Raw genomic sequence first — 71,235 nt, 5'->3', positions numbered from 1 at the left:
AATGTCCTTGTTTTTGAAAGAAAAGCAAATTTTTTGTCCATTCAAATAACATCAAATTGATCAGAAATACAGTGTAGAGATTGTGATTCCTAAATTACAAGCAAAAATGAAAGCAGGAAGAACCAGTGACTCAGTCAATAAAAAAGTGGTCAGATGAAGCAGATGCTAAACTACAGGACTGTTTTACTATCACAGACTGGAACATGTTCCGGGATTCTTCCGATGACATTGAGGAGTACACCACATCAGTCACTGGCTTTATCAATAAGTGCATCGATGATGTCGTCTCCAGTGACTGTACATACATACCCCAACCAGAAGCCATGGGTCACAGGCAACATCCGCACTGAGCTAAATGCTAGAGCTGCCGCTTTCAAGGAGTGGGACTCTAACCCAGAAGCTTATAAGAAATCCTGCTATGCCCTCCAACAAACCATAATACAGGCAAAGCATCAATACAGGACTAAGATCGAATTGTACTACACTGGCTCTGACGCTCGTTGGATGTGGCAGGGCTTGCAAACTATGACAGACTACTAAGGGAAGCACAGCCGAGAGCTGCCCAGGGACACAAGCCTACCAGACAAGCTAAATTATTTCTTGGCTCGCTTCGAGGCAAGGAACACTGAAACAAGCAAGAGAGCATCAGCTGTTCCAGACGACTGAGTGATTGCGCTCACCGTAGCCGATGTGAGTAAGACCTTTAAACAAGTCAAGTGGAATGTCTCTTCACTGACATTTTCAACGTCTCCATATCTGAGTATGTAATACCAACATGTTTCAAGCAGACCACCAAAGCCCATGTGCCCAAGAACACTAAGGTAACCTGCCTAAATGACTACCGACCCGTAGCATTCATGTCTGTAGCCATGAAGTGCTTTGAAAGGTTGGTCATGGCTCACATCAACACCATTATCCCATAAACCCTAGACCCACCCCAATTTGCATACCGTCCCAACAGATCCACAGATGATGCAATCGCTATTGCACTCACACTGCCCTTTCACACCTGGACAAAAGGAACACCTATGTGAGAATGCTATTCATTGACTGCAGCTCAGTGTTCAACACCATAGTGCACTCAAAGCTCATCACTAAGCTAAGGACCCTGGGACTAAACACCTCCCTCTGCAACTGAATCGTGGACTTCTGACGGGCCGCCCCAGGCGGTAAGGGTAGGTAACAACACATCCACCACGCTGATCCTCAACACGGAGGCCCCTCAGGGGTGCGTGCTCAGTCCCCCCTTACTCCCTGTTCACGCATGACTGTACGGCCAGGCACGACTCCAACACCATCATTAAGTTTGCCGATGACACAACAGTGGTAGGCAGCAACGACGAGAAAGCATATAGGGAGGAGGACAGAGACACCTCTTCCTTCTCTGGAAGCTGAAAAGATGTGGCATGGGTCCTTAGATCCTCAAAAGATTGACTAGCTGCATTACCTCTTGGTATGGCAACTGCCTGGCATGCAACCGCAAGGCACTACAGAGGGTAGTGCGAACGGCCCAGTATATCACTGGGGCCAAGCTTCCTGCCATCCAGGATCTCTATACCAGGCGGTGTCAGAGGAAGGCCCTAAAAATTGTCAAAGACTCCAGCCACCCTAGTCATAGACTGTTCTTTCTGCTACCGCACGGCAAGCGGTACCCAGAGTACCAAGTCTAGGTCCAAGAGGCTTCTAAACAGCTTCTACTCCCAAGCCAAAAGACTACTGAACATCTAATCAAATGGCTACCCAGACTATTTGAATTGCCCCCCCCCCCCTTTTACACTGCTACTACTCTCTGTTATCTATGCATAGTCACTTTAATAACTCTACCTACATGTACAGTATAAATTACCTCAATTACCTCGACTAACTGCTGCCCCCACACATTGACTCTGTACCCACCTGTATATAGCCTCGCTATTGTTATTTTAATGCTGCTCTCGAAGTAGTTGTTACTTTATTTATTTTTTTGGGGGGAGGGGGTATTTTTATTAACTGTATTGTTGGTTAAGGACTTGTAAGTAGCATTTCACTGTTGTAGTCGGCCAATGCAACAAATGATATTTGATTTAGATATTTGGGGGGTGGTCTTTTTTAGGGGAAGTGCTTGGGCTCTCATCTAAGAGAGAAGTTCAGTAATGCCTCAAACACAATTCAACAGTGAAATGGGCTACTTCTTTGTGAATTAATGAGGTGGAACACACCTAAATTCAAACTGTTAGAAAATAAAACTTGTTCCAAAATAATTAGAAATTGACAAGTTGAAACAGCCTATACTGTAGATAATTAGCAGTCAGCATGCCTTGGTTTAAGGGCAGCGTGGGTTAACTGTCCTGTTGAGCAACAATCACATTTTGGAACAGTGAGTGCATTGTGACATCACGCACTGTGGCGACCATTAGAGATATTTTGAACTCCCAAGTGAAAAGGTTAATAATACCTCAGCATGTAAATTGTGTTGGTCATGGTATCACTCCCTGACAAAGGCTAGACAAGACACGCCAAAACATTTTGGAGTTTTAAAGATTTTGTTCAATTGAACATTCCACTGCAATGAAGGCATTTTAATTGCATGAAGAGTGCCTTGGTCCTCCACATTTTTGATGTGTTTGGTCATGTGTTGTTCCATGATTGCAAACAAATGTGGAACATAGAGGGGCAAGTGTTCAACAGATCCAACTGGTCTAACCATATTCACACTGAGAGTATTGTTCAACAGATGACTTGTTGGAGGTCTGATGAACTGTGTTATAACACTGTAACACCGTCATGTTCCGATGGATAGCGTGATAAATTGACATTGAGTCAATGTCTCTTACAGTGTTGTTGATTAAGAGTGATTGCCATTGGCAACACGACCCTTCGTTCCCCCCTGATTTTTCGTGCCTTTTTTAAGTAGACCCATACTACAAACTAGTGATTCATCAGATCAAAAGCACAGCTCTCATAACACAACAAGCAATTAGGGTTTAGGACTAGCCACTTTACTAGTCACAAGGCCCAGCAGAGGGTACATATTAGAAGATTACAATTTGAAAGAAAAGAGCAGCTGCTTCTCCCTTTTGACCAATTGAACAATAGATTAATATCTCAATTGGGACTGAACTGGTCAAAATAAAACTTAAAACAAAATAAAAAGATGAGCGAGCGACATGGCTAACCCCTTTTCATATGCATAATATTTTGTGCTGCCTATTTCTACCTGACCTGACACACACACACACACGCGTGTCTGTACATAGACCGTGCAGCCAGTACAACTCAGCACAGCACCAGATTAATGGCTAACGTCTCCATGCCAACCATTGTCAGCTTTATCAGGCCAGCAGACATAGAGCGCAGATGCCAAGAGTCTTAAAGAGCAGACAGTTATAGCTCCATTTGATGTCCTGCAATCAAGGGTGAGAGGAAGGGGAGTGGAAGTGTGGGGGTTGGAAGAGGTAGGAGGGCCAAGAATTTAAGCCCAAGCAGAAGCCTGTGAATTTTCTCTGCAACAAATAGGTCCTTTTTGGAACACCATAAAAGCCTTTAGAAAATACAAACAAACACTCTGCCAAATGGAACTACTTTACCAACATGGTAACATTAATTCATCATGAAATACATATTAAATTCATGGCACAAATTGCAAGATGCAACATACAGTATGTTTCTTAGAGCAGTTAATGAATTCTAATCTTCTAAGACATCTGTATTATATAACATCACCATTGTGGAACAGCAGTGTGCTAGCTAGGAAACACAGTCAGCCAGGAATGCAAAGACTTTTGGATAGACAGTGTGTGAAAACACAGTCCTACCATTTGTCAATATTTATGTGTGAGCAAATAGACAAGAGAAAACATTCACATGGAGACCAGACAAAGCAAGGGGAGTCCTGTTGAACAAAATCACTTTTCCAGGTTAACAGAAGGCACCATTACTGGACAACTTAAAATGTGTTGTAGTCTTTATCTTCCTGTTGATCACACTTGGTCTGAATTGATGTGTACAGTTTGTGCTCATGCTATTGTGTAGTGTGACACATTTTTGCCTAACCAATGTGCTATTTAGGATAGGATGGACACATTGTGCTCTAGGGCATAATCAATGGGGGCCTGTCTGACTTAGATAGGGTCATACTGTAGTATGCTGTAATATCAATTATTCATCTCTGGATCAGACCACACACATGCACTCTCTCTCACACACACAACCAGACAGCATTTACATCTTCACTCACACCTTGCATTCCTGGTAATGTATCTGGGGCCATGTGCCTCTCCAGGTCCTGCTCTCTGGTCCCCATAGGTACAGGAACAGATGGAGAGGTCATTTGGCCCACATTTCCACGAAATTGGGCACACACATCTTTGTTTTTCTTTACTTTATAAGAGAAACCCTGATAGATGGATGTGATGTGTTCTGCCACATATACTGGAGGACAAAGTGGGCCTCGTATTCACGTCAAAGCCTCAATGGCCGTCCAATGGTAAGCATACTGGGGAAGCGATCCCTAATTCTCAGAGTAGACTATGTCTGAGAGGGCTGATTGGCGGCCTGAGGTGAGAGGGCTGACTGTCATGGTGTGACGCCATCTTGCACTAGGAACCGAACTAAACAAATGTGAATGAAAATAATTAGTAGTACATATTTCCAATGTGTATTCAAACCATTTTAGAGCTGTTTGTCTGCCCATAATCTCCACCCCCCATTCCTCCATTTTGATGTATTCTCTTTGGGCAGGTGTTACCAGATCTAGGCTACCATGCATGGGAAACTCACATTTCATATTATGCAACGTGTGGACAGCAGCTCTGTTCGATACCGACACCACTGGGGCCAGTCAGTTTCACTCCATTGTGTTCCCTAGCCTCTTTGTTCAAGATTTCAGCAGGTGGTTTTCTCCTTGGAAGTGTCAGCTAATCCAGCTACACTGCAGTGCTCATTGAAAAACACGAAAGATAATGATGCTCCGCCCACTAAACTGCACACTTGCTCATTGGTAAGCTATAATGTCATGTGAGTGGGACATGTACTGTGTCATATCCATCAGTCTTCCATTGCAGTGCGCTAACTGATAATGAAAATGTAGTGCTCCTTCAGACAGTGAGTCCCATGGCCGTGGCAGGCAGACGGACATCAAGACATTCGATTGAATGTTGAAATGGGCAAAACTAGTGACTTAAGCAACTTTGAGCGTGGTATGATCGTCAGTGCCAGGCGTGCCGGATTCCATATGTCAGAAACGGCCACCCTCCTGGGCTTTTCGCGCTTGACAGTGTCTAGGGTATACCGAGCGACAAACAAAGAAAAATCCAGTCAGGGGCAGTCCTGTGATTGAAAACAGCTCGTTGATTAGAGGTCGAAGGAGAATGGCAAGAATTGTGTAAGCTAACAAACAGGCCACAAACAGACAAATAACGGCACAGTACAACAGTGGTGTGCAGAACAGCCTCTCGGAACGCACAACTCGTTGATCCTTGTCACGGATGGGCTATTGCAGCAGACGACCACACCGGGAGACACTCCTATCAGCTAAAAACTAGACGAAGCGGCATCAGTAGGCACGCATGCGATCACCAACACTGGACAATTGAGGAGTGGAAAAACATTACCTGTCAGACGAATCCCAGTTCCTGTTGCATCATTCTGATGGCAGTCAGGATTTGGCATAAGCAGCATGAGTCCATAAACCCATCTCTCTGGTGTCAATGGTACAGGCTGCTGGTGATGGCATATCACCGTTCAATCTGCAGCAACTGGGCCAACATCCCGGTGGAACCTTTCTGACTTCTAGAATCCATTCTCCAAACTATTCAGGCTGTTCTGGAGGCAAAAGGGGGTCCGACCCGGTACTAGATGGATGTACTTAAATAAACTAGCCGGTGAGTGTATAATCATATTCAAGTCTTTCAATACAGGTCTACCTATTGGATGAGTATTGGATTAATGTTGGCAAATGCTCAAAGCACCTCTGTGGGACCACACTGGATTAACTCCTGTGTAATTGAAACCATCCAGACCGACTGTCTAGAAAGACCTAGATATCTGAGTGAGCTGGTTGGTATTCATCAAAGAGAAAGGGAAAGAGAGAGACAGAGAGAAAGAGATAGAAATGAAGAGAGAGAGAGAGAAGGGGAGGGGAGAGAAGGGGGAGAGAAAGAAAGAGGAGAGAAAGGTAGGTAGATAGAAAGACAGACTGAGAGGTCAAAGGAATTGTCTGTAGAGAGAGACAGGATTGTGTTGAGGCACAGATCTGGGGTAGGGTACCAAAAAATGTCGGCAGCATTGAAGGTCCCCAAGAACACAGTGACCTCCATCATTCTTAAATGGAAGAAGTTTGGAACCACCAAGACTCTTCCTAGAGCTGGCCGCCCGGCCAAACTGAGCAATCAGGGGGAGAAGGGCCTTGGTCAGGGAGGTGACCAAGAACCTGATGGTGACTTTGACAGAGCTCAAGATTTCCTCTGTGGAGATAGGAGAACCTTCCAGAAGGACAACTATCTCTGCAGCACTCCACCAATCAGGCGTTTGTAGTAGAGTGGCCAGACAGAAGCCACTTATCAGTAAAAGGCACATGACAGCCCACTTGGAGTTTGCCAAAGGGCACCTAAACCCGATCAAACATCTCTGGTGAGACCTAAAAATAGCTGTGCAGCGAAACTCCCCATCCAACCTGACAGAGTTTGAAAGGATCTGCAGAGAAGAATGGGAGAAACTCCCCAAATACAGGTGTGCCAAGCATACCCAAGAAGACTTGAGGCTGTAATCGCTGCCTAAGGTTCTTCAACAAAGTACTGAGTAAAGGGTCTGAATACTTATATAAATGTGATGTTTAATATACATACATTTCTAAAAACCAGTTTTTGCTTTGTCATTATGGGGTATTGTGTGTAGATTGACGAGCGAGAAAAAACTATTTAATACATTTTAGAATAAGGTTGTAAAGTAACAAAATGTGGAAAAAGAGAAAGGGTCTGAATACTTTCTGAATGCACTGTAGAGAAACAAAGATAAATCTGGCAAACACCTTGAAAAACAGCTAGCTGTTTGATTTATACCTAGACCCTCTCTAGCCTTTCCTACCCAGCCATGCGTTATCAATGCCATATGTAGCTCACACCACACCCGACCGAGTATGCAGTGATATTTCATGAGTTCACACATCTAGTCATCCACCAATATCACAGTTCTAACAGTGTTCATTACTCTATGTTAGGGAGTGGGCAGGAGAGAGCTGTGATGAGAGGATAGGATGTGAACTTTGTAGGAAGCGTTGAACCCAGGTTTTGTGTGTGTTTGGTATGTTGTCACAGCTGGATCCAGTTCAGAGGAACACAAGTGACTTCGAGGAAAGCTCTCGAGCTCGCTGGGATGCTTCAACTGACCGTCAAGTCTGCAACAATAAACTCAACACTCCATGTTGGTAAAGAAAATACGGCTATAGTTATTGATTAAAAATGTGACGTAACCCTCAAATATATTTTGGGAATATATATTCTTAGATATCTAATAAAATAAAATGTTATTGGTCACATATGCCGAATACAACAGATGTAGTAGACCTTACAGTGAAATGCTTACTTACAAGCCCCTAACCAACAGTGCAGTTTAAAGAAAAAAATGGTGAAAAAATACAAATAACAATAAGAAATAAAAGTAACAAGTAATTAAAGAGCAGCAGTAAAATAACATTACATTTTCAATGGCTTTCAATTTGCTGAATCCTATTATTAGGCTACGATTTACCTCTTTGCACTTGTTTGCTTGATATTGCAACGCCCTTATTTACCTTGCACAACTAAGAGAAACGTGGCTTCCTGTGCTGGAGGTCCCTCCCCCTTCCATCACCTGACGTGGGTTGTTTGAGAACTGAAGTATGGCCTTGGTATGCTGGTCGTTTGACTGTCTTGCTCAAATACTGCACCACCCTTATGACAGATACAGACACGTCGAAGTTGTAGGCCATAGCAAATGCATCAGCGGTGCCTAAGCATGTTCGAGGCGTATCAACCCTTTCAGTGTATCCAAAGAAGATGAATGATCCTTCACATTGTATGGGGCATATTGAATATCACCTTTAGCATTAACACTAAAAGCTGTATTTCTTACAACTCACTGTACCATTAAGGGACACACCATAGCAGGGCTGGCTCTAGCCTTTTGGGGGCCCTAAGCAAGATTTGGTTGGGAGCCCTAAGCGAGAAGACCTTCTGTATTCTGCTATTCTAAATCTCAACAGTAAATTGAGACCCTGACTGAGTTACTAAAAATAATATTATAATATTTGGGGGGGGTTGAGGGTCCCTTAGCGGCCTTGGGCCCCAAGCGACCGCGGGCCCAAGTGACCGCTTTTGTCACTTATGCCTGGAGTCATTTCATAGATAATATATATTACTCCTTTACTTACTTTTGTCTTTGAAATGTAGTCTAAAGCTAGTAGCATCCCTTTAACTGCTATGAGACCAGGCAGAGACTCTAGCAGCCAGGAGCTGTGATGACTAAGCAGATTCACAGTCATCACAGCTCATGACTGCTAGACACTCTGCCTGGACTATTACATTCCTTTGCCTTGACTTACAGAGCTAGGCTGCTAGCAATGTCTATTAAATCCATGCAATACAGCTAGCTAGCTGGAGCTTGAACTATATAAGCAACCAGATTTCAACCCAATTGGACACTAACACCAAGCCCAAACCAATTTTATTAATTTGAGGACAGGTCAAAAAGCATTAAACCTTTATGGTAATTTAGCTAGCTAGCTTGCAGTTGCTAGCTAATTTGTCCTATTTTGCTAGCTTGCTGTTGCTAGCTAATTTGTCGTGGGATATAAACGTTGAATTGTTATTTTACCTGAAATGCACAAAGTCCTCTACTCTGACAATTAATCCACTCATAAAATGGTCAACCAAATCGTTTCTAGTCATCTCTCCTTCTTCCAGGGTTTTTCTTCTTTGGACTTTATATGGCGATTGGCATATGGCGATTGGCATGTGACGCGAGCAGTATGGTCAGCATGATATGGGAGATTCTGGAGCGGCACCCAGGACTGCGTTTTTCACGACCATCAACAAAACACCAAATTGTGGAATAATGGTGTCGCATCCCTCTTGATTTTCAGACACTTGTACTATGCCAAGGCACATTGAAGATGTCCTCGTGTCTTGTGGTGTCCCAACGCCCTATTAAGACACTTTATGTTGGTGTTTCCTTAATTTTGGCAGTTAGGGGGTAGAGGCACGTACAGTTAGCCTAAGTTCTACATAACCAATGATACTGCAGAAAAAAACACTGCGGAAAAGTAGTACTTGAAAGTAAATAAAATAAACAAATTAAGACAAAACATAGTTTATACAAATAAACATTAAATCCAATTACTATTGTAAAATGTCAGTCTAAAACATTTAGTTAGGCTTTTAGACATGCAAAGCCGCTCAAACATTGGCAAACTCCTGACAAAACATATATATAGGGCTTGTATATAGGGCTTTATACATATATAGGGCTTGGCAGTATACCTGAGCAATAAGGCCCAAGGGGGCAGCAGGTAGCCTAGTGGTTAGAGCGTTGAAAGTTGATAAACTTGTAAACTCACTTTTGAGAAAATGGCCTTTGAATTTTTGGGTACTACTACTGGAGAGCCCTTCTTGTCTACACCCATTCAGCATCGTTCACACCCTCTTAAGCTTTAGCCCCACCCATCTCTATAAGGCTTGATCCAAGCGTTCTGTACCAACAACAGCAGTCAACCACCCAAGCTAACTTGCTAGCTACTTCAAGACACAAATGAGACAACAACTCACTGAACATAACTCACCCTAGCAGAGCTGGTTAGGCTGTTATGTTATTCAGAGTGTTGGTGACTGCAAATGTGCTGTCAGATTGTCCGTTCGTAAATTCAGAGCGTTTCACTCTCGGAGCATTAGAGCTCACACTGGACGCTCTGGCTGATGAGTAGGGTTGATCCGAACTTTCTGACCTCACAACGGCAGTCAAGCACCCAAGCTAACTGACTAACATTGGCTAGCTTGCTTTCTACTTCCAGACACAAAATACAGAACACCCCATTCTAACCATTTTACTTGCCCTAGCAGAGCTGGTTAGGCTGTTTTCATGTTATCCAGAGCGTTGGTGACTGTAACTGTGCTGCAGGCAACATTTTAATTACGCTTTTTTGCCAACGTTTCCTGACACCGGCCATATTCTACGGGTGTTGAGCGTTCGTAAAATCAGGTATTCTGCGCTCTGGTACGCTCAGAAGAGAGTGCCCTGATGGCCAGACTGATGCACCCGAAATGGTTACTTGCAAACGCACCCGAAATAGTTACTTGCATAGTGGAGTCTTTTGTTAAGACATGTAGTTAGCTAGCTAGTTGAACAATTAACCATTAACCCAACTCATGACATTACTACTTGGCATGAATCTGCAGGTAGCTAGCCAACCAAGTTCAATGTTAGCTAGCTAACATCAGGCTATAGCTAACCAAGGTGTTTTCTAGATCTCCTTAGCAATCACACTAAAATTTCACTGATTTCAAAACTTGGTCCTCCAGAAAGTAGAGTTTACGCAGTTTCATTACACAATACATTTTTTTTAAAGCTGCGTTAGACAGGATTACCTAGACATACAATGGGTTGCGAAAGTATTCACCCCCATGGCATTTTTCCTGGATGCAGTCTATCACAGTGCCATCTGTTTTGTTACCAAATCACCTTATACCACCCACCACTGCGACCTGTATGCTCTAGTCAGCTGGCCCTCGCTACATATTAGTCACCAGACCCACTGGCTTCAGGTCATCTATAAGTCTATGCTAGGTAAAGCTCCGCCTTATCTCAGTTCACTGGTCACGATAACAACACCCACCCGTAGCACACGTTCCAGCAGGTGTATCTCACTGATCATCCCCAAAGCCAACACCTCATTTGGCCGCCTTTCCTTCCAGTTCTCTGCTGCCAGTCACTGGAACGAATTGCAAAAATCGCTGAAGTTGGAGACTTTTATTTGCCTCACCAGCTTTAAACATCAACTATCTGAGCAGCTAACCGATCGCTGCAACTGTACATAGTCCATCTGTAAATAGCCCACCCAATCTATCTACCTCATCCCCATACTTTAAAAAAAAAATATTTACTTTTCTGCTCTTTTGCACACCAGTATCTCTACTTGCACATCATCATCTGCTCATTTATCACTGCAGTGTTAATCTGCTAAATTGTAACTATTCGCTCCTATAGCGTATTTATTGCCTACCTCCTCATGCCTTTTGCACACACTGTATATAGACTTTCTTTTTTCTACTGTGTCATTGATTTGTTTATTGTGTTATTGGCTTGTTTATAGTTTACTCCATGTGTAACTCTGTGTTGTTGTCTGTCACACTGCTTTGCTTTATCTTGGCCAGGTCACAGTTGCAAATGAGAACTTGCTCTCAACTAGCCTACCTGGTTAAATAAAGGTGAAATAAAATAAAAAATAAACTGTGTTTGTGCAAAATGTCTGCCCCCCTGTAAATAACCTTTTTTCATATCTGGCCCCCATAGGAATATAGTTGAATATCCCTGATTTACAGAGAGAAAACATAGCTAGCTAATATAGCCTGATGGAGGCCTAAATCAGCATGTTGTCTGTGCAACAGTATCTTCTAAATCAGAGATTAATGTTATCTACATGAAGTAAGAGAAAAAAAACATTTAATGTAGCCAAAGAATATAAGGTCCCACTTCCCTGGGTAACACTGACCAACACTTCGCTGTCACAATAAAGTATGCATAGAGATCCTATTAGTACTGCAATTCCTAATGCTTTGAATGCTTTTTCATTTGTCAAACAACACCGTATTTAAGTGACACTTTTACATTGTAACTATAGAATTGAAATAATCATTATATTTCCATGATTCCAACAAATGTCACCCAAGTGTTTTGATCTAAATCGCAAGTCAAATTGAAATTGCAATATTTGGTTAAAAATAAGGCCTCGATTTTTGCCCATATTGTGCAGCCCTACGTGGCAGTGTGGAAATTATCTAATGACATAAGTTTGATTGAACAGTATAAAACAATCCGAATGGAGAACTACCCATTGAAATCACTTAGAATGTATGGGTTGCAACCCTACGGTCACGCACAACTCATAAAGCAAATTTAGAACTTTTATTATTCAAAAACATAAAATACCCTCAAATATCATCGTACCGACAAACATTTGAAAATATTGCCCAGCCCTGCATTGCAAGGAACTTCAAAGCAGTTTTATCTTTAAAAAAATTGTGTATCTGGTGGTAGTGGATGTGTACTATCAAAGATGGAATGTTTACAAGATAGCTGTTCCTCTGTTGATGCGATGGAACTTTATCCCATCCTTCCCCGCACTGGTATTTTTAATGAGAGGAAGTAGCGGATGTCACACAATTATTTGAAAACGCAGTGGACTTTAAAATGTACAGTGTGATTGAGTACTTTAGTACCACTGTACACAGTGTTGACAGTTCCTCTACATGCAGCTAAGGAATGGCTTGGGGGTACTTCAATTATCTTTCCATTTACCATAGTGAGAGAGTAGTAGAACTGGTCGGAATTTAAGAGAGACCGTTTGAGTAGAGCTCAAAGACATGTTTGATAGAACTGTCAGTGTCCATTAATCAAGGAACCCTTGATTTATGAGTAAGAAGATGGCTGAATGTCATCCAGTAATGAACCACTGTATGTTTGGAATCAAATCTTAACGATGAACGTTGACTGATTCTAACAGCGGTGTCAAATTTTTTCCACTTTTCCATTTTTCCTCCTGTCAATGTGATTAACAACAGATGTGGTGTATGGCCACAGGAAATAATTAGTTTATAGGATTCTGGACCGCTATCCGTCAGTGCTTTGTAAGAGTTGCCCTATTGATTTGCCAGCTGTTGTGGTAATGCATTATCACTTATAACATATAAATATGGGCCAAACTTAGTTATAACAGTTATCACAAGAGTGATACTGAGGCTTTGTTTCCATGTGACGCAATGCAATGAGTTGAAGATTAATCTCTAGGACAAGCTATTAAGACTCTAGGTCTAACACTAATGAGCACATGATAAGGAGAGTACATTACCTTTCTGTAGATGAATAATGTCCGGGAAGTTGGCGAGTAGGCCCTGGTAGAGTGACAGTTTGTCCAGCATGTGGAAGAGGTCATACTTAGGTTGCTCCGCAAACATTTCCCCAATGTTTTCGTAAGTACGTCCCGTGTGGGAGATGGCGGTGTTGAGGCCGTCCGAGCAGTGGGGGGGGTCCAGCATGAAAGCCTGACTGACGTTCTGGAAGGCATTCCCCAGCCGCTGAAATTCCTTCCGGAAACCTCCGAGGTGCTTCCGCACCAGTTCTGAGGCCACATGTGTAAGCTGCATGACGCTGTCATCCATTTTCTTGGCGAAGGACTTGAAGGAGTCCACACGTTCCTCCACGTCCTGCAGGTCCTGGTGCTCATTTGGGATCTGGAAGGTGAGCATGAAGTTGGCGCCCATCATCTCGTCCTTCTCTGCCCGCCTTTTGCCCAGCTTCCACTGCTTGTCGTCGGCGCACATGAGGAAGTGCTCGAAGCCCTCGTACTGTGACAGGACCGGGTGGCTAGTCATGTGGTCCATCCAGAGGATCAGCCGCCTCTTGCGCTTCTCGATGAAGTCCTCTTCGAAGCGCCCTGTTGCCTGTTTCTCGGGCAGGTGGGGCACGGAGATGACGGTGAACTTGTGCAGTAGACGGTTGTACAACCAGTCGAAGTGCTTGTAACGCCGGTACACAGGCCTCGCATTGTGGCTTGGGGTCACTCGGTACGATATGTAGGTCTTGATGCCTTTGAACTTGGTCTGCTTGGTAGGGTCCTCGATGGAGCAAGAGAAAGGTGTGGGGCTTTCTTTCCATTGAGGCCCTTTGGGGCCCATCTCAATGGTGTACGACTCCGCTATCTTAGCGTTCATGGGCACATCGCCCAACACAAAAGCTTCCACCCCTGAGCGGACAAAGCTGGAGAATCGGTTCAAGTTCCTGCCCACCATACTGCCCTTCCGCGAGCTGGAGATGCTGTCCTGCCTCTCCATGTAAGGTTTGGCTCGATAGTGGACATTGGGGTTGTTGGAGTGGGGGCTCTGATGGGAATGTCCATTTGCGCCACTGCGGCCATCATCGTCCACCACTGTGGAACTGTCATCCCAATCATCCCAGTCATCATCATCGTCGTCATAGTAACCTTGTTGCATGTGAAAGGGCGTGTTTGGGGCAGAGGGGAAATATGAGGAGTCATTGCCTGGAGAACCCACCGGGCTTATGGAGCAGTCTGTCAAGTTTGAGTTGGAACGAGGGCGGATTACTTCCACATAAGAGGCTGGGAAGAGACCTCTCTGTCCTTTACTGTTCTCCCCTTGTAACCAGCCATCTACAGAGTTATCGTCAAAGATAACCAGTTCCTCATTCTCCTGTATGCTGATCTCCTCTTTGTTTTCACTTTGGAAAGTGTAGAGTGCCTTGCCTTTCATCGACATTTTGACTCTCTGATGAAAATCATATGCACACGCTGCCTAAAATCATTGTGATGCTGCTACCCTTGAGCACAACATTTTAACACACAAATAGGTGATGTCTAAATTGTTGAACTATAGCCCTACTATTTCAGCTCATTTCAACTGTAGTCACCCAACACTTGTTTGAATCAATAAGGGATGGTGTGAAAGAGTTATTTAAATCTAATGGTATTGTGCTGGAACGCCACAACTGTCAAATAGCATAAACACTGATCTGTGCTCATGCACTATAACACGATAATAACCTTAGTGCTATAACTGGTTTAACTCCCCAAAAAAACAGCTAGTGCAGTATCAAGCTGGGTATATCTACGACTCGATTACACAAATGCTGGGGTTGTTTTCTATACTGTGCCAAGAATCTTGTCAATCTTTTTAGTAGGCCTGTGGACTGCATACAAAAGCAGTAACATCGAATTGCAAATGGTTTTCAGTGGTTGTGAGAATCCATTCCTGTACACATACAATTATTAACAAGGAATATGGGCTATTTACTTTGGTATTCTTACTGCAAATATCAATTGCAAACTGGATAAATTGCTTAATGCCATGCACCAACTGCCTACTACATCAATACCATATTCCTATCGATAGCCTTATGTGCCATTAGCCTAAACGTTTTCTTTGTTTCTATTGAGGATATCCAAGCTTTACCTTCGATACTTGAAACTGCAATTAAACTTGTGGGCTATCGCAACTTGTAACTCCTCAGTCCATGCATCACCCCAGCAATGACATACCGGTTCACCCGAAAACTCGTTTTCACCAAGAAGCAATTGCAAACATTCGTCTATTCGTTGTAATCCTGAAGAATAGTTTGATTGTTATCCTTGCGTGTGATAAGGTCCTCGAACACAGACTTGCTGTACATCCCACCGACCTGGTCAAACATTGTCAAAATATTTTGTTTCCAGCACAAAGACAAAGTGCCCCGGGTGGAAGAAACCATTCAGCGCCGAGTGAGATGAGTAATGATATCTCAGACTAGTGCATTCTGGTCTTGATCGACATTCCTTGGACTTGCTCCACTTCCCCCGCTAAACAGGTTCTTGTGTATCTTGATCTGTTTCCTTTAATACAAAAAAGATTAACCATTATTAGCAAATTATTGGGGTCTGCGATTAAAGCAAAGCATAGACTACTTCTTGGAGGTTATTCCTACACGTTCTGTAACAAAGTAACTATTTCCATGACGCTGGACATGGACAATAAAACGTATGTGACGCTAACCACAATAACGATTAGCCACAAGTGGAATTTACGGTTTGCCTGCAAAAAAATAAAAGTCCGAAATTGAAAGTGAAGCAAACAGTTACAAATAGTGGAATCATGCAATATTTGGACTGGATAATGCCAGTAACAATGTTATTATATAAATTCGACAAAAGACAATAATTAGTTCATTTGACATTCAAACATCTGTTGAAATCTCACTGATGTATTAAACTTCAATTGCATTGGGGGCATACTTAACACAGTGAGCTACAAAAGTATTGGGACAGTGACACATGTTTTGTTGTTTCGGCACTCTACTCCGGCACTTTGGATTTTAAATGATACAATCACGCAGAGGTTAAAGTGTAGACTGTCAGCTTTAATTTGAGGGTATCTTCATCCATATCGGGTGAACCATTTAACAATTATAGCACTTTTTGTACAGAGTCTCTCTATTTTATGGGTCCCAAAGTATTGGGACAAAATTCACTTATATGTGTGTATTCAAGTATTAAAAAGTTAAGAATTTGGTTCCAAAATGGATAAAAAATATCCTCAAATTTATGCTGACAGTCTGCGCTTTAACCTCATAGTAATTGTATCATTTCAAATCCAAAGTGCTGGAGTGCAAAGCCAAAACAGAGAAAAATGTGTCACCGTCCCAACACTTTTGGAACTCAATGTATTTGACACCTGTGGATTGGGGATCCGTGAAATGGGGTATTAGTCGACACAGCGACACCCACAGAACAAAATTGTGATGAGTTTACACAAATAGTAGCGTCGTAGCTCTTATTGTGGGACTTTGACTGTGGGGAATCACCTCCCTATCCAGCCTATTGTGTGTATTAACCTTCATATTGCACTATACAGCCTTATCTATGGATTGTGGAATAAATGGGATATGAGTCAACTCAGTGTTACCCACAGAACACAATTATTCACATTCCAAGCCTGTTTCGGGTAATCTAGTCCAAATATGGCATGGTTTCACAATTTGTATCCGTTTGCATGACTTTCATTGAGGGACCTTTATTGTGAAGGAGAAGCGCTAACGCAACTATTGTGGATAATCGCTATTGTGGCTAGCTTCACACAGGTGACAAAAGACGACGTTTTTTTTTCTTCATTGAGGTCTTTTATCCATTCTCTGAAATGCAAGAAATCAGCTCTATACTGCCCCCAGCATGAGAAACATAACAACATGAAGAAATGAATATGCTTTTCTCATAAATAAATTATTTTCATTTACATATAGGCTATTTTTTACATTTTGTATTTATTTAACATTTATTTAACAAGGCAAGTCAGTTAAGAACAAATTGTTATTAACAATGATGGCCTACCAAAAGGCAAAAGGCCTCCTGTGGGGATGGGGGCTGAGATTAAAAATTGTAAATGTAATATTGATATAGAAATATAAGACAAAACATACATTACAACAAGAGAGACAACACAACACTACATAAGAGAGACTTAAAACAACAACATAGCAAGGCAGCAACACATGACAACACAGCATGGTAGCAACACAACATTACAACAACATGGTAGCAGCACAAAACATGGTACAAACATTATTGAGCACAGACAACAGCACAAAGGGCAAGAAGGTAGAGACAACAATACATCACACAAAGCAGCCACAACTGTCAGTAAGAGTGCCCATGATTGAGTCTTTGAATGACGAGATTGAGATAAAACTGTCAGAGTTTGAGTATTTGTTGCAGCTCGTGACTACCTCAAGCTCTTAACCCTCAGAGGTAGTAATCACACCTGTGGGCAGAAGGGCATTCATCTTACCAAACCACATGACCTTTGTTTTGGAGGTGTTCAGAACTAGGTTAAGGGTAGAGAAAGCTTGTTGGACACTAAGAAAGCTTTGTAGTAGAGCATTTAACACAAAATCCAGGGAGGGGCCAACTGAGTATAAGACTGTATCATCTGTATATAAATGGATGAGAGAACTTCCTACTGCCTGAGCTATGTTGTTGATGTAAATTGAGAAGAGATTTGGGCCTAGGATTGAGCCTTGGGATACTCCGTTGGTGACAGGCAGTGGCTGAGACAGCAGATTTTCTGCACTCTTTGAGAGAGGTAGTTAGCAAACCAGCCCAAAAACCCCTCAGAGACACCAATACTCCTTGGCCGACCCACAAGAATGGAATGGTCTACCGTATCAAAACCTTTGGCCAAGCCAATAAAAATGGCAGTGATATTGATGATTGATGATGATGATGATGTTGATGTGATTGTGGAGTAGCCTATAGGCTATGAAGATTATGAGAAAGATACTGCCATTTGCAATATTTGAGATTGAAACACTAAAATGTCAATCAATATTCGTTTCCTACTCCTCTACATGACCTTTGCTTGTGTAAGTTGTTGACAGAAATGTCAGCATTTAATGTGAGGATGGATGAAAATCCTAATGAATTTGTTTTGCACCGTACTGTGGAGCTATTGACCTTTAATGCCCGTGTACACTATACACGGATCCTGTACATGAGCACGCGTGCGTCTTAGGCCACCCAGAGTGGCTCACTTGTGGGCATGTTGGCAGCATATGGTATCATTTGTGCATCAAGAATTCAGCATAGCAAGTTGTATGAAGGTCTGGTTATTAAATGAGTAAATAGTTGAATCCATTCTCCATTTCATGAATTTGTTCTCAGGTAAATAGTAATATGCTCTAAAATTCTCTGGTGACTAACAAACTTTGCTCCCCTGTTTCCAATCATCGAAAAGGCTAGAACCTATTCAAGTAAGTAAATACATTTAGAAAATGTTTTAAAAACCGATGTATTATTAGCTAACTAGCTACAGTGCAGGCTAATTCAAATGAGCTGCTAACGTAGCTGGCTAGCCATCTAGTCAACTTCACATACTGTATAGGTAGCTTAAGTTAATTAAATATCACCAGCTACCTAACTCCTTATTACCTAGCTATATTGATGTATTATTCACTGTAAAAAAATACTCCAAATGCATTTATAGGTAGCTAGCTAACAGCCATGGAGGAGGGTGAAAGGATAGCAGCCCCAACTGTCAAAGTGAGAGAGAAGGCTATTCTGGATAGGGCTGGTACTTTTGTGCAGTTCCAGTCCCTAGAAGTGAAGACGGAGATAATAGTAACATAATATTCAGTGCAGTCTAATTTGAGTTTAATGAAGTCTGTTTCTTGTGAGATTTTCAGTCCTCAGAGACAGAGAGCTGTGAAAGCCTGTCTGCAGATGAAGAGATCCCATTTAAGAGGAGTGGTTCTCAGTCCTGGTCCTGGAGAATCAAAGGGGTGCACATTTTTGTTTTTGCCTTAGCACCACACAGCTGATTCAAATGATCAACTCATCATCAAGCTTTAAGTTGTATTTATGTATTCATTTGTGATGCTATCCTTGACATGATCCTGCTATTGTCACACGCACATGCATTTATCTATCCAACGTTATCATGATTTGTTATCAGGGATATTATACTTTAGTAATCCACAATAACCTGGTGATGTAAAAGTCTAATAATTACATTATTCCTACATATACCTTGTAACTGTAGATTCCTTCAAAATGATTGCCTACAGTTACCATGTAGGACACTGCAAGGTTGAATGACCAGGGCCATCTGGGACTGCCTCCTGGAGGAATTCAGGCATGTGAAGGCTACCTGTGTCCTGCATAACTTCAGGAGGGGACCTGCAGCTTGCCGCCATGTACTAGGGGAGATGTCTGCTGCTCGGCAGGATGTTTCAAGGATGGGGACCAACAACGCAGCAAGAAAGGCAATCTGTGTAAGGGAGATCTTCACCTCCTACTTCTTCAAAGAGGGTGCTGTTCGCTGGCAACACCATAGACTACACTATGCACAACCAAAGGCTCTTTTAAGAGCCATCCACATTGCACTAAGAGTATTCTACCATTTACTTAGAAATATCAACTGCAGTTATTCAATTCCCAGTTTATCTCCATTTGATTTCTACTTCTCAGGTGAGGGTGCTGTGAGGGTACTAATGGACAACCTGACAAAGATCTGACAACGCTCTCTGGCACTCCAGAGTGAATTTACGAACGTACCCTTAGTATACTGTAAACGAGTTGAGAGTACTAGCCTTTCGCCTGCCGACTGGAAATGGATCCTGTTGCAACCTCTTGCAAGCTTGTTAGCATAACAAATTACTAGCTAAACGTTTTACGATTTAGGATGTGTTCGTAAAATCAATCTGGAGTGCCAGAGGGCGCTCTGGGCGTTAGTAAATCCAGAGCATTGTCAGATTGTCCTTTCATAAATTCAGAGCGTTTTGCTCTCGGAGCATTTAGAGCGCACACTGGGCGCTCTGGCCTAGGAGTAGGGCTCACATTTTCAACTTGAGTCTCTTTACCAATTCCATAACCAGCATTTGGAAATCAGCGTATGTCCTCCCACTGCTAAAGGGTGGAGATCCCTCAGATGCTAATAACTATTGTCCTATCTCTAAACTCCCTATCCCGGCCAAAGTCTATGAATCCCTAGTGAACTCACGGTTAAAAAACTTCTTAATTGAAAAGAGCATACTGAGCGAGGTTCAGCCTGGCTTTAGATCAGGGCACATCACTACAACTGCAGCTATGACAGTGGCAAATGACATCGTTAATGCACTTGATAAAAAGCAACGTTGTGCTGCTCTGTTTGTGAATTTATCAAAGCCTTTGATTCAGTTGAACCTTGAATTGTTGATTGGTAGACTCAGAAACATTGGTCTCAGTGAAGGGGTATAAATTGGTTTAGGAACTATCTTTCTGACAGAACACAATGTGTATATACTGACAATCACAAGTCTAGCTTTCTTGAGATTAATAGAGGTGTGCCCCAGGCTTCCATTTTAGCTCCTGTGTTGTTCTCAATTTGTGTTAATGATTTGGGAAATGGGATGCAACCAGCAAAGTTATTTTTATATGCAGGTGATACAGTTATATATTAATGTGCTCCTTCTCTGGTTCAGGCTGTTGACGAGCTCCAGACGGCTTTTCAGTCACTGCAGGCCTCCCTTCATAGTCTCAAACTGGTCTTCAAGAAACAAAAAACGAAATGCATGACCTTTTCCAGAGCTAGAACTCTGCCAGAGAACGTTAGCATTGTCACATCGGGTGGCTTATCCATTGAAAAAGTGTCATCTTACAAATACCTAGGTATTTGGTTGGATGACAAGTTGCCCTTTAAACTTCATATGGATAATCTTGTGACAAAGCTTAAATTGAAATTGGATTTTTATTTTCGTAATTAGGCTTGCTTCCCGCTTATGGCTAGAAAGAAGCTTGTTCAGGCCACTTTTCTCTCTGTAATTGATTATGGTGACTTGTTGTATATGCATGCAACCTCCTCTGTCTTACAGATTCTGGACTCTGTTTATCATGGATCCTTGTGCTTTATTACAAATGCCAAGTCAATCACCCACTATTGCACATTGTACTCTTAGCCAGATCTCCCTTGAAAAAGAGACTCTGGGTCGCAATGGGATTTTCCTGGTTAAATAAAGCTTAAACAAATAAAAGATCCGAGTGCTCAATGGCAGTCAAGCATGCAAGCTAACTGGCTAACATTGGCTAGCTACTTCCAGACACAAATGAGTGAACTCCTCACTCTGACCATTTTACTTGACTTAACAGAGCTGGTTGGGCTGTTTTCATGTTATCCAGAGCATTGCTGACTAACTGTGTTGCTGGCAACAATTTAATTACACTTTTTTTTGTAGACGTTTACTGACATCGGAGATATTCAACAGGTGTTGAGCATTCATAAATTCATCAGTTATTCTGCGCTCTGGCACACACAGACGAGAGTGCTCTGAAATCAGGAGTAGATAGCCAGAATTAACTATGTCCATCAAAACGCACAATGACTACACCACTTAGCTAAGAATCATGTGAATAATCAAGTCAATAAATGTTGGGTAGTTAGTTTGATAGCAGATAGTTAATATACTACCTGACAAGTTCGATGTATTAGTAGCCAACTAACGTTAGGTAACTAGTTAGCATACCGGTAAAGTACATACTGCTGTAATGCTATATGCACATTGCTCAACATTTTCTGAACAATTTTCATAATTAGTGAAAGCAATGAATTTGTATCCGCCCTCGTCAGACTTCGGCTGTATATTTTCAGCCATTTTCTTCAAATCTGAAAGATTATGAAGCCATGCCCATTTTCTGAAGTATTGCATTACGGGGCCTTAAAAGCACGGAAATAGTGTCCACTGCATGTATACTTCGTATTTTGGCAAATTTAGTACGTCATCCGGGAACTTTTGGCATACTAACTATATCCATACTATGGCCAATAAGCATTATACATACTAAAGTCACTTCAACAAATAATAAAGTTAGTGCGGTAGTATGAGTATTCGAAGACAGCTAGTGACAGTAGCAAGAGAGTTAACTCCATTCAGTGTCCTGACAACACAACATGGCAGTTGGAATGGTACAGCATTGCTTTGGGTATATCTGGTGTACGTGCGTGTGACTTCCTTTTTAGTTAAATTGTTGTTGTTTTTGGTATTAATATTATTTTTTTTATTGCAGAAAAAACAGCATACAAACAAGAAGTATACAAACAGACAATAATAACATATGCTAGGGGTACAACAAATGACAGATTATACAAAGACCTTAAAAGATGCACACATATTGATTGTTTTAACAGCTTTCTTATTAGAAGAATGTAGTATAGTCTTAATGTACTGTATGAATTCCTTATAGAAAACACGAAAGAGTGTTTTTTTATTACTGAATTTACATTTACGAATATGACATTTTCCATTAGCACAATTAGATTTATGAGGTAAAATAGTTTTTCTTTATCCTTTTTATAGTTAAGTCATAAAGAATATTAACAATGACAAACTATCAATATCTTTCCATAATTCTTTACATGTAGAAAATGATAAAATAAATGCAAAAAACAGTTTCTGGATGCTCAACACAAAAAGTACAGCGAATGTTAAAGTATTTTTTGAGTTTCTTCAGGTAATGATTCGCAGGGTAATACTTATGGATCATTCTGAAAGAGACTTCTTTGACCTGGTTAACAAGCAGGTATTTGTGTGGTAATAACCAAATTTTTCCCAACAGATATTATTGACAAATGTATTAGAGTAAATTGTGACATAAGGAATGGATAGAATATCCCTTTGAAATAAAGCACGTATAGATCTGTTGTTCTGAGGGAGCAAGGAGAAACACATTTTTCCTATTGGAGAGTCAACTGGATTAAGCAAGGGTCGGTCAAGAAATTGAGGTCTGTTTATAATGTGTGACTTCCATGTCCACTCCTGCTCTGGCGCTTGACGTCACCGGTCTACTAACTTCCGGTCCTGGCAACACATCTTTACGCACACCTGCGTCTCATCATCAGTCACAAACTGGACTTCATTACTCACGCTTTATATAGCACTCTTTTGTTATCAGTCATCAGGTAGTATGGTTTATGTTTCTATGTCAGACCCTTCGCTTGTTTTGTATCGCGCCATGGTCGTTATTATTAAACTCACTAATTAGGACCACATTAATTTACCACTTCATTGTACAGTGTAGGCAAGGCTAATCTCCCCCCGAATTTAATTGATAGCATCCACATGATCCACATACTTGAACCCCGTTTCCCCAGCCACAAAATATAAAAAATAATTATTTTTCAAACGAATAAAGATAAATTGGAAAAAACAATTTTACATTGTAGAATATTTATTAATATAAAACAGTTTTCTATTATTCAATTTAAAGGAGTGGATCAGAAAATTGAGTACTTGAGAGACTGAAATGAATAAAATATTATTCAAATTAAATACGTTTATTAGATCATTAGACTGATAAGTGTTGCACGGACCAAAAACACTCGAAGATCTCGCTAAACATACTATCAACTCAGATAACTTGGGAACGAAGTTGCCTGCAAATACAAAGTTGCCAATGTCTTTGCAAATTATTATTCGTTTACTTTAACTAGGCAAATCAGTTAACCTCTCTGCACACCGAACCCGTTAGCGGGATTAAATTCAACAACATACGGTGATCTCTACATAAATAGTCATATTAAACATTCATGAAAATACAAGTGTAACACATGGGTCAAAAGCCTAGAATCTTGCTAATCCAACTGCGTTGTCAGATTTAAAAAAGGATTTACTGCGAAAGGATACGATGCGATTATCTGAGAACAAACCCCCATTAAAAAAAAAACTATTTCAACCAGCACATGCGTAACAACACAAATTCACAAATTGCAATAAAATAAATTGTTTACTTTTGACGATCTTCCTCTGTTTACAATCCCAATGCTCATTGTTACACAATGAATGGTCTTTTGTTTGATAAAATCCATTTTTATAGCCAAACACAAAACATTTTGTGAACCGCTTGTGTTGTGAATTCCGTCTCATTCCATTTTCGACACACATTCGATGTAAATACACACACTAAACGTGACATTTCCAGTCATGTTTGGTTTCATTGCAATCAACTGGTTTGTTTGTAACACAACCAAACGTGATGGGTCATTTCGCGGGACATATTGACTGAAAGAAACCGATTTGAAGACAACAAGTAATGACATCATTGTGCACCAATGATATGACTGCTGTTTCGTTGATTGAATTTATTTTAACCCAATGACCACTGATCGTCTTGAAATCTAGCTGGGTAGATAGCCAATGAGCTGAGGTAAACGGCAATACAGTGGGGCAAAAAAGTATTTAGTATTTAGCGGAAAATAAGTATTTGGTCAATAACAAAAGTTTATCTCAATACTTTGTGATATACCCTTTGTTGGCAATGACAGAGGTCAAAGGTCTTCACAAGGTTTTTACACACTACTGCTGGAATTTTGGCCCATTCCTCCATGCAGATCTCCTCTAGAGCAGTGATGTTTTGGGGCTGTTGCTGGGCAAAACAGATTTCAACTTCCTCCAAAGATTTTCTATGGGGTTGAGATCTGGAGACTGGCTAGGCCTCTCGAGGACCTTGAAATGCTTCTTACGAAGCCACTCCTTCGTTGCCCGGGCGGTGTGTTTGGGATTATTGTCATGCTGAAAGACCCAGCCACATTTCATCTTCAATGCCCTTGCTGATGGTAGGCTTTGTTACTTTGGACCCAGCTCTCTGCAGGTCATTCACTAGGCCCCCCCATGTGGTTCTGAAATTTTTGCTCACCGTTCTTGTGATCATTTTGACCCCACGGGGTGAGATCTTGCGTGGAGCCCCAGATCGAGGGAGATTATCAGTGGTCTTGTATGTCCTCCATTTCCTAATAATTGCTCCCACAGTTGATTTCTTCAAACCAAGCTGCTTACCTATTGCAGATTCAGTCTTCCCAGCCTGGTGCAGGTCTACAACTTTGTTTCTGGTGTCCCTTGACAGCTCTTTGGTCTTGGCCATAGTGAAGTTTGGTGTGTGACTGTTTGAGGTTGTGGACAGGTGTATTTTATACTGATAACAAGTTCAAACAGGTGCCATTAATACAGGTAACGAGTGGAGGACAGAGAAGCCTCTTAAAGAAGTTACAGGTCTGGGAGAGCCAGAAATCTCTCTGCCATCTTGACTCTCTTATTGAGGTAAAGTGCCTCCAGATGACACGAGATTGGAAGAAGGTGGATAGTTTGTCAGTGCTACTACACTTTGAATATCCGGTACTGCCAGAAAATTGTAGGATTGGTTTTATAAGTTACTATGTGCAAGCATATATTCCGAAACCATTGTGTTGCTATACATGTCAAAGGTTTGGGCATGTGGTGACGGTGTGTAAAGGCAAAAGGAGATGTGCGAAGTGTGGGGGAAAACATGCATATGGGGAATGTGGAGATGGGATCCAGTTTAAAGTGCTGTAACTGTGGGGGCGCCCATAGTGTCGTGTAAGGGGGCTGTTTAGTGATGAAAAGATAGATGGAAGTGCAGCAGGTGAGGAGTGAGCGTAGCATCTCGTATGCAGAAGCAGTGAAGGTAGTTCACGCAGAAACAAGCGGGGCACCTGGAGGAGCTGGTATGCCAGGGCAGATTGAGATGCAAGCTAGGCATGATGGAGGGAACAGAATGGGGGAGAACACAAGAATGCTCGGAGACATGAGGAAGGTTGTTACATTTGTGACAGCAGCAATCAATTGCACAGAAAAATTACAATTGAGAACTTAGAAGCTGAAGATCATAGTGGAGCAGGCAGTAAAGTATCTTGGGATCACAGGACTGACATAGGAAAATGTCTGACTTCGGGCAACACTCGAAGTCTCCACCCCACCCACGGAGCAAGACACGGTAATCATTTGTCCCAACATCATAGGTTGCTCCCAATGCACCTGCCAATGTTAACCTCTTGAACGAATTTAGTAACCAGACCGGAAACAGTGCTAATGTTTTTCCCATTGATAACCTGAATGACAATTAACCTGATTCTCACCCTGAGGACATGACAAGGGAAAGTACATATTTTAAGAGGAAAAGCACATTTTTACCACCCCAAAAAAATCACTCTCTTGAAACATATTGCCGCCTAGTTGAGAAAGATGTACATAATCTCCTGGCTAAGAAAAAATAATACAAGGTATTCCACAATATGTCCAAAGCAGAGAAAGAATCTCTTATGGAACTGAAAAATGATCATTATAAAACCTGCCGACAAAGGAGGTGCAATAGTGATACTGAATGCAGCAGACTATGAAAAAATAAATTCTGAGACAACTTTGTGATGAGGAATTTTACAAAAGACTCCCAAATCACCCTACTGATCAATTCAAGTCTCTGATCCATGATGAATTGTAAAATTGTTTTACAAAGACAGAATATGAGTTTATGAAAGTTGATTGCCCAACCACATCTGTCATATACGCTCTACCCAAAATTCACAAGAGCATGACACCGCCTTTACCAGGCTGGCCCATTGTTAGTAGTAATGGATCTCTGACAGAGAATATCTCTACCTTTGTTCATCATTTTGTGAGGCCCTGTGCGATCTCCCTCCCCACGTATACTAGAGACTCTATTGATTTTGAAATCTGTGGACCTGATCGGGGATGGTAGTATATAGACTGGTAACATCAAAAGTACACAGAATATAATTTTGATGTTACCAGTCTATATACTAACATCCCCCATCTAGGTGGCCTAGAGGCCCTCAAGTTCTACCTCAATGAATATCCCCCTAATGCTCTACCCAGCACCAATTGTATTGTGGACTTGGCTAAACTGGTACTAACCTCCAACTATTTTCTCTTCAGAGGAGACTTTTTCCTCCAGACCACAGGGACAGCGAAGGGGAGCACTATGGGTCCTAATTATGCTAACCTATATCTAGGAATGTTTCAAAATCAAGTGGTGCTGAATCCATTACATTTTCTTGATCTATAAAGGCATCCAGGAAGAACTTTTGGAATTCCATGCTTACCACTAGGCTACCTGGGGCGGCAGGTAGCCTAGTGGTTAGAGCATTGGGCCTGTAACTGAAAGGTTGCTGGATTGAATCCTTGAGCTGACAAGGTCAAAATCTGTTGTTCTGCCCCTGAACAAGGCAGTTAACTGATTGTTCCCCGGTAGGCTGTTATTGTAAATAAGAATTTGTTCTTAACTGACTTGTTAAATATAGGTTAAAAATCTAAACTCTATGAACACCTTCACTATGACAAATCAGTTTTCTTGATGTGATGGTTATTAAGGACAAATCTCCCTCTCTACAGATCTCTATAGGAAACCTAGGGACAGGAAAACCCTCCTTAGAAGTGACAGCTTTCATCCACGTCCACTTATTAAAAGTCTCCCTATAAGTCAATACAGTCTCATCAGAAGAATATGCAGATCTGGTGCTGCTTATCAGAAACAGACCACGGGCCTCAACACAAAGGTTTAAGGAAAGGGGGTACAAAGACAATTGGGTAAAACATGCCAATGATCGTTTTGAAGGATTAACACAGTTGGAAAGCCTTCAACCAAAACTCCAAGAAAAAGCTGAACATCCCATTATGCTTTACCCATTACTCACCATTGGGGAAGGCATTTAAGGACATTATCAGGTTAGCACTGGTACATTATTAATACTGACCCACAAATGAAACCCATTTTTAAATATCCCCCGCATATGATTTTTAAAAGACCCCCAAACGTGTGTGATATTGTGGTTAAATCTGATTACCCACCAGAGAAAAGGGAACTTTTTGGGACAAGGTTCCGGAGGGTAATTACAAATGTGGCCAATGTGCTCAATGCAGCTTTACGTACAAATGCAACTCATTTACCCAACCCCGTACTTGACAAAGATTTAAGATCACGGGCCTGATTGCCTGCATGTCCACCAATGTTATTTACATGTTAAAATGTCATTGTGGTCTGTCTTACATAGGGAAAACGCGCGGAAGCCTTATGACATGGATCAGTGAGCACCGCAGCAATATACGGACAGGCGAGGCAAAACATCTAGCTAGTTGCTGCTCATTTTGTACAAGCTGGACATCCTATTAGTTCTCAGAGATACATTGGAATAGAAATGGTCAAGAGGTCATGCAGGGGAGGGGACATTGAGATAAAACTTCTTCAAAGGGAATCTTTCTAGATCCACAGTGTAACGTCTGCTTCCAGCTCACACTCTCAAACACGTAGATCCCCTGAACGCAGCTCACTTTCCAGCCCACACTCTCAAACACATAGATCCCCTGAATGCAGCTCACTCTCCAGATCCCAATCACTTGAATTCTGTTCACCTGTTCACACACCTGTATGACATTATCACACATTATTTAGTTCAGTTCTTTGCACCATCATTATGAGGTATTTGTTGTGTGTGACATACTTCTATTCAGCGCGCTGGGTTTCCCTGCAATTTACACCTCCTGTGTATGAAAGTTTTTTTCTGCCTCACTAATGGCGCATTTTGCCTATTCCTTGACTGTACTTTAGCCTATCGGATTTCCTGTTGTCAACCTATTGCCTGATCTCCCGGATGACGTTACTAGCCTTTTCCCTGCCTGTATTGTTTCCTTTTTGGACCCCCTGTGTATGACCTTCTGCCTGGACCCAGCTACCTGCCTCCTCCTGTTGTCCTTTACAATAAACACCTGCCGCTCCCTGCGCTTGAAACCAGCTCTCTGTTTCCCATTGTGTTCATTACACACAGGCTCAACACACTTTCTTCTCTTGGCCTTAAATGAGGAGTTTGGCTTGAAACTGTTTTTATAGTCTAAATGTCTAAGTGGTGTTTTTTTCATCCTAATTGAATATTGTATGTGTATGTATATTACTGTAAATATTGATCACATTCCCTGTGTATAATCATGTATTTTGATACAATGAATGTTAATATTGGGAAACAATGTTATACATTTTTTACCTCCTGTTTCAGGAAGTGATGTCACTGAGTACTGCCCCTATATATAGGACCTTCCACCCCCACCTTGGATATGGATGGCTGATGAAGACCTAAGGGTTGAAACGTTGTTGTAAATAAATATCGCCTGGGAGCATGAGCAGCTGTGTGCAGCGGTTTCCTTTCTGTTTTCCTTGAGTTTGCCTACAACTCTAGCACCTGTGGAAAGTACCTGGATGTGCGTATGTTCTTCAGCTTTTGAAAATGTACAGGATGATAATCATTCCAGCCAGGAATCATGTATTGGTTCATTTTGATTATGGTGTTAATCCTACACTGGAATGCCAGAAGTTTGATGGCTAATGGGCAAGAGCTCAAACAGTTTATTAAGGAGGTACCTCAATAAACCTGATGTTTTATGTATCCAGGAGACATGGCTATAACCTAATCTAGATTTTGTATTACAAGGTTATGTTGCAGTCCGTTTGAGATAGGGTGGCAGGGGGAGGAGGATAGCGTGCTACCTTTATAAAGTGGGGGATCCCATATAGGTGTGGGAGAGGGAGTGGAACAGGAGTATGTAGTGGTAGAGGTGTGGTTGGGAGGGAGGGGGGAATATGGTTTTAGTGAACTTTTACAACCTGTGTAAAAGACTGGAGTAGCTGACCCTTGATAATGTAGAAGATCACGATAGGAGACGGGTAATGTGGTGTGGGGATTTTAATGCTCATAGTGCACTCAGGGGAGGGTTACGGACTGACGTAAACGGACAAGTGTTGGAGAAACTCCTGGATGAGAAAGGATTTGCTCTGGATCTTACTTTGATTTCAAATTCAATGGCAGGCAGATGTAGTTGGGATGTTTTGGAAGAATCTACAGTGGGTAGTGATAACTATCATGTCCTGTGTACTATAGGATTGAGGGAGGAAGAAGAATCAGTAGGAAATGGATTGAGCAGATGGATATTTGGGAAAGCGGAGTGGGGTCAGTTTCAGGAGTTGAGTGAACAGGAGCTGTCTCAGGTAGATCTTAATTCAGATATAGAAGCAGTGAAGAGTAGGAAAAGCGCTTTCAGAAAGTTGAAAAAGTCCCATAATTATCAGCACCTGATTCAGTATAAACAAGCACAAGCAGTAGTAAGGAGGATCATTAGGATAGCTAAGAGGGAGTATTGGCGCCGGTTTTGTGAAAACATCGGCAGGACCACTCCTGTGGGAGAGGTATGGGGGATGATTAAGAGGATGAGTGGGGTCAGAAGAGATTGGGATCTCCCTGTGCTGATAAGTGGGGAGATTGCTGCGGTGAGAGATATGGAGAAGGCAGAGATGTTAGCACAGGCATTTGTGAAGGTGCACAGCTCCAATAATCTGACAGAAGAGGGGCAGCGTGGGAGAGTGAGGGTCAGAGGAGAACATCCGGGGGTTCTGGATCAGAGAGAGATGGTGGGGGATACAATGAATGGCCCTTTTCCTTTGGCTGAGATGAAGAGAGCATTAGCTAAAGCTGGGGTAACATCTCCTGGGAAGGTATTTTGCTAATACACAGATCTCAGTGACACTGCAATGGGGAAAGTATTGGGCTTTTACAATAAGGTGTGGTAGGAAGGGAAACTGCTTGGAACCTGGAAGCAGGCGGTGGTGTGGCCAATAAGGACACCTGGGAAAGACCAAACAAGTCCTTCAAGCTATAGGCAGTTAGCGTTGGCATCTCATGTACCTAAACTTATGGAAAGGATGATAACGGAAAGGCTGACTTACTTTCTGGAGATTAAGGACTAATGTAACCAGATCATAGTGGGTTCAGGAAAGGCAGGGGAACGATGGATCCTGTACTGTGCCTTGAGTCATTCATACGGAAGGGACAGGCAAATAAGGAGGTGATGGTAGCCGTTTTCTTTGATGTAGAGAAGGCTTACGATATGATGTGGAAGGAAGGAAGGCCTACTTATCAAGCTGGATAACATGGGGGTTGGATGAAGGGTTTTTAACTGGATAAATTATTTTCTTTTTGGGCAATCAATACAAGTGAGGGTGGGGAGCTCTATGTCAGAAAGCTATGAGGTGGATAATGGTACCCCCCAGGAAAGTGTAATTAGTTCTTTGTCGTTCTCCATTATGATTTGATGATGTATTCTCTAAGGTAAGACCTGATATTGGGAGGTTACTGTTTTCGGATGATGGAGCGCTATGGAAGAGAGGGAGAAATACTACCCATACAACCAGAAGAGCTCAAGAAGAGATTAGTGAAGTAGAGCAGTGGTCCCTGAGGTGGGGCTTCAAGTTTTCAGTTGAGAAAACACAGACTGTGTTTTTATGTAGAAGGAAGAATAGGGAGGAAATATACTTGAAGTTGGATGAAAGGAATCTGGAGAGGGTGGGAAGGTTTATGTTCCTGGGGGTCTAGTTTGACACTCAAATGACATGGGTAGAGCATATTAACAGAGTAGTTGTCAAAGGAAAGAAAATATTGAATGTGATGCGTTGCTTTTCAGGCATGGAGTGGGGGGCAGGTAGAATGATGTTGAAAATTATATAGATAAAATTGAAGACAGAAGTTTACATACACTTAGGTTGGAGTCATTAAAACTAGTTTTTCAACAACTCCACAAATTTATTATTAAGAAACTATAGTTTTGGCAAGTTGGATAAGACATCAACTTTGTGCATGACACAACAAGTCATTTTTCAAACAATTGTTTACAGATACATTATTTCACTGATCACAATTCCAGTGGGTCAGAAATGTACATACGTTATGTTGACTGTGCCTTTAAAACAGCTTGGAAAATTCCATAAAATGATGTCATGGCTTTAGAAGCTTCTGATAGGCTAATTGACATAATTTGAGACAAATGGAGGTGTACCTGTGAATGTATTTCAAGGTCTACCTTCAAACTCAGTGCCTCTTTGCTTGACACCACGGGAAAATAAATAGAAATCAGCCAATACCTCAGAAAAAATATGTAGACCACAACAAGTCTAGTTCATCCTTGGGAGCAATTGCCAAACACCTGAAGGTACCATGTTCATCTGTACAAACAATAGTATGCAAGTTAAAACACCACGGGACCACGCAGCCGTCATACCGCTCAGGAAGGAGACGCGTTCTGTCTCCTACAGATCAAATCAAATCAAATGTATTTATATAGCCCTTCGTACATCAGCTAATATCTCAAAGTGCTGTACAGAAACCCAGCCTAAAACAAGCAATGCAGGTGTAGGATCACGGTGGCTAGGAAAAACTCCCTAGAAAGGCCAAAACCTAGGAAGAAACCTAGAGAGGAACCAGGCTATATGGGATGGCCAGTCCTCTTCTGGCTGTGCCGGGTGGAGATTATAACAGAACATGGCCAAAATGTTCAAATGTTCATAAATGAGCAGCATGGTCAAATAATAATAATCACAGGCAGAACAGTTGAAACTGGAGCAGCAGCACGGCCAGGTGGACTGGGGACAGCAAGGAGTCATCATGTCAGGTAGTCATGAGGCATGGTCCTAGGGCTCAGGTCCTCCGAGAGAGAGAAAGAAAGAAAGAGAGAATTAGAGAAAGCATACTTAAATTCACACAGGACACCGGATAGGACAGGAGAAGTAGTCCAGATATAACAAACTGACCCTAGCCCCCCGACACATAAACTACTGCAGCATAAATACTGGAGGCTGAGACAGGAGGGGTCAGGAGACACTGTGGCCCCATCCAATGACACCCCCGGACAGGGCCAAACAGGAAGTATATAACCCCACCCACTTTGCCAAAGCACAGCCCCCACACCACTAGAGGGATATCTTCAACACCAACTTACCATCCTGAGACAACGCCGAGTATATCCCACAAAGATCTCCGCCACGGCACAACCCAAGGGGGTGCGCCAACCCAGATGAACGTACTTTGGTGCGAAAAGGGAAAATCAATCCCAGAACAACAGCAAATTACCTTGTGAAGATGCTGGAGGAAACAGGTACAAAAGTATCTATATCCACAGTAAAACGAGTCCTATATCGACATAACCTGAAAGGCCACTCAACAAGGAAGATGCCACTGCTCCAAAACCGCCATAAGTCAGTTACGGTTTGCAACTGCACGTGGGGACAAAGATCGTACTTTTTGGAGAAATGTCCTCTGGTCTGATGAAACATAAATAGAACTATTTGGCCATAATGATCATCGTTATGTTTGGAGGAAAAAGGGGGAGGTTTGCAAGCCAAAGAACACCATCCCAACCGTGAAGCACGGGGGTGGCAGCATCATGTTGTGGGGGTGCTTTGTGGGGGTCGGTTGTGGGGGTCGGAACTAGAAGCACAAGCATTTCGCTACACTCGCATTAACATCTGCTAACCATGTGTATGTGATAAATGAAATTTGATTTGATTTTTACCGCTGGAGGGACTGTCGCACTTCACAAAATAGATAGCTTCATGAGGCAGGAAAATTATGTGGATATATTGAAGCAAACTCTCTAGACACCAGTCAGGAAGTTAAAGCTTGGTCGCAAATGGTTCTTCCAAATGGACAATGACCCAAAGCATACTTCCAAAGTTGTGGCAAAATTGCTTAATAAGGACAACAAAGTCAAGGTATAGGAGTGGCCACCACAAAGCCCTGACCTCAATCCTATAGAAAATTTGTTGGCGGAACTGAAAAAGCGTGTGTGAGCAAGGAGGCCTACAAACCTGACTCAGTTACACCAGCTCTGTCAGGAGGAATGGGCCAAAATTCTCCCAACTTATTGTGGAAAGCTTGTGGAAGGCTACCTAAAACATTTGACCCAAATTAAACTATTTAAAGGCAATGCTACCAAATACTAATTGAGTGTATGTAAACTTCTGACCCACTGGGAATGTGATGAAAGAAATAAAAGCTGAAATAAATCATTCTCTCTACTATTATTCTGACATTTCACATTCTTAAAATAACATAGTGATCCTAACTGGCCTAAAACAGTGACTTTTTACTAGGATTAAATGTCAGGAATTGTGAAAAAATTAGTTTAAATGTATATGGCTAACGTGCATGTAATCTTCTGACTTCAACTGTATATTTATAGAGTTGTTAAGGTCATCAATGGATTATGGAAGTATAGCATATGGATCAACAGCTCAGAAATCTTTAAAAAGTTAGATGTAATCCAGGCCCAAGCCCTAAGAATATGTCGTGGAGCACTCAGGACCTCCGTGGTGGCAGCGATGCAGGTAGAGTTGGGAGAGATGCCGCTAAATTTAAGAAGACAACAGCTATTGATGACATATTGGGTAAATCTACAAGGACATAAGTTTACACATCCTACAAAAATGGTGCTCCTAAAGTGCTGGGAACATGAACAAAATCTAAGTGCAAGCATTGGGTGGATAGACAATTGCATGGTGAGAGAGACGGGGTTGTTTGGGAGGGAGTTTATCCCCTCTGTGGTTCTTCCTAACTAGTGTTAGATCTAGGGTTGCTTGAGAGGTTAAGAGATGTTGAGGAAGTAGTAGATCCAGTTGTAAGTTAACATTTAAGGACACAATACTATGCTTGCTTGAATATATTCACAGATTGATCTAAGGACCCTAAAACTGGGAGGACAGGAGCAGCTTTTAGTGTTCCTGAGTTTAGGGTGGCAGTGACGAAAGGAGCAACGGATCATTTATCTGTTCACACAATGGAGTTGTTGGTCATACTATTGGCTCCAGAGTGGGTGGAGGAGGTTGAGGCCAGACAGGGTAGTCATCTGCTCTGACTCCTATGCAGCACTGAAGAGTTTAAATTCATGTGTGTCTCAGAGCAGACAGGATGTTTTGTACAAGGTTTCGCAGTGTTTGTATATGGTGAAACAGATGGAGAATTTGTGATGTTCCCTCTGGATACCAGCTCATGTGGGAGTAGAGGGGAATGAGGAAATGGATATTACCAAGCAGGCTCTTAAACATCCTTATGTTGAGATGGATTTGTAAAGCATAAACCAAGGGATTAATAAGAACAGTGGTTAAAAATAAGTGGCAAGAGTTGTGGAACAGGGAGCGTAAGGGAAGACACCTGTATAACGTCCAGGAAAAGGTGGGGCAGGAAGGTCCTCAGGCCGAGAGAGACACAAGGCTAAATAGTACATTGAAAGTGGTGGGGAAACATCCGACTGGGAGTTGTAATCATTGTCAGGAGAAGTTGGAGGCAATATTCTATTTCAGTGCCAGAAATATGTGAGAGAAGGGGAGCGATTGTTATTAGATTTGAGGAGAAATGGGGTTGAAGAGACAGGATTAAGTGAGCTGCTGTGGAAATCTTCAGGGGATGTAGCATTTAATTATGTATTTCGTTTCCTTATGGAGACGAGATTATTGGGTAGGATTTAGACTTTCACTGTCACTGGTCTACACTCCAGTCCAGTTGGTGGCGGTAATACACCTTAAAGTTGGTTGCCAACCGCTATATAAATCTCCCAGAAGAAGAAAGGACCTGGACCAATACCCGACTCCGGGAATTATTTTGCTTGGCCAACAAAAAATCTGCTGATAGGAGAAACGTGACATCTCAGCCCGCCTGCATCGTTCTTCGTCAAGGTAGTTTAAAATCTGGCTAGCTAGCTAACCACTTAGCTAGTCGGTTTATTTATTTTAACAACGGATCGCACAAATGTGAAGAGTTTAAATGCAAGGCAACCAGCCAGCTAAAAATATTTGAATGAATGCTGCGGTGGATGTAGCTAGCTACAACAGCTAGCTAACGTTAGCTGCTAATGCGTATCCATTTGGTCCAGTTCGCTGTTTCTTGTCAAGTTGATACAATGTGACACTGACTGACACCCTCTCAGTTGTTACATTTACATCACCCAGTCGTCGCGCACTAAATTGTGACATGCAGTGAGCGACGTTACAGAACATAGAAGTAACGTTGGAAACAAATGTATCCAGGACATAAATTATTCCCATGGCAGCCCCAGGTCTGCAACCCGGGTCCTACGTCTAGCTATTTTATTTATTTTTTATTTAACCTTTATTTAACCATGTAGGCTAGTTGAGAACAAGTTCTCATTTGCAACTGCGACCTGGCCAAGATAAAGCATAGCAGTGTGAACAGACAACACAGAGTTGAGCTAACTCAGCCACAAAGTCAAAATTGGCTATATCGTAATGGAAACAAATTACTTTTGGGCCTTTAATGAAAGTTTAAGGTTAGTCATAAAGTTAATGTTGTGGTTTGGTTTAACCGATTTTAAGATAAATTGTAGCAATAGGCAGGGTTTATTAATGGTTGAGCGCAGTGGCGTCAGTTCCGCTAAACCAAGAGAGCTAAGGCCCCTCTACATGTCACCTTGTCAAACCTGTTTTACGGGTAGTCAAATTCTCAAAGAAAAACCTCAATGCAGAGCAATGTGTGTTCTTAGCTTATTTTTGCATTTGCTTGTCTGCATTATTCTCCAGGGAAGGAACAGTGGTTAAAAATAAGTGTCAAGAGTTGTGGAACAGGGAGAGTAAGGGAAGACATCTGTATAACATCCAGGAAAAGGTGGGGGCAGGAAGGTTCTCAGGCCGAGAGAGAAGGGAGGAAAGTGTAGTCACACAAGGCTAAATTGTACATTGAAAGTGGTGGGGAAACGTCCGATTGGGCTCCAGAGTGGCACAGCGGTCTAAGGCACTGCATCTTAGTGCAAGAGCGTCACTAGTACCTGGTTCAAATCCTTGCTGTATCACATCTGGCTGTGATTGGGAGTTCCATAGGGCGGCGCACAATTGGCTCAGGGTTTAGCCGGAGTAGGCCGTCATTGTAAATTAGAATTTGTTCTTAACTGACTTGCCTTGTAAAATAAAAGTTAAATGTATAAAAAGAGAAACATGCAAATATTGAAGCATTTATCAACAAAGTGCCTCTGAGAATATTGAAACGTATCAAGGAAACAAACAACAATAGTATCAATCAACAATATCATCGATAGTCTTTTAACCTTCTTTCCATATACCATAAGGGTCAGGCAACATGCACTGACCACTCCTGGGACTTTAGTAAAAAGGGACTCGTCATCTTGCTCGAACTACACTCCAGATATAACTCCTTTGGCAAGGTCCTGCTCCGAAGATGAATACAGGTTTCTTCCGACATGGGCAATTTTGCTAGATCCAGTGCATGCTTCTATTCTTCATCTCCATAATTAACCAAAACAAGACCACTTCTAGTCACTTTGATTGAATCCACCTTTCCCACTGCTCTCTTCACGGTCCTTGATAGTACAAATGTACCTCCCAAATGAATCTTCTTGTCCAAAAAACGCAGTCCAACTGAAAAGGCTTTATTGGAACGATCTTTGTCTTCCACTATAACTTTTGCTAATTTCGTCCCATACTTCAATTTCTCCATTTTCCTTTCATTGTCACACACTTCACTTGCCGCAAGATTCAAGCAACATTTCCATGTTTGCTGCCATTTTTTAACCTTCATCCATCCTCTCCTCAATCAGGCCACTGAGGTATATTAAGAACAGCAGTTCAAATCTTTCGGATTGGGTCAGGGGATCGCTTTCAACTTAAAGGTGCATACACCGCCTCCTATTGTACTAAATTGAGGCCAGTAATGGCCTACCTATATTCAATTATCTTCATTATTCCTGTTCCTAAAACTGTACCACCAACTAACCCTACACCTATATACCACTATTTCATAAATGTATAAATTACCACCCCATTAACTCTTCAACAGTAAAATCTCATACACCCAGGTACTTCTCTGCAGTTTCCACCTAAACTCATTAACAACCCACTACTAACAGCCTGGGAGGTCAGCACACCACCCTTCAACACATCCTGTAACTCATCTGAAGTCAAATCTTGTGTACCCGAATACTTACCTGCAGCTGCTATCATAACATCTATTTCCTGTGATTTAGTTTCCACTTCTGCAGTACAGTTGATAACCATTGCAATGAATGCTAAGAAGCCAACCTTACTGAAGCATAACTCACTCTGTACCCTATCCCTCGGAACTGGCACAAATCTACTATTCACTGGGATCCTCTCAGGACCCATCTTCCTGCACTTTCTTCACTGCCTCAGGATATGACACCCTCTGCACTACTCTGACCTTTGAAATGGCAATCTGCCTCAATTGCACCGGACATTTCTGATCTTCAGCAACATGAGCACCCCTAAAATTGACAACTTTATCCACCGAAACTTCACAATCCTCTTTCCCATGCCCTTCTGCACACTTCCCACATCTTTGAATTTCCCTCTTCACACTGCTGCAGCATGACCATAAACATTGCATCTGAAACAGCGTGGTGGATTCTCCACAAAAGCTTTAACAGGAGAACGGATGTATCCTAACATTACATGATTTTGTCTGGTAGAGACTGACTCAAAACTCAAAAGAACTGACAATGACTCCTCTGGTTCAGCACGCTCCCCACTGGGTCTGTCGAACCAAACGACGGGCATCGCAAACACCCAGATTTTTCAACTTCAATTGCGCCACCTCAGCACTTAACGCTACCCCAGAAACCACTCCTTTCAATGGTGCCCTATTCCTAAGAGCAAAGCAAGAAGCAGATCTTGACCCAAGTTGCTTGACACAAAGTGCCTTCTCTCGCTGGTCAGAAGTAACACAAACAAATATCACAATTCCACTACAGGTTATCTTCACTGATTCAACTATACCCAACTCCTTTCTTACCCACCCTGAAACCACAAATGGATCCACATAAATGCAAGGCTCCACTTTCTGCAAAAATGTACTACTACTGGTCCAGATTCCTCTTCATCATGTCTTATGCCATTTTTCCTCAACACACATCTTCCCACTTCACTTGGCTGTTCTTCCTCACTGTCCATAACGATGTCTATCCATTCACCACGCTCTTTCCGCGCCTTCATTCGCCGCATTGCTTGCAAAAGCACTCACTGATGCCATTTCTCCAAAACCCAACTTCTGTTCCTTAGCCTACTGGCTACCTCTCCATGCTTCCTCAGTCTCTTTCCGAGCACCGACACGTATGCTATCCGGTTCAAATATTACAATCAGAAGCAACATTTATAGGAGACACGTGAGCAGAGTCCAGGTGCTTCTAATCAGTGTAATTGGTCCTCTGCATATCAGGGATGGCCTCTCTAGTCTACCTGTATGTGTTAAAATCACAAGGAGAAGGAAATTGTTTTTTATTTTTTATTATTATTTCACCTTTATTTAACCAGGTAGGCTAGTTGAGAACAAGTTCTAATTTGCAACTGCGACCTGGCCAAGATAAAGCATAGCAGTGTGAACAGATAACAACACAGATTTACACATGGAGTAAACAATAAACAAATCAATAACATAGGGGGGGTGAAAATAATCTATATACACTGTGTGCAAAAGGCATGAGGAGGTAGGCAATAAATAGGCCATAGGAGTGAATAATTACAATTTAGCAGATTAACACCGGAGTGATAAATGATCAGATGAACTTGTGCAGGTAGAGATGCTGGTGTGCAAAGAGCAGAAAAGTAAATAAATAAAAACAGTATGGGGGATGAGGTAGGTAAATTGGGTGGGTTATTTACCGATGGACTATGTACAGCTGCAGCGATCGGTTAGCTGCTCAGATAGCAGATGTTTAAAGTTGGAGAGGGAGATAAACGTCTCCAGAGTAGAGCAGAGAACTGGAAGGAAAGGCGGCCAAATGAGGTTTTGGCTTTAGGGATGATCAGTGAGATACACCTGCTGGAGCGCGTGCTATGGGTGAGTGTTGCCATCGTGACCAGTGAACTGAGATAAGGCGGAGCTTTACCTAGCATAGACTTGTAGATGACCTGGAGCCAGTGGATCTGGCGACGAATATGTAGCGAGGGCCAGCCGACTAGAGCATACAGGTCGCAGTGGTAGGTGGTATAAGGTGCTTTAGTTACAAAAAGGATGGCACTGTGATAAACTGCATCCAGTTTGCTGAGTAGAGTATTGGAAGCTATTTTGTAGATGACATCGCCGAAGTCGAGGATCGGTAGGATAGTCAGTTTTACTGGGGTAAGTTTGGCGGCGTGAGTGAGCTTTGTTGTGAAATAGAAAGCCGACTCTTGATTTGATTTTGGATTGGAGATGTTTGATATGAGTCTGGAAGGAGAGTTTGCAGTCTAGCCAGACACCTAGGTACTTATAGATGTCCACATATTCTAGGTCTGAACCATCCAGGGTGGTGATGCTAGTCGGGCGTGTGGGTTCAGGCTGCGAACGGTTGAAAAGCATGCATTTGGTTTTAGTAGCATTTAAGAGCAGTTGGAGGCCACGGAAGGAGTGTTGTATGGCATTGAAGCTCGTTTGGAGGTTAGATAGCACAGTGTCCAAGGAAGGACCAGAAGTATACAGAATGGTGTCGTCTGCATAGAGGTGGATCAGGGAATCGCCCGCAGCAAGAGCAACATCATTGATATATATACAGAGAAAAGAGTCGGCCCGAGAATTTAACCCTGTGGTACCCCAATAGAGACTGCAAGAGGACCGGACAACATGCCCTCCGATTTGACACACTGAACTCTGTCTGCAAAGTAGTTGGTGAACCAGGCAAGGCAGTCATTAGAAAAACCGAGGCTACTGAGTCTGCCGATAAGAATATGGTGATTGACAGAGTCGAAAGCCTTGGCTAGGTTGATAAAGACGGCTGCACAGTACTATCTTTTATCGATGGCGGTTATATCGTTTAGTACCTTGAGCGTGGCTGAGGTGCACCCGTGACCGGCTCGGAAACCAGATTGCACAGCGGAGAAGGTACGGTGTGATTCGAGATGGTCAGTGATATGTTTGTTGACTTGGCTTTCAAAGACCTTAGATAGGCAGAGCAGGATGGATATAGGTCTATAACAACAGTTTGGGTCCAGGGTGTCTCCCCCTTTTGAAGAGGGGATGACTGCAGCAGCTTTCCAATCCTTGGGGATCCCAGACGATATGAAAGAGAGGTTGAAAAGGCTGTTAATAGGGGTTGACACAATGGCGGCGGATAGTTTCAGAAATAGAGGGTCCAGATTGTCAAGCCCAGCTGATTTGTACGGGTCCAGGTTTTGCAGCTCTCTCAGTACATCTGCTATCTGGATTTGGGTAAAGGAGAACCTGGAGGCTTGGGCGAGGAGCTGCGGGGGGGGCGGAGCTGTTGGCCGAGGTTGGAGTAGCCAGGCGGAAGGCATGTCCAGCCGTTGAGAAATGCTTGTTGAAGTTTTCGATAATCATGGATTTATCGGTGGTGACCGTGTTACCTAGCCTCAGTGCAGTGGGCAGCTGGGAGGAGGTGCTCTTGTTCTCCATGGACTTCAGTGTCCCAGAACTTTTTGGAGTTGGAGCTACAGGATGCAAATTTCTGCCTGAAGAAGCTGGCCTTTGCTTTCCTGACTGACTGCGTGTATTGGTTCCTGACTTCCCTGAACAGTTGCATGTCGCGGGGACTATTCGATGCTATTGCAGTCCGCCACAGGATGTTTTTGTGCTGGTCGAGGGCAGTCAGGTCTGGAGTGAACCAAGGGCTATATCTGTTCTTAGTTCTGCATTTTTTGAACGGAGCATTCTTAAAATGGTGAGGAAGGTACTTTTAAAGAATGACCAGGCATCCTCAACTGACAGGATGAGGTCAATGTCCTTCCAGGGTACCCGGGCCAGGTCAATTAGGAAGGCCTGCTCACAGAAGTGTTTTTGGGAGCGTTTGACAGTGATGAGGGGTGGTCGTTTGACTGCGGATACAGACAATGAGGCAGTGATCGCTGAGATCCTGGTTGAAGATGGCAGAGGTGTATTTGGAGGGCCAGTTGGTCAGGATGACGTCTATGAGGGTGCCCTTGTTTACAGAGTTAGAGTTGCACCTGGTGGGTTCCTTGATGATTTGTGTGAGATTGAGGGCATCTAGCTTAGATTGTAGGACTGCCGGGGTGTTAAGCATATCCCAGTTTAGGTCACCTAACAGAACAAACTCTGAAGCTAGATGGGGGGCGATCAATTCACAAATGGTGTCCAGGGCACAGCTGGGAGCTGAGGGGGGTTGGTAGCAGGCGGCAACAGTGAGAGACTAGTAGTTCGAATAAAGAAGTGTTAAGGGCTTGTAAGTACAGTGCCTTGCGAAAGTATTCGGCCCCCTTGAACTTTGCGACCTTTTGCCACATTTCAGGCTTCAAACATAAAGATATAAAACTGTATTTTTTGTGAAGAATCAACAACAAGTGGGACACAATCATGAAGTGGAACGACATTTATTGGATATTTCAAACTTTTTTAACATCAAAAACAGAAAAATTGGGCGTGCAAAATTATTCAGCCCCCCTTAAGTTAATACTTTGTAGCGCCACCTTTTGCTGCGATTACAGCTGTACGTCGCTTGGGGTATGTCTCTATCAGTTTTGCACATCGAGAGACTGACATTTTTTCCCATTCCTCCTTGCAAAACAGCTCAAGCTCAGTGAGGTTGGATGGAGAGCATTTGTGAACAGCAGTTTTCAGTTCTTTCCACAGATTCTCGATTGGATTCAGGTCTGGACTTTGACTTGGCCATTCTAACACCTGGAAATGTTTGTTTTTGAACCATTCCATTGTAGATTTTGCTTTATGTTTTATCATTGTCTTGTTGAAGACAAATCTCCGTCCCAGTCTCAGGTCTTTTGCAGACTCCATCAGGTTTTCTTCCAGAATGGTCCTGTATTTGGCTCCATCCATCTTCCCATCAATTTTAACCATCTTCCCTGTCCCTGCTGAAGAAAAGCAGGCCCAAACCATGATGCTGCCACCACCATGTTTGACAGTGGGGATGGTGTGTTCAAGGTGATGAGCTGTGTTGCTTTTACGCCAAACATAACGTTTTGCATTGTTGCCAAAAAGTTCAATTTTGGTTTCATCTGACCAGAGCACCTTCTTGCACATGTTTGGTGTGTCTCCCAGGTGGCTTGTGGCAAACTTTAAACGACACTTTTTATGGATATCTTTAAGAAATGGCTTTCTTCTTGCCACTCTTCCATAAAGGCCAGATTTGTGCAATACACGACTGATTGTTGTCCTATGGACAGAGTCTCCCACCTCAGCTGTAGATCTCTGCAGTTCATCCAGAGTGATCATGGGCCTCTTGGCTGCATCTCTGATCAGTCTTCTCCTTGTATGAGCTGAAAGTTTAGAGGGACGGCCAGGTCTTGGTAGATTTGCAGTGGTCTGATACTCCTTCCATTTCAATATTATCGCTTGCACAGTGCTCCTTGGGATGTTTAAAGCTTGGGAAATCTTTTTGTATCCAAATCCGGCTTTAAACTTCTTCACAACAGTATCTCGGACCTGCTTGGTGTGTTCCTTGTTCTTCATGATGCTCTCTGCGCTTTTAACAGACCTCTGAGACTATCACAGTGCAGGTGCATTTATACGGAGACTTGATTACACACAGGTGGATTGTATTTATCATCATTAGTAATTTAGGTCAACATTGGATCATTCAGAGATCCTCACTGAACTTCTGGAGAGAGTTTGCTGCACTGAAAGTAAATGGGCTGAATAATTTTGCACACCCAATTTTTCAGTTTTTGATTTGTTAAAAAAGTTTGAAATATCCAATAAATGTCGTTCCACTTCATGATTGTGTCCCACTTGTTGATTCTTCACCAAAAAAATACAGTTTTATATCTTTATGTTTGAAGCCTGAAATGTGGCAATAGGTCGCAAAGTTCAAGGGGGCCGAATACTTTTGCAAAGCACTGTAAGCATTTCACTCTTAGGTTCTATACAACACCTGTTGTATTCGGCGCATGTGGCAAATAACGTTTGATTTGATAAAAAAGGCACAGCACACCAACATCAACCTCATTCCAACTGTAAAGAATGGTGTAGGGAGCCTCATGGTTTGGGGCTGCTTTGCTGCCTCAAGGCTGGGACAGCTTTCTATCAGATACAAAAATGAAATCCCAAGTTTAACAAGACAATTGCCGGAGAAAGGCTGTCTGCCAATTGAAGCCGAACAGAAGTTGGGTGATGCAACAGCACAATGACCCAAAACACAGTAAATCAACAACAGAATGACTTCGACAGAATAAAAAACGAGGTCTGGAGTGGTCCAGTCAGAGTCCTGACCTCAATCCGATTTGAGACGCTGTGGCATGACCTCGAGCGATTCACACCAGACAAGAATATTGCTTAACTGAAACTTTTGCAAAGAGGAATAGTCCAAAATTCCTTCTGACAGTTGTGCAGGTCTGATCCGCAACCACAGAACACATTTGGTTGAGGTTATTGCTACCAAAGGAGGGTCAGCCAGTTATTAAATACAAGGGTTCACATACTTTTCCCACCCTGCACTGTAAATGTTTACCTTGTGTGTTCAATAAAGACATACATTGTTTTAGTTTAAGCAGACCTTTTGTCTATTGTTGTGACTTCTTTGCAGAAATCCAGGTAATTCCAAAGGGTTCACATACTTTTTCTTGCCACTAACTGTTCACCCAATTCTTAACCCTGTCCCTGCATCCAGCGACTTGTCAAATGCTCAGTCTGCTATGCTTGAATCTGTTCGCCCAACGACCTTGGTAAAGATTCAGCATGCTCAACCAATAACTGCTGATGACACTTCTCTCTGACTTTAAATCTCATATGGGGCTATGGCTGTTACTATGTGGAGTATTTAAACACCTTTATGATAGACATTTGGGTATGAGATACTAACCCTGAAATTGGTCTCTGAAAAGTGGTTAAATTAATTTAGTTCAGATTATGCCATTTAACTAAATGGTTAGAACATCTTTTAGGTGCGACTGGTAAAGAAAGGTGGTGGAGTGGCCATTCATGTTACATTTTAATTTTGTGGAGGCTCAATCTCTTAAAGCTGAAATATGTAACTTTTTGGTCGAACCAACCAAATTCACGTAGAAATGTTATAAATCTGTCATTCTCATTGAAAGCGAGTTTAAGAAGCGCTAGATCTGTTCTGTGTGCACCATTTCTATGCTTACCGTTCTTAGGTTTTGTGTTTGCGTCTTTTACTTTCAGTTTTGTACGCCAGTTTCAACCAGCTGAAAATACAATATTTTGGTTATGGGAAAATATATTTCAGAGGTTTAATGGTACAATGATTCTCTACACCTCTTAAACTCAACTCTGGACCTTTTAAGCCAGTTCCACTGCATTGTTCCCCTCTAATCAGGGACTGCTTTAAACCTGGGACACCAGGTGTGTGTGCAATTAATTATTAGCTAGAACAGAAAACCAGCAGGCTCAGGACCGTGGGGGAAGAGATGAGTACCGCTGCTCTACACAATAGTTGCTTGTTTTGTCACAAACTTAGAATTTTAGCAACCAGGAAATGGCGGAGAGATTTCTGCATAGTGCATATTTTTGATATTTCTGTTACAAAGCAATTGAGCATTTGTTTATTGAGAGTACATTTATTTGTAACGTGGGTCTATCTCCCTCCTGCCATGGTGGATGAAGTTTAGAACTTTATCTAATTTACTAGCCCCTTCAATGGTTTCTTAACTGGTCATTCTGTGTGATTTAAAATATTGATTAGTTATCCTCAGCCTCAGATCATTTTAAAGAGTATCTTTATCGATTTCAACTTAAAAGGATACTTCAGGATTTTGGCAATTTAGCACTTTGTCTACTACCCTAGAGTCAGATGAACTTGTGGATACTATTTGCAAATCAAATCAAAGTTTATTTGTCACGTGCGCTGAATACAACAGTGAAATGCTTACTTACAGGCTCTAACCAGTGGTGCGAAGGGGGGGATATGTAAGTAAAGAAATAAAACAGTAAAAAGACATTTTGAGAAAAGTGTGGCAAGGTTATCTACAGACATCTTTTAGTCAGGCTTATTGAGGTACTATGTACATGTACAGTAGGGAGAACAAGTATTTGATACACTGCCGATTTTGCAGGTTTTTCTACTTGCAAAGCATGTAGAGGTCTGTAATTGTTATCATAGGTACACTTCAACTGTGAGAGATGGAATCTAAAACGAAAATCCAGAAAATCACATTGTATGATTTTTAAGTAATTAATTTGCATTTTATTGCTTGACACAGGTATTTGATACATCAGAAAAGCAGAACTTAATATTTGGTACAGAAATCGTTGTTTGCAATTACAGAGATCATACGTTTCCTGTAGTTCTGGACCAGGTTTGCACACTGCAGCAGGGATTTTGGCCCACTCCTCCATACAGACCTTCTCCAGATCCTTCATGTTTCGGGTCTGTCGCTGGGCAATACGGACTTTCAGCTCCTTCCAAAGATTTTCTATTGGGTTCAGGTCTGGAGACTGGCTAGGCCACATTCTTACGGAGCCACTGCTTAGTTGCCCTGGCTGTGTGTTTCGGGTCGTTGTCATGCTGGAAGACCCAGCCACGACGCATCTTCTTTGCTCTTACTGAGGGAAGGAGGTTGTTGGCCAAGATCTTGCGAAACATGGCCTCAACCATCCTCCTCTCAATACGGTGCAGTCGTCCTGTCCCCTTTGCAGAAAAGCATCCCCAAAGAATGATGTTTCCACCTCCATGCTTCACGGTTGGGATGGTGTTCTTGGGGTTGTACTCATCCTTCTTCCTCCAAACACGGCGAGTGGAGTTGAGACAAAAATATAGCTTTTTGGTCTAATCAGACCACATGACCTTCTCCCATTCCTCCTCTGGATCATCCAGATGGTCATTGGCAAACTTCAGACAGGCCTGGACATGCGCTGGCTTGAGCAGGGGGACCTTGCGTGCGCTGTACGATTTTAATCCATGACGGCGTATTGTGTTACTAATAGTTTTCTTTGAGACTGTGGTCCCAGCTCTCTTCAGGTCATTGACCAGGTCCTGCCATGTAGTTCTGGGCTGATCACTCACCTTCCTCATAGTCATTGATGCCCCACGAGGTGATCTTGTATGGAGCCCCAGGTGATCTTGCATGGAGCCCCAGACCGAGGGTGATTGACCGTCATCTTGAACTTCTTCCATTTTCTAATAATTGCGCCAACCGTTGTTGCCTTCTCACCAAGCTGCTTGCCTATTGTCCTGTAGCTCATCCCAGCCTTGTGCAGGTCTACAATTGTATCCCTGCTGTCCTTACACAGCTCTCTGGTCTTGGCCATTGTGGATAGGTTGGAGTTAGTTTGAGTGTGTGGACAGGTGTATTTTATACAGGTAATGAGTTCAAACAAGTGCAGTTAATACAGGTAATGAGTGGAGAACAGGAGGGCTTCTTAAAGAAAAACAAACAGGTCTGTGAGAGTCGGAATTCTTACCGGTTGGTATGTGATCAAATACCTATGTCATGCAATAAAATGCAAATTAATTACTTAAAAATCATACAATGTGATTTTCTGGATTTTTGTTTTAGATTCCATCTCTCACACTTGAAGTGTACCTATGATAAAAATGACAGACCTCTACATGCTTTGTAAGTAGGAAAACCTGCAAAATCGGCAGTGCATCAAATACTTGTTCTCCCCACTGTAGGTATCGTTAAAGTGACTTTGAATATATGATGAACAGAGAGTAGCAGTGTAAAAAGAGGGGTGTAAAAAGAGGGGTTGGCGGGTGGTGATTTTCCTAAAACAGCCATACATATGGTCTCTCATTTCTGCATAATCAAATGTTGCACTGGCAAGAGTAGGCTTGTGCGCATGAATTGCTCGTTTGGTGCAGCAGACTGCAGGGGTGTAGTGTTGCCATGGCATCCTATCAGCCACGGTGTGTTTCATTGACCTCTTTACTGCATCTATCCTTGTAAGGTTCCAAATGTTGCACCCCCACTGACTTCATATAGCATATAATTGATTGACATCCACAGAGAGCTTGTATTAGATGTGCAAATAGCTTGTGATGGGAAGAGGTACATGACACATGCCAAATTGCCTGGGGTGGTGACACTATATGCACTATAGCAAATTAGCTAACGATTTTGGCATATTGATCATTCAACTTGCATTAACATCCTGTTTGAGTTGTGTAGCTCTGTCAGCTCCGTATTGTGCTCTAGTAGAAGTGGCTCCTTGATATATCAAGGGTCAGCTGAGCTCACTATACACCTCCTAACTCATGCCTTTGTGTGTATTTCCAGGCTCACCATCACCATGGATGACCTCACCCAAGCTCTCTCGGCCAGCTTCGCCGTCTCGAAGGAGGCCAACAGCACAGCGGCCCCCCACCCACGGATGGCCCAGTACAAGACCAAGTTCAGCGTTTTGGAGCAAAGCGAACGACGACGGCGCTTTCTCGATCTGCAGAAAACGTTAGTTCCCTAACCAATTACAGGCCAAGTCCAAACACAACTTGGCCTATTAGCCCCTAGGAACTTCATATGGATGTGGGCAGCTTCATCCTGCCCTCTAATAGGATATGTGGTTTTCAACAGATGGATTATTGCTAGCTGCTAATGAATATATCTGACTGAAGCGCTGTAGCTGTTAACAACTTCGTGACAATACTGTCAAGTCCGGATGAAATGCATGCCCAAATTTAACTGCCTGCTACTCATCCCCAGAAGATAAGATGCATATTATTAGTATTTGGATAGAAAACACTCTGAAGTTTCTAAAACTTTTTGAATCATGTCTGTGAGTATAACAGAACTTATTTAGCAGGCGAAACCCGAGGACAAACCATTCGGATTTTCTTTTTTTGAGGCCACTCTATTCAATGGTTTTTCATTTGGAATCCTAATTTCTAAGGCACCTTCTTGCAGTTCCTATCGCTTCCACTGGATGTCAACAGTCTTTAGAAATTGGTTGAGGTTATTCCTTTGTGTAATGAAGAAGTACGGCCATCTTGAACGAGGGTCACTTGAAGTGTACTGTTAGAGGCGCGTGACCAGAAAGCATGTTTCAGTTTGTTTTCTTCCTGTATTGAACACAGATCATCCAGCCTTCAATTTTATCGATTATTTACGTTAAAATACCTAAAGTTGTATTACAAATGTAGTTTTGGCAAAGTTTACAGGTAACTTTTGAGATATTTCAAAGTCACGTTGCTCAAGTTGGAACCAGTGTATTTCTGGATCAAACGCGCCAAATAAATGGACATTTTGGATATATATCGATGGAATTAATCGAACAAAAGGGCCATTTGTGATGTTTATGGGACATATTGGAGTGCCAAAAAAAGAAGCTTGTCACAGGTAAGGCATTAATTATACTTTTATTTCTGCGTTGTCACGCCTGCAGGGTTGAAATATGCTTTCTCTCTTTTGTTTACGGAGGTGCTATCCTCAGCTAATAGCATCGTTTGCTTTCGCCGAAAAGTATTTTTGAAATCTGACATGTTGGCTGGATTCACAAGTGTAGCTTTAATTTGCCATCTTGCATGTGTGATTTAATGAAAGTTAGATTTTTATAGTTGACAGACCCATTAATCTATTTCAGTAGGCCCTGTACTCTTATTTGCCTATTAAATCACTGTTATGCACAAAACAATGAACCATCATCATTGCGTGTTCTCTCCCAGCTTCATGGTTTGAAAGAGGTGCGTAAATTCCAGTCCATATAATAGGCCTACAGTATGCTTAGCCGAATCACTGATACAATTCCTGCCTCAAGGCTCTGCCCCTTTCTTTGTGTGCTGTCGGGAGCACCATTCGGACTGACATAATTGGACCATAGGGTGGGGGGCATTACAATGAGTTGTGTCCGGGGCTGTTGGAACCGAATCTGTTTTATATTTATAGTCACCTAATTAATACAGTGCCTTGCAAAAGTATTCAGACACCATGGATTTGTTCAAATTTGATTTTGTTACGTGGGATTAAAATGTATTTGTCATTTTTTTTTGTTAACAATATACACAAAATACTAGAAATATTCTGTCCCCATACATACAGCATCTGTAACATCCCTTAGTCAAGTCAACTACAAAGACCAGGAAGCTTTTCAAAGCCTTTAAAAAAAAGGGGGTGGGGCCATGATGGTCAACAATAACAAATCAGACATTGACTATCCCTCTATGCATGGTCTAGTTAAAAAATGATGCTGTGCATTGTATTATATCACCCAGATACCTCAAAGATAGTCGTTCTTCTGAACTGAGCTGCAGGACAGGAATGAAACTCCTCAGGGATATTGCCATGAGGCCATTGGTGAACTCCATGGTTGTGTTTGGAGCAAATCCAACACATCGCTGAGTAACTGCCACCTTATTTTCAAGCTTGGTGGTGCCTGCACTAAGCTAAGGACCCTGGGACTCTGCTACTGGAGCCTGGACTTCCTAACGGGCAGCTCCGAGGTGGTAAGGGTAGGCAACACATCCGCCACGCTGATCCTCAACACTGAGGCCCCTCCCATGACTGCGTGGTTAAGCAGGGCTCCAACATAAAGTTTGCTGACGACACAACAGTGGTAGGCCTGATCACCGACAACGATAAGACAGCCTATAGGGAGGAGGTCATAGATCTGGCAGTGTGGTGCCATGACAACAACCTCTCCCTCAACGTGATCAAGACAAAGGACCTGATCGTGTACTACAGGAAAAGGAGGACCGAACACACCTCCATTCACATTGACGGGGCTGTAGTGGAGTAGGTTGAGAGCTTCATGTTCCTTGGGGTCCACATCCCCAACAAACTGTAATGGTCCAAACATACCAAGACAGTCATGAAGAGGAAACGACAATGCCTATTCCCCCTCAGGAGACTGGAAAGCTTTTGCTTGGGTCCTTAGATCCTCACAGTTCTATAGCTGCAACATTTGAGATTTAGGGAGGCAACAGATTTATGAATCTTTATTTTTGAAATAGATTTTATTACCACTTTGACATTAGTGTAGATTTTTGACAAAAAAATGACAATTAAATCCATTTTAATCCCATTTTGTAACACCAATCAATTGAAGAAATCCAAGGGGTCTGAATACTTTCGTATGGCACTATATGCAATTTGCCAACACCACCGGAGAGAAACGGACATCATTACTAATTACGTTTCCATTTCCCCTTGACTTCATGTGTGCTTTCTTGTCTTTAGGAAAAGGCTGAATTATGTCAACCATGCACGCCGTCTGGCTGATGGGGACTGGACAGGGGCAGATAGTGATGAGGAAGCAGTGGTGGTGGACAGAGAGGAGGAGGAACAGCAGAAGGAGAAGGATGCAGAGGATGATGGGATGGAGATTGAGAGGAAGAAGTTGCCAAAGTACTATGCCAACCAGGTCAGAGCAATATTTCTGACAATGCATTATTTTACCAGAAGAGAGCACATGACTTGCCAAGGTAGCATTTTCCTTCACAGAAATCCTAGTAATGTAACTGAACTGGGGTTTCTCTTCCTGTCCAGCTCATGCTGTCAGAGTGGCTCGTGGACGTCCCTCAGGAACTGGATACTGATTGGCTCATGGTGGTCTGTCCCGTGGGGAAGCGCTCTCTCATCGTCGCCTCCAAGGTAAGGACCAATCAGTGGTTTCCTTACATGTCACATATTTATTATGAATCTCCATTAACTGCTGGCAAAAGCTCCTCTTCCTGGGGTCCAGCAAAATTAAGGCAGTTATACATTTATTTATTTTCTCCCCAATTTCGATCTGGTCTCATCACTGCAACTCTCCAACGGGCTGGGGAGGTCGAAGGTCGAGTTATGTGTCCTCCAAAAACATGACCTGCCAACTCGCTCTTCTTTAACGCCTGTCCCCTTAACCCGGAAGCCAGCTGCACCAATGTGTCAAAGGAAACGCCTGTCAACTGACGAGGTCAGCTTGCAGGACCCCGGCCCGCCACAAGGATTCGCTAGAGCGCGATGAGCCAATTAAAGCATGCCGCTGGGCCAATTGTGCGCCGCCCTGTGGGTCAGCCGATCACGGCCGGTTGTGATACAGCCCGGGATCAAACCCGGGTCTGTAGTGAAGCCTCGAGCACTGCCAAGCAGTGCCTTAGGCCGCTGCGCCACTCATTAAAAAAACATTACAATACATTCACAACAGATTTCACATGTTAAGTGTGTGCCATAGGGTCCGTATTCTACTACCACATATCTACAACACAACATCCATGTGTATTTTATTGTGTGTGTGTGTATGCATGTGTCTATGTTTGTGTTGCTTCACAGTCCCCACTGTTCCATGTATTTTTGTCTGTTTTTTAAATCTAATTTTACTGTTTGCGTGAGTTACTTGATGTTGAATAGAGTTCAATGTCGTCATGGCTCTATGTAGTACTGAGCGCCTCCATAGTCTGTTCTGGACTTGGACTGTGAAGAGACCTCTGGTTGCATGTCTTGTGGAGTATGCATGGGTGTCCGAGCTGTGCACCAGTACAAACAGACAGCTCGGTGCATTCAACATGTAAGTACCTCTCACAAAGTAGTGATGAAGTCAGTCTCTCCTTCACTTTAAGCCAGGAGATATTGACATGCATATTATTTTTAGCTCTCTGTGTACATGCAAGGGCCAGCCGTGCTGCCCTGTTCTGAGTCAATTGTAAGTTTCCTAAGTCCCTCTTTGTGGCACCTGACCACACAGCTAAACATTAGTCCAGGGGCCACAAAACTGTAGGACTTGCCTTGACAGTGCAGCGCTTAATTATGGACAGACTTCTCCCCATCTTAGCTACTGTTGTATCAATATGTTTTGACCATGACAGTTGTGCCGGGATTCATCCAATGGCATTGAGGAGTGTACCACCTCAGTCACCGGCTTCATCAATAAGTGCATCGACGACGTTGTCCCCACAGTGACTGTACGTACATATCCCAACCTGAAGCCATGGATTACAGGCAACATCCGCACCGAGCTAAAGGCTAGAGCTGCCGCTTTAAAGGAGCGGGACACTAATCCGGACGCTAATCCGGGCACTACAAAACCTATTGTATGACCTCTTATAGACTATATTAGGCCCAGCCTTTGGAACTGTGGTTTTCCTAGATATGGCTACTATATTGTGATCATTACATCCTATGGATCTGGATACTGCTTTAAAATACATTTCTGTAGCATTAGTAAAGATGTGATCAGTATATGTTGATGATTTAATTCCTGTGCTATTTTTAACTACCCTGATTTGATAACCTGAACCCGGTTGCACACACTAGTTACAGTTTGAAGCTTTCTCTTGAGTGGGCAGCCTGATGCAAGCCAGTCAATATTTAAATCACCCAAAAAATATACCTCTGTTGATATCACATACATTATCAAGCATTTCACACATGTTATCCAGGTACTGACTGTTAACACTTAGTGGTCTATAGCAGCTTTGTTTTACTTTAAAAAGTCAAAGAAAAGCATGCGTCAATGAGCATGTGTAAAGGTAAGTCGAGACTGCCTGATTTACAAATCACCTTGCATTGGAAATAAATAAAATCACTTTGTTGGTCACAAACACAGATTTGCACGTTATTGCAAATGCATTGAAATGCTTGTGTTTCTAGTTCCCAAAAGTGCAGAAGAAACTAGCAAGAAAATAAAATAAACAATACACATTATCCTGATGTATTTATAGTTATACGAGCAATGTCAGACCGGAATATATAGTGTGTGTACTAGAGGTCGACCGATTATGATTTTCTTTTTTTTTTTCAACACCGATACCGATTATTGGAGGACCAAAAAAGCCGACACCGATTTAAAAAAATGTAAAAAAACAAAAAACAAAAATGTAATAATCGACAATTACAACAATACTGAATTAACACTTATTTTAACTTAATATAAAACATAAATAAAATCAATTTAGCCTCAAATAAATAAACATGTTCAATTTGGTTTAAATAATGCAAAAACAAAGTGTTGGAGAAGAAAGTAATATGTGCCATGTAAAAATGTGTGCTGTGTAAAATATGTGTCATGTAAAAAAAGCTTAACATTTAAATTCCTTGCTCAGAACATGAGAACATATGAAAGTTGGTGGTTCCTTTTAACATGAGACTTCAATATTCCAAGGTAAGAGATTTTAGGTTGTAGTTAATATAGTATTTATAGGACTATTTCTCTCTATACCATTTGTATTTCATATACCTTTTGACTATTGGATGTTCTTATAGGCACTATAGTATTGCCAGTGTAACCGTACAGCTTCCGTCCCTCTCCTCGCCCCTACCTGGGCTCGAACCAGGAACACATCGACAACAGCCACACTCGAAGCATCGTTACCCATCGCTCCACAAAAGCCGCGGCCCTTGCAGCGCAAGGGGAATTACTACTCCAAATCTAAAAGCAAGTGACGTTTGAAACAGTATGAGCGCACACCCAGCTAACTAGCTAGCCATTTCACATCGGTTACACCAGCCATGAGGCTGATAGGCTTGAAGTCATAAACAGCTCTGTGCTTGCGAAGTGCTGCTGGCAAAACGCAGGAAAGCGCTGTTTGAATGAATGATTACGGGCCTGTTGCTGCTCAGTCAGACTGCTCTTTCAAATCAGACTTAATTATAACATAATAACACACAGAAATATGAGCCTTTGGTCATTAATATGATTGAATCCGGAAACTATCATTTCGAGAACAAAACGTGTGTTTCAGTGAAATACGGAACCGTTCGCTATTTTATCTAACGGGTGGCATCCCTACGTCTAAATATTCTTGTTACATTGCACAACCTTCAAAGTATGTCATAATTACGTAAAATTCTAGCAAATTAGATCGCAATGAGTCAGGCAGCCCAAACTGTTGCATATACCCTGACTCTGCATGCAATGAACGCAACAGAAATTACACAATTTCACCTTGTTAATATTGCCTGCTAAACTGGATTAGTAGTTATAACTAGTGATTATGATTGATTGTTTTTTATAAGTTTAATGCTAGCTAGCAATTTACCTTGGCTTCTACTGCATTCGCGTAACAGGCAGGCTACTCGTGGAGTGCAATGGTTAGAGCGTTGGACAAGTTAACTGTGCGATTGAAACCCCTGAACTGACAAGGTGGAAATATGTCGTTCTGCCCCTGAACAAGGCAGTTAACCCACAGTTCCTAGGCAGTCATTGAAAATAAGAATGTGTTCTTAACTGACTTGCCTCATTAAATAAAAAGTATAAAAATAATAATCGGGCGCCCAAAATTACCGATTTCCCATTGTTATGAAAACTTGAAATCGGCCCTAATTAATCGGTCAACCTCTAATGTGTCCACACATACAGTGCATTCGGGAAGTATACAGACACTTTATTTTGCCCCTCTTAAATCTTTTATTGACCAGTCTGAGATGGCATTTTCTTTGCAACTTTCACTGTTGACGGTGAGACTGGTGTTTTGCGGGTACTATTTAATGAAGCTGCCAGTTGAGGACGTGTGAGGCGTCTGTTTCTCAAACTAGACACTAATGTACTTGTCCTCTTGCTCAGTTGTGCACCGTGGCCTCCCACTCCTCTTTCTATTCTGGTTAGAGACAGTTTGTGCTGTTCTGTGAAGGGAGTAGTACAAGGCGCTGTACGAGATCTTCAGTTTCTTGTCAGTTTCTCACATGGAATGGCCTTCATTTCACAGAACGAGAATAGACTGACGAGTTTCAGAAGAAAGTTATTTGTTTCTGGCCATTTTGAGCCTGTAAACGAACCCACAAATGCTGATGCTCCAGATACTCAACTAGTCTAAAGAAGGCCAGTTTTATTTCTTCTTTAATCAGGACAACAGTTTTCAGCTGTGCTAATATAATTGCAAAAGGGTTTTCTTATGATCAATTAGCCTTTTTAAAATGATAAACTTGGATTAGCTAAAAAAGTGCCATTGGAACACAGCAGTAATGGTTGCTGATAATGGGACTCTGTACGCCTATGTAGATATTCCATTAAAAAATCTGCCGTTTCCAACTACAATAGTCATTTACAAAATTTAACAGTGTAGCGTCTACACTGTATTTCTGATCAATTTGATGTTATTTTAATGGACAAAAAAATGTGCGCTTCTCAAAAACGAGGATATTTCTAAGTGACCCCACACTTTTGAACGGTAGTGTATGTAAGAATGCTGTTCATTGACTAGCTCAGCATTCAAAACCATAGTACCCTCCAAGCTCATCATTAAGCTCGAGGCCAAAGGTCTGAACCCCGCCATGTGCGTGAAGGTAGGAAACAACACCTTCACTTCGCTGATCCTCAATGCTGGGGCCCCACAAGGATGCGTGCTCAGCCCCCTCCTTTACACCCTTCTCACTCATGACTGAGTGGCCACGCACGCCTCCAACACAACAGTAGTAGGCCTGATCACCAACAATGACGAGAGAGCCTACAGGGAGGAGGTGAGGGCACCCTGGGAGTGTGGTGCCAGGAAAATAACCTCACCCAACGTCAACAAAACAAAGGAGCTGATCATTGACTTCAAGAAACACATATAGATGGGACTGCAGTGAATGTGGAAAGCTTCAAGTTCCTCGGCATACACATCACTGACAAACTGAAATGGTTCACACACAAAGTTTGGTGAAGAATGTGCAGCAGTGCCTCTTCAAACACAGCAGGCTGAAGAAATTTGGCTTGGTACCTAAAACCCTCACAAATATTTACAGATGCACAATTGAGAGCATCCTGTTGGGCTGTATCACTGTCTAGTACGGCAATTGCACCACCCGCAACCGCAGGGCTCTCCAGAGGGTAGTTCAGTCTGCACAACGCATCACCGGGGGCGAACTACCTGCCCTCCAGGACACCTAGAGCACCCAATGTCACAGGAAGGCCAAAAAGATAATCAATGACAACCACCACCTGAGCCACTGCCTGTTCACCCCGCTGTCATCCAGAAGGCGAGGTCAGTACTGTGAATCAAAGCTGGGACAGAGTGCCTGAAAAACAGCCATCTCAAGGCCATCAGACTATTAAATAGCCATCACTAGTACATTAGAGGATGCTGCTGTATATACATAGACTTAAAATCACTTGCCACTTAGTGTGTATTGTTGTGAAATTGTTAGATATTACTTGTTAGATATTACTGCACTGTTGAAGCTAAAAACACAAGCATTTCGCTACACCCTCAATAACCTCTGCTAAACACGTGTATGTGACAAAGAAAATTTGATTTGACTGAAATAACAATGAAAAGGTTCTCACGTCTGTTTCCCACCATTTGAAGGGGTCCACTGCAGCATACACCAAAAGTGGCTACTGTGTGAACCGCTTCCCTTCTCTGTTACCTGGAGGGAACAGACACAATTCAGCAATGGGAAAAGGTACGTGGGCCTGATCCCATTTCAATCTGTAGCTTCCAGTTCCTCCACCCCGTCAGGGTTCACAGATTTAACTGGACTGGGTGGGGTTTTGGTTTTGTACGTATTGGCTGGTGCAATCAAATTTTCCCTTTTGAAGATTATTAAAGTACTATCTTATCTTACCAATATAGTGATGGCTCCAATTAGACCAATGGGCAAAGCAGAGCATCCACCATTATTACTTAACCTATCCAATACTTTCTGATCTGTGAACACCCTGAGGGTTTGGATCTAGGAGGGGCTAGGAATCCAAATGGAACCCAAAAAAGACCCATCCCATCTATTCTACCACTGTCCTTGCAAACTGTATCCATGCCAAAAATATATGACCACACATTGTAGTGCTAATGTTCGGTCTGTGTGCAGATTACACCATCCTGGACTGTATCTACAGTGAGGTGGAGCGGACCTACTTCATCCTGGATGTCATGTGTTGGAGGGGCCATCCAGTGTACGACTGTCCAGTAAGCACACACAGATTGATTAGCAGAGCATTGAAGTTCCAGTGGAATTCCAGTGCTGTAGTACTAGTGTCTGGGATACAGATGTGCTCTTTTTGCCATGTTGACCAATTCATCAGTCATTTGGGGATTTTAGTGACAGCTTTGTTGATGATGGTGTTTGTTTTTCTATCAACAGACAGAGTTCCGGTTCTACTGGCTCCAGTCGAAAGTCCAGGAGACGGATGGCATGGCTGACATTGCCAAGAGGAACCCTGTAAGAGCAATACACAATAATAAATATATTGTGTATATAGACCTTTTCAATTTAGTCCAAATGAGGATGATTAGAGGCACACAAAAAAAGTATAAATAAAAAAAGGACCAAAGATGTCACCTCCTTTTCCATGTTTATTTTGATTTGACCATGACCGCCAACACATGCAGTTTCTTTTGGTGTATTAAACTGAAAAAAAGTGTACTCGTGAGATTGTGGAAAGAGAGTCATATTGTCATTAGATGATCAATTAACTGTGGCCTGTGTGCTGTCTGACAATATGGTTGTTGCTGGGGGTTTTCTTCTCCATAGTTCAAGTTTGTGAGTCTTCAAAGCACTGCCTGCTCAACGGAAGCCATTCAGCAAGCACTTGCAACAGAGTACAACTTCAATGTAAGAACAACTACAACTGCATACTACTTCAAATGCAGCTATTTAGTCCTATAGTACATCTGTGATTCTACTTGTAGTCTGTAAAAGGGGCAGAACAGTCTGATTCTTCAGTAGAGTGAATCTCCTCTGTTTGCTTCTCGACACTCTTGGGAAAGAATGAAGTGTACTTCATAGAATGAACACACATTGCTAGTCTGGGTTTCCTGGTTCAATGCGCCATCTCTCAACTTATAGCTCCCAATAGAACCTCTCTCAACCTCATTGACTGGTCTAGAGTCTGTTTTGCTGCTCAGCCCACCACCATTGAGGTTAAAGGTGAGACTGCTCTCCTGGGGCATGATGAGGCAGTTGTAACAAGCCCAAACTGAGTGGATTGTGTGTGTGTCCTCAGGTGGACGGACTTCTGTTTTACCACCGGCAGACCCACTACACCCCCGGCAGCACCCCTCTGGTGGGCTGGCTGCGGCCCTACATGGTCGTCGATATCCTGGGCATGGAGGTCCCATTGGGGCCCCTCACCGCCAAGCCCGAGTATGCCAGCCACCAGCTGGCCCAGATCCGGGAGCACAAGAAGACCTCCGACCATGTCCGGCCAGGGGACCTGAACGGCCGCTACGAGCTGGAGCACCTATCCACCCCCGACCAGGAAAAGGGAGATGGCGACGCCGCCAGCTCGCCCCGCAGCAGACCGCTGAAGGAATCTCGCATGGAGACCTCAGAGAAGAGCACGAGTTAGCTAGCCACTGAAGGCTAACTCAGTTGGCTAGCTGCTAAAGGCTAACTCTGTTCTGCTAACCAATAATATTGTAATGCTTTGCTGCTCGCCATGCCAGAAAGACAAATTACAAAAAACTTCAGACTACGTTGTGGGGAGTTTTTTTTGGACAGTTACATTGCGAGGCATTTAATGAGCGGGAGTTCAATGAAATAGCAAGTTAGTCACTGTGCTTCATTTGGAGCGCCCTGAGTTCAGGCATCGCTTGGTTCACCAGAGCTGTAACCACATTTTCATTACACTGTGCTAGTTAGTCTAATCCACTGCATTACACTATGTAAAATGCAAGGGCCCTGTTAAAGAAGCCAGTTTCCCGGACCTAGATTAAACGCATTCGTAGATTAAAAAACACTTTCAATTATATTTTTCCATTGAGAGACCACTGGGGCTGGGCAACTTACTTTAGTGTTGCCGAAATGAACACTGTTCTTCTGCTCATTTTGCCAGGCCTTGTGAATGGACAACTATACGTCATTGCACTTTCAGAGGTTCAATAAATAACACAGTTGGTTACACAGGCCCTTTAGACCTAAATTGATAGCGTCTGTCATGGCCAGATGTGTAACAAATGCAAAAGTTGATTAATCTGATTCTTTTAAGTGTATGTTTATTAAATTGTTTTAATTGACTTTTCAATTTTTGTTCTCAGACTTTTATTCAAGAGGTAAGAATGATTAGGCATTGACCATGGAGAGATAAATTCAGTTATTTTGATTGAAATCTAACATCAACTGCTTAAAAAGCTATAGAGCAGGGGTGTCAAACACGCAGCCTGTGAATTTTTAGGGGGGATGAACTCAATATACTTTAAAATTACTAAAACCAAATCGAAACTGTGTAGAAATTATAATGGACCTACAGTTCATTCAGAAAGTATTCACACCCCTTGACTTTTTCCAAATGTTGTACGCCTGAATTAAAAATGAATTAAATTGAGATTTATTTTGTCACTGGCCTACACATAATACCCCATATTGTGTGTAGGCCAGCGTAATTATGTTTTTTTTTTTTTTCTTTTACAAATTAATTACAAATGAAAAGCTGACGTCTTGAGCCAATAAGTATTCATCCCCATTGTTATGGCAAGCCTAAATAAATTCAGGAGTAAAATGTGCTTAACAAGTCACATGGACTCACTCTGTGTGCAATAATAGTGTTTAATATGATTTTGAATGACTACCTAATTTCTGTACCAGACGCATATAATTATCTGTGGGGTCCCTCAGTCGAGCAGTGAATTTCAAACACCGATTCAACCACAAAGAACATAGAGGTTTTCCAATGCCTCGCAAATAAGGGCACTTATTGGTACATGAGTAAAAATGGATGTCATAGGAGAAAACTGAGGATGGATCAACAACATTGTAGTTAATCCACAAGACTAACCTAAATTACAGAATAAGAAGGAAGCCTGTACAGAATAAGAATATTGCAAAACATGCCACTCGCCATATTTTCAAGCATAGTGGTGGCTGCATCATGTTATGGGTATGCATGCAATTGTTAAGAACTGGGGAGTTTTGGGATAAAAAAGAAATGGAACAGAGCTAAAACCTGGTCTGCTTTCCACCAAATACTGGGAGATGAATTCACCTTTCAGCAGGACAATCTAAAACGCAAGGCCAAATCTAGACTAGTTGCTTACCAAGAAGATATTGAATGTTCCTGAGTGGCCGATTTTACAGTTTTGACTTAAATTTGTTTGGAAATCTATAGTAAGACTTGAAAATGATTGTCTAGCGATGATCAACAACCAATTTGACAGCTCTTGAAGAATTTTGAAAATTATAATGTGCAAATATTGTATAATTCCGGTGTGCAAAGTGTTAAGAGAATTACCCAGAAAGACTCACGTCTGTATCGCTGCCAAATGTGATTCTGACATGTATTGACTCATGGGTGTGAATCCTGTGAAAGAGAGATCTGTATTTCATTTTCTATAATTTTACAAAAATGTGTGACATGTTTTCACTTTGTCATTATGCTGTATTGTGTATTTTGGGTGAGACTTATTTTATAAATTGATTTAAGGCTGTAACAACAACAATGTGGAATAAGTCGGAGTGTGAATACTTTCTGAAGGCGCTGTACATTCATACAGTTTCTTGACTGTCCAGCTAGTAAATATTTTTTGCAAATTGACATCAAGGAAATATATAACCAATTTTCACTGTGGCCCTCTGCACCTCATTGAAGACCACATTTTGTGTTGTGGAAAACAGTTATACAGACAGCTCTGGAACGTGACTAATTTCATTACGACAAAATGGCTTAATTAGCATCTTCCCTCTGACGCCCCAGTATGCATGGTGACATTTGAGTAACTGTGGGGAACAGAGTTGATTTGTGTGGAAAGAGCCTGTCAACAGGAAGGAGGTGTGTGCCTATCTACTTGTGGTGAGACTGGGAACACAACCTCTGCAGCCTTACTCAGACGCTCACTGCTGGCAGTACGAAAGATGCATGCAACTGACATTTAGGTGCTGACCTGTTGCACCCTCTACAACCACTGGGATTATTATTTGACCCTGCTGGTCATCTATGAACGTCTGAATATCTTGAAGAATTATCTGGCCTTAATGGCCATGGACTCTTATAATCTCCACCCGGCACAGCCAAAAGAGGACTGGCCACCACTCAGAGCCTGGTTCCTCTCTTGGTTTCTTCCTTTCTAGGGAGTTTTTCCTAGCCACTGTGCTTCTACATCAGCATTGCTTGTTCTTTTAGGTTTTAGGCTGGGTTTCAGTATAAGCACTTTGTGACATCTGCTGAAAAGGCTCTATAAATACATTTGATTGCCGAAAGGCAGTCTCTTTGGCAAATCAATCTTCAAATATGAACATTCTGTTATTGAGCTCAGAGATCAGAGGATTTGATCCTGATTGATAAACCTCACAGCTATCAGCCAATCACAATGTTTTATGCAAATTAGACTTGTGGGAAAATTATAACTGAATTCATACATTTGATTGCCTAATGTTAGAATGTTTCCATTATGACGTAATACATTTAATTGTAAACATAAACATTGTGTGCGGGAAGGACGGAGGATTCCCGTTTATTGAACGTTTTAGCACCAGCCAATGTGATCACAGCAGAGAAGCTCTCGCCGTTCAAACCTGTTCAGTTTTAATCTAATGGGGTTTGGGGGGGGGGTCTGGCGGGTAAATGCAGCCAGGTGATGGCGATGTTTCAAATAGGCCGAGCTTGTGCATCACTACCACTAGCTGTCACTAGCTAGCAGGGGCGGTAGCTAACTTCATTATTCTTACAAAGTTCAAGTTGGATTGGCGTGAACATGGGCAAAGAGTTTCCTTGCACCATGTTGTTGGACCAGTGTCGGCAATATTCCTTTTAATTCCAAGTCTCATTGAATTTTACTTTATCACTTAAACCAAACCTATGACCTGACCCATCACCTTATGTATTACTGCCCCCATTTACAAGAAGTGGCATCCCAAAAAACACAAAAATAAATTATTTAACACAAACTGAAACTAATTCATATAAAAAGGAAATGTTTATACAACAAACTAGTAAATTATGTCTGGAAACTAATTGAAAATAATATAAATAAAACAAATATAAAACCACAATTATAATAACCTTGCTAGGAGGGATGTAGATTGCTAAAATAATGATTATGATCACATGTACTCAATTTAAGTATTATGCCTAAGGGGACGCCTATAAATTTGGCAGCCAAGCACGAGTGATTGGTGTAGCCTTTTATCGTCTAAACATGAAATATCTTCATGCCGAGAATAAACACCACCAGGCTTCCGTCATCGACTCAATTGAATTTTTTTTAAAGGACAAATAATACAACTGAAATGAGCATATCAAAATTGTCAATTGTAAGCAAGTCATGATGATCAGTATGTGTGTGAGGAATGATGAAGCAAAAACAGCTCGATTAAATATTGTAAGCTAACATTTTCCATTTTTAATTATTTATCTTGTTAAGGAGTCCTCGAGCCACTTTGAACAGCATGATCTTGGATTGACACTGCATTCCCACAAGGGAATGACCGCAACCGGTCTTAACAGTATAGTTAATTGTCATTCTTAAAATGTGAATTCTTTTAACAGATTTTTTTAGGAGGAGCAGAAGTGAACCCTGGAAACCTAAAGATCTCCCAGTGTGTTTGTAAACAACAGCTGTTCTGTAGCGGCTGTAACGGGTCGCCAAGAAAGTCCCAAGTCCTGGAGAGACTCAAGCGTGTATCTCCAATGGGTTGTAATATGCTATTGGTTTACTGTTATAAAAATACTGTTAAAAGTAACAATTCATAGACCTAAAACATACATGGCCAACCTTGCTCCTAGAGATCTAGGAGTGTACTGAGTTTTCAGGTTTCAGTTCCAGCCCTGACATTCTGCTTATTATTTGTATAAGACACGTCTGTAGCTATGAAGTGCTTTGAAAGGCTGGTCATGGCTCACATCAACACCATTATCCCAGAAACCCTAGACCCACTCCAATTGGCATACCACCCCAACAGATCCACAGTTGACACAATCTCTATTGCACTCCACACTGCCCTTTCACACCTGGACAAAAAGAACACCTACATGAGAATGCTATTCATTGACTACAGCTCAGCGTTCAACACCATAGTGCCCTCAAAGCTCATCACTAAGCTAAGGACCCTGGGACTAAACACCTTCCTCTATAACTGGATCCTGGACTTCTTGATGTGCTGCCCCCAAGTGGTAAGGGTAGACAACCACATCTGCCATGCTGATCCTCAATACAGGGGCCCCTCAGGGGTGTGTGCTCAGTCTCCTCCTGTACTCCCTGTTCACCATTGACTACATTGCCAAGAATGATTCCAACACAATCATTAAGAGGAAAAGGAGGGCTTGGCATGCCCCATTCTAATTGAAGGGGCTGTAGTGGAGCAGGTTGAGTGCTTCAAATTCCTTGGTGTCCACATCAACAACAAACTGTCATGGCCCAAACACACCAAGACAGTCGTGAAGAGGGCACGACAATGCCTATTCCCCCTCAGGAGAATGAAAATACTTGGCATGTGTCCCCAGAACCTCAAAAAGTTCTACAGCTGCACCATCAAGAGCTGATTGCATCACCGGCCGGTATTTCAACATCTCGGCCTCCGACCGCAAGGCACCACAGAGGGTAGTGCGTACGGCCCAGTATATCAATGGGGCCAAGCTTCCTGCCATCCAGGACCTCTATACCAGGTGTTGTCAGAGGAAGGCCTTAAAAATTGCCAAAGACTCCAGCCAACCAAGTCATTGACTGTTCTCTCTGCTACCACACGGCAAGTGGTACCGGAGTGCCAAGTCTAGGCCCAAAAGGCTTCTTAACAGCTTCTGCCCCAAGCCAAAAGACTCCTGAACAGCTAACCAAATTGCTACTCTGTTTATTATCTATGCATAGTCACTTTACCTACATGTACATATTACCTCAATTGCCTCTTTGATTTAACTGGCTACTTGGGCTTTGTCTCACTTTCTCTTTCCTTGATTACTCACATCCTATCTCCTCTCCTGAATTGTATCACAACTGTGTTGGAGGAGGATGTACAAGGTTCCTCCCCACTGACTTTCTCCAATGGGTTTTGAGAAGGAGGCGATGAGAGGAATCGAGTAAGGATTCATTGAGGAAGAGTCTAGCACTCACCTATCAACTAGCTCACGTGCTACAAACTTGCCTCTGCTACACTCACTGACCACCACCTCCTCCACATCAATCTCAGCAGCCAACAGAGCACACTGTGTGAACTGAGTTGATCTAGCACCCACAGAACACATTTTGTGGGTATTTCTTTCTGCTACATTGACTCTGATCATACAGCTGATTTATACTGTCGTAGCCATAGGAGGAAAGGGGTGTGACTGTAGCAGAGGTGAATTCTAATAGCCACTGTGATGTCATTTAAAAAATGTAACTATGTGATGTGATGTCGTCCCCTCTGAGACTTCAAGTAGTGTCTCCTGTCTATCATAAATGTATGATAGACCATCTCGGTCAGCCGTACAGGTATGGAACTCACACATTACATGGCTACTTTGCAGCCCATGTAAAAGGGACCCTTCACTGTGGTCACTGTCCAGGGTATTTTTCTCTTGCCTCCACTATCCATGCTCTACCCTTCTGGTTCCATTGTTTACAATGGATATGAGATTATTGATGGCATGCATTCCCAATACAGACATATGTTGGGATTAGTATTGGCCTCGTGGGCATGTCCAATACACTTGTACATGTGGCTTGTCATTTCTATACCGAAACAGGATTAGCAAATCCTCACACATTGTTTACAATCTGTTCAGATGTTTTCTCCATTTGAAATTATACTATTTGAAATAGGAAAAGCACTCCTCGATTTGAATTTGTGAGCGGGAATAATTTTTCTAATAATTTGAAAGAACCAAAAGCTGACACTTGAAGTTGACCATTTTGAAGGATACCAAATTTGACTTTTACAGCTACTGTGCATGCTGTCATGAAATGGATTAGTGCAAGCCCTACTAATGAAGGTAGGCCTTAAGGATGACATGCACAGGAGAGCGAGATCATTACCAAATACCACTATCATGAGGGTGTGCAGAAAGGAATATTTTAAGATTCATTTGATTTTATTTAAAAATGTATGTTGCTTGAAATGAAGTTGCAATTCGTTTGCTTCATTTTCTGTGTCATCCTGGTGTAATTATATGCAGTTCAACATTATCACCACAAGGTGCCAGCGCTAGCATTTTTGCATTATAATCTAGTTTTACTACATGGAAACAAACTTCTAGCTAGTTGTTGTAACGTGAGGTTGGAAATACATGGCAATAGCTAGTTCATTAATACTACAGTATGTTTCTTATTTGAAACTAAGTTGACAATACACCTGGTAAAATATACTTGCGTTTTGGAGAAAGCAGATGAAGAGCGAGGAGAGATTGGTGAGGGGGGAGAGAGGGATTGATAGCAAGCGGCAGAAATTACCCCACTAACTTTTGATATGAACAATGTGTCCACCAGACATTGGACTCATATGTTAGCTACATTTAGTTTAGTAATAGTGTTGGCTGTTGTGAGAGATTCATCTATCTAGCTGGCTAACAAGGTCAATGTATCTTTCTCTACCATCACAGTACCTCTGGTTATTTGCTGTGCTAGCCAAATGTAACTAACACCACCAGAGCAAACGGATAATTGTTGTCTGATTTTGTTTAGTGGATCTGGTAACAGCACGTACAGTACCAGTCAAAAGTTTGGACACCTACTCATTCAAGGTTTAAAAATAATAATAATTATGTTCTACATTCTAAAATAATACTGAAGACATCAAAACTATAAAATAACATAAGGAATCGTGACCAAAAAAGTGTTAAACAAATCTAAATAGATTTTAGATTCTTCAAAGTAGCCACCCTTTGCCATGATGACAGCTTTGCACGCTTATGGCATTCTCTCAACCAGCTTCACCTGGAATGCTTTTCCAACAATCTTGAAGGAGTTACCACTTATGCTGAGCACTTTTTGACTGTTTTTCCTTCACTCTGCGGTCCATCTCATTCCAAACCATCTCAATTGGGTTGAGGTCGGGTGATTGTGGAGGCCAGGTCATCTGATGAAACACTCCATCACTCTCCTTCTTGGTCAAATAGCCCTTACACAGCCTGTAGGTGTGTTGGGTTATTGTCCTGTTGAAAAACAAATGATAGACCCACTAAGCGTAAGCCAGGTGGGATGGCATATCGCTGCAGAATGTTGTGGTAGCCATGCTAGTTCAGTGTGCCTTGAATTCTAAATAAATCAAAGACAGTGTCACCAGCAAAGCACCCCCACACCATTACACCTCCTACTCCATACTTCACAGTGGGAACCACACATGCGGAGATCATCCATTCCCCTACTCTGCGCCTCACAAAGACAGTGGTTGGAACCAAAAATGTCAAATTTGGACTCATCAGACCAAAGGACAGATTTCCACTGGTCTAATGTCCATTGCTCGTGTTTCTTGGCCCAAGCAAGTCTTTTCTTATTATTGGTGTCCTTTATGTGTGGTTTCTTTGCAGCAATTCGACCATGAAGGCCTGATTCACCTCTGAACAGTCTCCGCTGAACAATCGATGTTGAGATGGGTCTGTTACTTGAACCCTGTGAAGCATTTATTTGTGCTGCAATTTTTGAGGCTGGTAACTCAAATGAACTTATCCTCTGCAGCAGAGGTAACTCTGGGTCTTCCTTTCAAATCAAATCAAATCAAATGTATTTGTCACATACACATGGTGAGCAGATGTTAATGCAAGTGTAGCGAAATGCTTGTGCTTCTAGTTCCGACAATGCAGTAATAACCAACAAGTAATCTAACTAACAATTCCAAAACTACTACCTTATACACACAAGTGTAAGGGGATAAAGAATATGTACATAAAGATATATGAATGAGTGATGGTACAGAGCAGCATAGGCAAGATACAGTAGATGGTATTGAGTACAGTATATACATATGAGATGAGTATGTAAACAAAGTGGCATAGTTAAAGTGGCTAGTGATACATGTATTACATAAAGGTGCAGTAGATGATATAGAGTACAGTATATACGTATACATATGAGATGAATAATGTAGGGTATGTAAACATTATATTAGGTAGCATTGTTTAAAGTGGCTAGTGATATATTTTACATAATTTCCCATCAATTCCCATTATTAAAGTGGCTGGAGTTTCCTGTGGCAGTCCTCAAAGCGCTTGATGGTTTTTAAAACTGCAATTGAACATTTCCATTGACTGACATTGTCTTAATGTAATGATGTCTTAAAGTCTTTTCTCTTTGCTTATTAGAGCTGTTCTTGCCATAATTGGGACTTAGCCCTATTTGGTAAAATACCATCTTCTGTATACCACCCCTACCTTGTCACAACACAACTGATTGGCTCAAACACATTAAGAAGGAAAGAAATACCACAAATTAACTTTTAACAAGGCACACCTGTTAATTGAAATGCATTCCAGGTGACTACCTCATGAAGCTGGTTGAGGGAATGTCAAGAGTGTGCAAAGCTGTCATCAAGGCACTTTGAAAAATCTCAAATATTTAGAAGTGTTTAACACTTTTTGTGGTTACTACATGATTCCATATGTGTTATTTCATAGTTATGAAGTCTTCACTATAATTCTACAATGTAGAAAAAAGTGCAAATAAAGAAAAACCCTTGAACCTTTGACTGGTACTGAACGTATGTAACTTGTTTTATGTTTTTTGGTTGGATCAAGAAATACGAACTTGGCATTTTGTGCTAGGTAGCCAACTAACAACATTGGACAAAAATATAAACGTGACATGTAAAGTGTTGGTCCCACGTTTCATGAGCTGAAATAACGATCCCTGAAATGTTCCATACGCACAAATGTTGTGTACAAATTTGTTTACATTCCTGTTAGTGAGCATTTCTAAATTGGCACAATAATCCATCCACCTGACAGGTGTGGCATATCAATAAGTTGTTAAAACAGCATGATCATTACACATGTGCACCTTGTGCTGGGGACAATAAAAGGCCACTCTAAAATGTGCAGTTTTGACAAGAATTTGAGAATTTGACAAGGCGTCCAACCGGCCTCACAAACGGAGACCATGTGTATGGCGTTGTGTGGACGAGTGGTTTTCTGATGTCAACGTTGTGAAGAGAGTGCCCCATGGTGGCGGTGGGGTTATGGTATGGGCAAGCATAAGCTACGGACAACGAACACAATTGCATTTTATCGATGGCAATTTGAATGCTCAGAGATACCGTGATGAGATCCTGAGGACCATTGTGAGGCCCTTTTTTTTAAAGGTATCTGTGACCAACCAAATCATATCTGTATTTGCGGTAATATGAAATCCATAGGTTAGGGCGTAATGAATTTATTTATTTATTTATTTTAAATTTCCTTATCAGCTGTTACTCAGTAAGATCTTTGAAATTGTTTCATGTTGCATTTATATTTTTGTTCAGTTGTGCAGGCTAGCATTTATGGAACTCTGCATGCAGCACTAGATATTTACTGCGGAATTTCTAGGTTGCACGTGCATATACAGTGCATTCGGAAAGTATTCAGACCCCTTTACTTTTTTTTGTTATGTTACAACCTTAGTCTAAATTGGATTAAATACTTTTTTCTCTCATCAATCTACCCCATAATGACAAAGTGAAACAAGTTTTTAGAAATGTTTGCAAATGTATTAAAAATAAAACATGTAAAAAAAAATACCTTAATTACATAAATATTCGGACCTTTTGCTATGAAACTCAATTGAGTTCAGGTGCATCCTGTTTCCATTGATCATCCTTGAGCTGTTTCTACAACTTGATTGGAGTCTACCTGTGGTAAATTCAATTGATTGGATATGATTTGGAAAGACACACACACACACGTGTCTTTATAAGGTTATTAAGTTGACAGTGCATGTCAGAGCAAAAACGAAACCATGAGGTTGAAGGAATTATCACCTCCCTGACCAAGACTCTTCCTAGAGCTGGCCGCCCAGCCAAAGTGAGCAATCGGGGGAGAAGGGCCTCAATCAGGGAGGTGACCAAGAACCCAATGGTCACTCTGACAGAGCTCCAGAGTTCCTCTGTGGAAATAGGAGAGCATTCGAGAAGGAAAACCATCTCTACCTCACTCCACCAATCAGGCCTCTATGGTAGAGTGGCCAGACAGAAGCCACTCCTCAGTAAAAGGCACATGACAGCCCGCTTGATGTTTGCCAAAAGGCACCTAAAGAACACTCAGACCGTGATAAACAAGATTCTCTGGTCTAATGAAACCAAGATTGAACACTTTGGCCTGAATGCCAAGCGTTACGTCTGGAGGAAACCTGGCACCATCCCCACAGTGAAGCATGGTGGTGGCAGCATCATGCTGTGGGGGTGTTTTTTGCGGCAGGGACAGGAAGACTAGTCAGGATTGAGGGAAAGATACAGAGATTGGAGCAAAGTACAGAGAGATCCTTGATGAAAACCGGTTCCAGAGCGCTCAGGACCTTAGACTGGGGGCGAAGGTTCACCTTCCAACAGCACAATGACCTTAAGCACACAGCCAAGACAACACAGAAGTGGCTTTGGGACAAGTCTCTGAATGTTCTTGAGTAGCCCAGACAGAGCTCGGACTTGAACCCGATCAAACATCTCTGGAAAGACCTGAAAATAGCTGTGAAGCGATGCTCCCCATCCAACCTGACAGAGCTTGAGAGGATCTCCAGAGAATGAGAGAAACTCCCCAAATACAGGTGTGCCAAGCTTGTAGCATCATATCCAAGAAGACTTGAGGCTTTAATCGCTGCCAAAGATGCTTCAATAAAGTACTGAGTAAAGGGTCTGATTACTTTATGTAATAAATATATTTCAGTTTGTTATTACATCTTTTTATTACAGGAAAGTTCCCTCACTAACCCAGCTTGCAGTGAGAGACCTTGGACTGTCAATGATGCTTTGGTGATTTTCTGTCTGTGGGTCATATTTCATTCAAAAAATGAAACATCTGCATATTACTCATTAGTACAAAAGATATTAAATCTCTCTTGGCGCATGACTAGTCATCTCAGAATATTTCCTAGGTTGTTTTGCTATTCTAGCGTGCCTCACTTTTGGTTAAAAAAAATATATATATACTTGTGCAAGTGTTTTCAATGTTTTGAAAGGTCAAAAGCTGATGCATGAATTCCGCTCATTTGGCCAACGTATTTGAAGAGTCAAGTGTTCTCAGAAGAGGGTAGCTAACGGAACAACAGAGAACTTTTTTTCTCTGTCAGACAGTCGCGTCACAGTGAAAATACAACTGAAGAGAGCTGAGGCATTGTGGTTAGAGTGGTGTTAAGGCATTAGTCATCCCGATACAGCTTTCCAGGAACAATGTGTACCTGTCAGCTTACAACCACACTTTTCAAACCTTTTGTTCTCGCTCTCATGCTCATTTTAATTGACAAACAGACACTTTTAGAAACTAGAGTTCAGGGTCAAACTTCAGTGCATGACCTATCATCACAACACTTCCAAGATAATAGCTCTTTACCTCTTCCACAGCTTAGTTTGAAACAGCCTTAGTTTCCATTTAGTGTGTACTTGTATGGTTACAGTCTATTAGAACTAAGTTGGATATGTATGCTTAATTCTCAGGTGGAAACATGTCTTGTAGAAGTTTTAATCTCAAAACAAACTGTGAAAGGGACACAGGTGACGTTTAGAGATGGTGGTTTACCTTCAATTGTACTACTGGTCTGCCCAAATCCGCAACATGCTAA

General features: G+C 42.1%; 2 protein-coding genes across 3 annotated transcripts in view; one reads left to right on the top strand and one right to left on the bottom strand.

Moving 5' to 3' along the window:
• Positions 1-15,739, bottom strand: part of snx33 (sorting nexin 33) — a 41,016-nt gene extending 25,277 nt beyond the window's left edge. Inside the window, exon 1 of the mRNA XM_064930555.1 lies at positions 13,076-15,739. Coding sequence (XP_064786627.1) covers positions 13,076-14,498 — 1,423 coding nt within the window. The 5' untranslated portion in view covers positions 14,499-15,739. The remainder of the gene's footprint in view (positions 1-13,075) is intronic.
• A 19,759-nt stretch (positions 15,740-35,498) lies between these two features.
• Positions 35,499-59,615, top strand: snupn (snurportin 1). 2 transcript variants are annotated; one of them, XM_064930553.1, is made up of 9 exons: positions 35,499-35,590; positions 48,041-48,211; positions 50,933-51,116; positions 51,242-51,346; positions 56,959-57,055; positions 57,461-57,558; positions 57,734-57,811; positions 58,124-58,204; positions 58,596-59,615. In XM_064930553.1, the coding sequence occupies exons 2-9, from the start codon at positions 48,054-48,056 to the stop codon at positions 58,938-58,940; spliced, it is 1,146 nt and encodes a 381-aa protein (XP_064786625.1). In that variant the 5' UTR covers positions 35,499-35,590; positions 48,041-48,053; the 3' UTR covers positions 58,941-59,615. The 2 variants fall into 2 exon arrangements, with proteins under 2 accessions (XP_064786625.1, XP_064786626.1); XM_064930554.1 differs by lacking the exons at positions 35,499-35,590; positions 48,041-48,211 and adding an exon at positions 48,229-49,096.
• Positions 59,616-71,235: the final 11,620 nt, after the last annotated feature.

Source organism: Oncorhynchus masou, chromosome 22 (genome assembly GCF_036934945.1).
Source record: "Oncorhynchus masou masou isolate Uvic2021 chromosome 22, UVic_Omas_1.1, whole genome shotgun sequence".
NCBI lineage: Eukaryota > Metazoa > Chordata > Actinopteri > Salmoniformes > Salmonidae > Oncorhynchus > Oncorhynchus masou.
This window is presented reverse-complemented; position numbering and strand designations above follow the sequence as displayed.

Excerpts from the sequence above, each read along its gene's own strand:
- snupn (XM_064930553.1), top strand. The coding sequence starts at position 48,054 with ATGGATGACCTCACCCAAGCTCTCTCGGCCAGCTTCGCCGTCTCGAAG. Across the intron at positions 48,212-50,932 it reads TTTCTCGATCTGCAGAAAAC|GAAAAGGCTGAATTATGTCA; the intron begins GTTAGTTCCCTA and ends TCTTGTCTTTAG. Across the intron at positions 58,205-58,595 it reads CAACAGAGTACAACTTCAAT|GTGGACGGACTTCTGTTTTA; the intron begins GTAAGAACAACT and ends GTGTGTCCTCAG.